The sequence below is a fragment of the Platalea leucorodia genome (assembly GCF_965183815.1).
Source record: "Platalea leucorodia genome assembly, chromosome: 5".
NCBI classification, from domain to species: domain Eukaryota; kingdom Metazoa; phylum Chordata; class Aves; order Pelecaniformes; family Threskiornithidae; genus Platalea; species Platalea leucorodia.
In genome coordinates this window covers 4,103,993-4,176,081 of record NC_138827.1, presented here as the reverse complement: position 1 = coordinate 4,176,081, position 72,089 = coordinate 4,103,993, and the positions used below count along the sequence as shown (strand labels likewise).

The window sequence follows — 72,089 nt, the reverse complement described above, 5'->3', positions numbered from 1 at the left end:
TCGAGCTTTTAGATCAGCTGTTGTGATAATGGAATACTTCAGCCTTTGAGATCTACAAGAAAATGACAAAATTGCGTTATTCCCTTGCTCTATCGAGAACAGTCACAGAAAAAAGGTGACGTGATTAAATGAGGGGAGAAAAGAACATTGAAAATATTACTGATATCTGTTTCGCTATCATATACTTTCAATAATTCATGAACAAGTTAATTTAAGTATTTTAGAGAGGTTATAATCAGCCAACTATTCAGTGGCAAGTCACTATATCCCTGCAATCACATCTGAAGCAGCTTTTATTTATCAGCAGATGATATGTAATGAACTGACACTTCCAGTTTTTAAGTTACATTATCAACATTATGACATTTCAGTAAAATTGAGACCTGGCTTTCAGTCTTTCCTACGCTGCATCTTATGGGGACACACATGGCAAATTTTTTACAGTAATCTCAGCGTGGTTACGTCTCCATTGCAACCGACCAGAAGACCCAGTTTTGAAGACATTTTCAATCCTTCGCTCCATGTGGATCTTCTTTAGGATCCGTTTATTCTAGAGTGACTGAAATTATTGTATTTAATGTAACTCTGCTTATGACTTCCCATTTTCTGCAATATGAAAGGAGTATATTGTAAGAAGACTTTAAGGTGGTAACTTCCCACAAAAGACCATGACCCGGTACAACTTGAACATTCAGAAGGCTACAGAGCAACACAAAAGGCTCCCTGTTCCTCAGCAGCGCAAAAGAGAGCAAGCTTGCAAACTTACTCAAAACTTACTCAAACTCTTCACTATTAATCTAAGGGTTTAAGAAACAATTGTACTTCACCAAGCGCAGTGAATAAAAGGAAGCGGTACAGGAAGGCTAAGAACAAGTTTGCAAGTTACTAAAGCATAGATAAGGAAAGCCAATCTGAGCTCGAGGTCCTGTACGGGGACAGCAATCCCAGAATACTGAGATCGGCTGGCAACAAAATGTGATATATTAGTCTGGCTCTGGTTTTCTTCTTGTAGGTTGGCAGCCCAAAAGTCAATTAACTAGACTATCTATCTTCACTCTTGCTTCCTGTAGAATCCCTAAGACAGAAGGCCAAAGTCCCCAGGTAATAGCACAGTTCCCAGATAGTTTGTTTCCATTTTGACTTTTTGAGCCGTGGTTTTGATGAAGTACTTTATCGTCACTTCCAACCAATTCTAACTTGCATAAGGCAAGTTCTTTCTTCTGGTACAGGTGATACCCTTGTTATTGCTCTACACTTTTTCCCCCTCCACTGTAATACTCGTTGGTAAACATAAGTTTATTATACGGTTTATTATATATACGGTTTATTATTCAGACAACAAACTAAGCAAAGAAGTTTGGAAAGTGGAAATGCTTGTTGCATTGACACAACTGAAAGATAAGGATCCCTTTTACTGCCTTATTTTTTTAAAGGGCCTATCAAACCAGCACGAGACTGAGTCATTTATACTGTTAGTTCACTTTCTGACATTCTCTGTTGGAGACCTGAAGTTCTATATAACTCCTAGAACTACCCTCCTATATCTCACAGGGAGATGAGTAAAGCGTCTAGTTTCGTGAGTAAGCACATAGCTAAAGCCAAGAAATAATTTAAGTAATTGCTCATATCTGCAGTGTGTTCATAACATAGCTGAAGCACGCACTGCACCTCTGAAAACGGAGGATGGGCAGGATCAACTGCCAAGGTCAGACTAGAGATACAGCTACCATTAGATCTAAACAATAGCTACTAAGCTAGAAAGCAAACTGAAGTCTAGAAGTGATATTCTGAAGTACTGGTACTTACAATGTCAGAAACAGTAGCAAGTAATGAAAGCAATTTAACCAATACCTACGTATAAAACAAACTCTTAAGAACACAGATTAGCTATTGTATTTGTAATCCCATTCTTTATCTTAGTCTCCTAAATAGAGGACTTGCAAGGCAGAGCCTGCATACCCAGCAAAAGACTCGGGTCATGGCTGATGCCTCTGCTATTGCTTTACCATTTATCTTCACTTTAATGCAGGCTAGTTAATAGGACAGCTTGATGGATCATTTGGGCAGAAGAAGCTGAGCAGAAAAACCCATTCTGGGGAATGGAAACGTTTTTTTGCGTTGTGTAATTAGAAGCAATAGAAAAGACATTGAACATATCTTAATCAATTGAAGAAGTATTTCATTAAGCATTTAACCTAAAGTCAGGCACACTTCCTTTAGAAAGTAGATATACTATAAATGCAGGGAAGGAAACTGGATGCAATAGCAATGCTAGCTCTTGTAACAAAATAAAGAACAAATGAATACAATAAGCTTTTTGCTAGGTAATAGTATTTACAAAGGCTCAAGTCTTTCTTGCTGAAGAGTCATACATGCAATGATTCACTTCTATAGTCTGTTCTATTCTTCATCATTGGCAAGAAGAGTTCTGTAGAACTGTTAACTATTGAATGAACTATGTCTCAAGATCTAAAGTTACTCCAAATTAGTGTAACTTGTGCTTGAAGAGTTAACATTAATAACATCTGTTATACATTTTCAGCTGAAATCTCTAAGGATATTAAGAACACAGTTTCAAATACCAGGTAAGCTGTCATAAAGCTCAGTATTTGCAAACTCTGATCCGAGATCATGGGCTACAGTACCATTACTACCTACTGCTCTACAAACATCTACTATTAGATTCCTCCAGCTATTACAACAACATACCAAGTCACATATATTGTCATTAAAAACCAGCTCATTTTAGCAGAACCGTAGACCTAGAAGGGGTGATTATTTTAAATGAATACCGGTATTTGGGAAAATCACCATGTACTAATATGATTTTTTTTTTTTCTTATTTTATTATGCAAGGAACTATTAGAAAGATAAAAATCCACTAAAGCAGTTCACTTCTAGAAATGGATAGATTCCACTCTGCCAACCTAATACTTTGAAAGAACAAATAAAATGGAAATTGGTGATTTTCCTCAAGCCTATCATATTCCAGCCAGTAAAGCAATTGTCAAGGCACAGCAAGGGCTGGTTGCTCCCCACAGGACAGGGAGCCAAGCACAGCAGCACAGCCAACAGGACAAGGGCCTTGCCAGCTGAAGCCAGCACCAAAGCAAGGGAGCAGGGCAGGCTCAGCAAAGAGCTCAGATCATCAGGCAAATCCAGGACGACAACACAGGTCCGACATGAAACCAAGAAGTCAGTCCACACATCAGGATCAAGCCTGGTGACAGCACCCAGGGTCAGATACAGCCCAGTGACAGCCAGGTCCACAGGGTCAGGCCAAGGCCAGGACATCAGCCCATGGGTCAGGCTGCAGCTCTGTAGGACCCACAGCCATGGCTAAGCCAGAGACCAGCGCTCCTACCAGCACAACTGGGGCATAGGCTGAAGGCTGAGTTTAAATGGGGCCTGGGCCCATGGGTGCGGGTGGAGGCCCCAGGTGAGGCTGGTCAGGGCTGTCAGGGCCTCTCAGTACCCTCAGGGCCCTGACAACAGCAATCAAAGCAGCAACTCTAAAACCTGCACTTTCCTCTTTATTGGTTTACTTGTTTCCCTTCAAAGACTGCCTGCCTTCTAAAATAAGGCAAAGACAGAAATCTCATTTTGCCTTTGATATTGCAGCTATGGCATTCTCTGGTGTGTCAGCTTGTTCTGACTCATCTGCATTTAAGTTTGTCCTGGATACTGTTTGCTTGCTCCACTTCGCACTTTATTTGCCTATAATTTATTCACTCTTCATCTATCAAAATCTTTTAACCTTTTCTGATCTTCCAGTTTCCCCTACACATATATTTTTGTCCATTGCTGTTATTGCCTACAGCGACACTCAACCACTTTCTACCCTAAACGTTTCCTGCCATGATCCGCCTTTCTCTTCTTACCCCATCCTCTCTAATAATATATCTGCTGAATAGGAATTTGAACTTCTCAATACACAGGTGAAATACACTTTGGTTTTGCTTCTTCTTAAAAATAGTCTTTTTCAGGGACACTCTTAATAATATCCCTAAGAGCAACCTGCACCACTGATTCTTAGTTCTGAATACCAATTCAGATGCTAAATGATGCAGTAGGTGGATTTTTTTTTTTCTCACTATTTAAAATAACCAATTGTTAACACAAGTTAGTTTCTCCCACTTCCAAGTCTGAGATACATTATACTATATTTCAAGAAATTAAAGACATTGCTAAATAGTAACTGAGTGAATTCACATTTCACCTTTTCTTAAACTTACTGTTCAAGCAGTTTTGAAAGCCCCGATGCTATTTCAGTCTATATAATTCAACAGACATAATTTGGCAACTATCTCATATAACAGCATCCTAGTTTGAATGGGTTGAAATGATACCTGAGGCAGACTCCAGAGCTTTGCTACGAACGGCGAGTGTTTTCCTAAGAACATAAATATTCTTTACAAATATGGGCAGTCACACATACTAGCCTTTGTATTTTCTTTCTCTTCTGAGTGATCAAATTTCAATCACTGAATGCAGAAAGCACTAACATTAAAACGAATTGTACTGTGCAGTGGTAATTTATCTAAGACAATCGAAAAGCCTTTTCTCCTTGAGCCATAGAAACAGCTTGGGGATTAGAAGTCAAGACCTCTACTCCCAGACTCCTGCTCAGCCCATTAGCCAGTGTGCTTCCATGTCTTTATTTTGACAACCTACAGTGAAAAAACCTACAGCGCAACATAACACCCAAAAGCGTATAGTGGCCTTAACTCAAAGCAGTGGCTTGAAACTGAAGATAAAGACATGTATCATCCCACCCACATACATACCCATTTTTTTGATTGTTCCACAGTATCTCCCAAGAAAGCTTTATATTAGATGCCATATGTAAGCGCTTGCCTTATTTAGGCCCCCTGTCCGCAACATTAATGTATGCTTTGATGACCACACGACTGGGAGACACTGAGTCCCTTGTAGGAAGGATTACAGCACAGACCCTTCGACTTCTGCAGCCAAAGGAAGCAAGCAGCTCTGATCCCAGGGTTCCCTGTGAGAACAGGCCAATCATGCCAAGCTGATTCAAGGATATCTTTCTCATGAAACTTGCCTGGTATTTTTCTAATAGAAGATCAAAATTTTTTGATGTAGGTGTTAGTGGGAGACGAGAATTTTCATCAAACAGTCATGGTACTTCCTCCGTCTTTAAAAAGAGGAATAAGTCCTTCTATCAAAGTTTTGAGTGGAGTACTACCTTTTCATCACCAATTTAGACAAAACCATCCCACTTTTTTTTTAGTTTAATACATCTCAACTTTTCAAGATCAAACTTTTTTAAAAAAGCAGTTAAAATACTTGGTGTCCTTAGAAGGGACTGGGAAATATCTACGAATCAAAAAGCAATCAAGATCATTGCTCCACTGTACAAAATAATACGCAAATCAGCGTAAGACCTGGGGGTCATGCCCATAACATCTTCCCTGCTTTCCCAGAGCCAAAACCCATGTCTCAACTGCAACAGTACAAGAGTATCCTTATTAACATTTACCTTAAGACAGGTCACACACACAAAGTGATTCCACTTTGCTAATGAAGCCTATACACAGCAAGATGGACTGGCATCTCCTCACCTTGCAGCTTCTGGCATGAATGTCTGCCTAGTCAAGAGGAAAACGTGCAGGATCCAAGATGTGACCAATGGGACACCCTAAACATAATAAACAGGCAGAATACAAGTCTGACCCTATCTGAACACATAGTATAAAGTGCCAAGTTAACTGTTCTAGAATCACACATTGCCTTTTCTCTATCACACAAGGCTCAGCCTTCAGATGCGAGAAATTCGTTACCTACTGAATTGCACAAGTTCAAAGCAAATAAGGCAAACAGGAAAAAGCAGGGGCCTAAATCACATTTATCCTTCAAAGGACAGAGTGACTGTTTTTGAGCAGCAAGCAGTCCCATGCAATAATGCTGTGGGACACTACTACCTTGAGATCTGACTTCACAGTAAGTCATGGGTTTTGCTCATGTTGCTTAACAGATCTTTTCCCTTGCTTTGAGACTTACTCTGAACAGCTCTGTAAAGCCACAGGCCAAATGTCACTGATCTGACCAGCCACACTCAAGCTCAGATTAATTTCTTAACTACACTCTCCCTATTAGTTCACTCTCATTCAGAGGTATGAGCCTGTTACCTCCTTTTCCTCCTCCCTTTTTGCACTGCCTCTGGAGTTAGTCTGAATGTATGGTAAACCATGCCACCCTGCTAACATAGAGCAAAGTACTTAACGTCTTAGGTTCTTTTTCTGCCTTGTTAGCAAATTCATCAGCACATCACACCATCAGACCGACTCCAGAACTGACAATGAAAGCAGGGAGGGAACATAGCCAAGTTTTTGTCTAGTTGGGGGGCAAGGGAGGGAGAACTACTACTCCTTCCTTCTTCCCAGCAGCAGCAAGCTATTAGATCAGCTTAGTCATTCATGCGTTTCCAAAACAGCTATGATAATGTAAGTCAGCATTACCACAGCCTAAATTATCAGCCTGTCCATCACATGGGTGTTGGCTCTACACTGACCCAAAAAAGCTGACTTGGAAAAAAAAAGCACAGTGCACATCCTGTTAGTCAGCTCCCTGAACGAGCTCGGCGTGGATTATACACGGGCCCTGTAAAGCGCCTATGAGTCTGCGTCATATGGAGGGAAGGGGAAAGGTGGAACCACAGCAGTGTTGACTTGAATTAGTTTAAGCTGTTGTGTAACAGCACGTATAACTACTAACGTAATTATTTAGTAGCTTAAAGTGATTAGAAAATAAACACTTGAATGAATTGGATTCTGTCAGACTGGATGCATACAGGAAAAATTGCATAGACGATCTCAATACGTGCTTAGGCTACCCTCAGGCTTGATGTTTAATGTTACCTAACTTATGGTATTAAGGACAAGCTGCACTGTGCTTTCTAGATGAGACACAAGTCTTTCAGCTCAGGCCTTTATTTTAAAGAAAAATGTGTCATCCTCTGCTATTTCCCAAGCCAGAAGCCCCAAGTTTTAAATGGCTATCAGATACTATTGCCAGAGGAAGCACATTAATGACGGAAAGATTAGATGACCCAGAGGAAACAGCTACAGCAATAAATCAAAGATATGAAAACTCGAGAAAATGATGAGAGGGTCAGGAGAAGTTCTTCAGCCTGGAGTACATTGGAAAGTGCTGGGCTTCCCCAAGGAAGGCAGCCATAAAAACCTAAGACAGAGACCATGAGACTCAAATTCTCGCCGTGACCACGTAAGCCAAAACAACTTGAAGACTTGCTAGGACCTCAAAAGCTTGTGCCTTCTCCCCAGTCTGCCTACGTCCTCATGAACCGACATGTTTAAGCAAGACAGGGGGCAGGTGGTTTTGAGGAACAGTGTCAAGTCCTCTCCTTAATAAAGCTGCCCCATCGCAGTGGTTATTTCTCACCTCTACTACATAAAGATAGCATACCTAGCCTCCAATTGAAGGTGGCCAAAAAATCCCAAACTTCATAATTTAGAAGACTTTTACTGATTATACTCTATGGATGGAAAAGGCATAGTTATTTTGAAATTTATGCACCTGAGTAGCATGTGTCTTTGTCACAGTTTACTGGTACTTGCAAAATGAAGGCAAACATACTCTTATTTGCTTCTATCACAACACTAACAGATGTTGCAAGAAGACAAAACAAACGAACAAAACATATGGAAAAGCTTGGAAGCTGGTCCCTAGAAGAATGACAGATCTGTAGAGACAAGCGTACCTTGGAGGATGCCAGCATCCACTACCGGTGTAACAACAGCTCTCAGGGCTTCCATTTGGGAAGATGTAAGAAAAATGATGTAAGTGCACTTACACAGATGAGGAAAACAAATAACTTTTCATATTACAGGCTAGGAGTGCCCAAATAGAACACGAAGGAGTCAGAATTACACAGAGAGAACAGAACTTTTTTTTTTTAAGTTGATGTAATAGCATCATGAGGTACTCAGATCACTTTTCATTAGTATTCTCAGCAGTCATTCAGTCTCAGCAGAGTGCAGTTCACTACTGCAGTTCAAGGAAGGGCATGCAGTCAACAAAAGCAGCACAATGAACTCTCAGTTATTTTTATACCGAGATCCTAAGTTTGTGATCCAGACAGTGCTGATTTTAAGGCACAGTTAATTCTGGCTATGCACTACTGCAGTTCCAAAGTCCACCTTCCATAATATTTTGACTCCTGGCATTAAAAACAAACACACACAGAATTTACTGGAATAGGTCAGAAAAGGTATGTTTGTTTGTCTCTCATAAGCACAAAAGAATGAAAGTATGTCCGCAGTATGTTGTAATGCAGGAACCCAGTACAATGCCTTTTGTTCAGGAAAATGTGGCCGATTAATCTGATTGTAGAAGTCACAATGATGTTCCTGACTTCACAAGAAAATACTAGCCTTTAGGGATGACATGAATTTTCTGTGTGCCAGCCTACGTGCATTTAAATGTAAGCTAGCATGAATAGTTACAATTTGTATTAAGTTTTGCTGAACTTGTTTCCTTCCTTGTATATATACTTCAGCTGTAACTTTTTCACATTTGGGAGTCCCTGTATAAAGGAAGTTTGGAAGTTTTTTCCCCTGAAGATAAAGGTAATTGTCAAATACCCCATACTATGTTTAATCAATGAACTGGTCTTTTTTTTTTTTAAATAGCAGTGGGATCCAAGCATCACTTTGCATTTAAAATTACAGTGTAAATTTACTGTAATAACTACTGATGTTTATTTAGTTAGGTCTGACTGCTGTCTGCAGCTAGCATGGGGGAAAAGCAGCATATTAACACAGCAGTTGCAGAGTATATCCGAGTTTGCACATGAGAACTGATACATCTTGCATTACATTTCATGTAAGAAGTTCATATGCTAGCATCGTAATGGCACACTTAACATTCATGGCAGAGAGGATAAAAAATATCAAGTCATTAAAGACTTAAATGTGCCAAACCAGATAATATGCACCACAGAACATCTAAAGAACGTGCTGGAGAGCTCCATGAACTATTTATATTCACTTCTAAATTGAAAAAACTGGGGAAGCTCCAGAGTATTTCCAGACAGAAACCGGAGGGAAGCTTAGTGTTGTGCTTTTATGAAAGGCAGTAAATGGGACTTTCTAGGAAATCATAAGTCATTTGGCCTGGAAGTGCTGTTAAAGCAAGCCATGAAATTATGGAAGGTAATCAATAAACACAAAAATAAAAAATGAAGCAAAATTATGCCACTTAGCACAATTTCAAGGAAGGTTACTTAATATGACCACTAACTTTCTGATGCAATAAGTTTTCCAACATTTTGAAACAAATATCCATACCCTACAAATTTATGTAGGACATTTAATTATTAAAAATAATTATTTTCACTTTTTAATCTGGCTAATTAATATAGTTTTTTCAATTAGTTCTCCCTTAGATCTACTTGTGCTATTCCAGACCTGTATTAAGAATTTAGACAAAAAAGTTACGAGTTGGTAGGTAACAGTTAAATTCTTTATCAGCACTCTGCCACCACCTCTTGACTTATTTCCCTTTCATTTCCCATCTCTCTGCTTACCATATGACACTTACTGCTTGTTGAAAACCAACAGCACTAATTCTAACTGAGATACTTGATAGGCAAAAGCATTATGTAAAGACCTGTACTGGGCTGCTGTTCAATTCAAGTTCTACTTTTCTACTTAACATTTAAAGTTTACTTTCTTTCTCCATCTTCCTCCCCTCAAGAGGTAAGGAGGAAAAATCAAATACATTTTCTTATCAAAGATTCACACTACGCTTAACTGGACTTTTGCAGTTAGTGCAATTTGTTACAGTTAAGGAGAACAGCTGGATATTTTCTTTTTAGTAATACTTCAAATGTCTCCTAATTTTAGAACAAGACTATATTCCCAAATGCCTGGTCATATATTTGTCCTATATCTTCCAGCTCTTTATCTGGAAAGTGTATTTGTACAGTTTGGGTAGATTCACAATTATTAGTCATATTTAAGCATCCACTTTTGCTCTGACATATAGACGCTGGCAGCCATGTAGCCTCTTCCTACAGACACTACACAGTAAAGTGCTAAAAAATACAAGCCACGTGGTCAGTCCGATTTCTGTCTCATTCGCGCTTGTGCAGCTCGTCTGGCAGCGCTCAGAAGCAATGCCCGATCGCCCTCTCTACTACTGTACCGAAGTCTCCACTCCAGGACAGTTAAAAGCAGAAGTGCCTGTCACAGCCTCTCCTAGAGATGTGGAGTTGGGGGGAAGAAGGGTTCTCAGATTTTCTGCATGAAAGGCTTTTCTTTTCCCCTGGTTGTTTACTGCCCTATGTTGTAGGTTAACAAGTTTTTCTCTAGCTCTTAGGAATATTTTACTCAGCTCCATGAGTTATTTAAATCTTTTGGACGATGACAAACTTTAGCATAATGTACCTCTGAGAACCTCTTACGGATAATTTTGAAAAAAGTCTCACATGATACTAGGCTATTTCATATATCCTTTTGAGTGTCTTTTTAAAATGAAAGCTACACAAAATTGTAATTTCTATACAAAACTATTCCATTATCATTTTACGCCTTTCCTCCCACACAAGAAAATACCTCAGTACTTTTAATTTCAGCACAAGAATTGGGAAAAGTAAGATGTAAAGGTTCATCTGAGTGATTGTATTTCAGGATGCTGAATGCTGTCTTCAGTCCTGATACAGAGTGCTAACTAGTACCTTCAGTCTTTGGGCAATCCTGCTAGTTCATTCTTGACTGTTAAGATCATCTTTTGCTGTAAATATTGTTTCAAAACTAGTGCTCCCTATATGAGAGATTAAATTTATTTTACTTGTTGCAGGGTGGCATTTCTTTTGAGCTGTTTTTCAGTAAAATAAGAGGATGACTCCCTTTACTCCCTGCTCCCAGCCTTTGAAGAAAAAGCTTGTATGCAGCCCATGCAGCAATTGCACCACCTGATGGAGCTATTAGTGGCATCCCAATTATCCTGCAGATTTTTCCCAAGAGCAGGTCAGAACTTACCTCCAATTATTAGCCTGGCTAAACATAACTTCAGAAAATTTTTGAGCTAAACTCAATTTAAGAACAGAAGTGTATGTACAGAAGAGCATGTAGTAGGTATTGCTTATATTCTTGATGTCCTGCTTGTAGTTACAGTTAGTGATCAATTAACATCAATTTGAAGCATAGCACATGTGCTCTGCCACATGAAAAGATGAGGTATGGAAGCTCTGTGTATTAAGGCATACGCAATACAACACAAGACAATACCGTGACCTGCATTTAAAAACTAAAAGCCATGAACACACATTCTATATCCTGATTTATGAATATAAGGTTCACGTGATTTTAGGCCAATTTTTCCAGATCTATGTGTAAATACCACAGCACAGCACTACTCACATATCCATACAGTGTTCATCTGCTCTTCCCTGGTGCTAACCAAATCTGTTTCTGCTATCAAAGACAAAGAACGAAAAGCCATATAACGGAAGCCACAGCAGACGACCGCTCCTGGCTAGCTGTTTTGTTCTGTTCCAAAAGCATTAACATTTTGAACTACTATGGACCCAAGCATATCAGACGTATCTTGCTTATCTATTTCCACAGTAAATTAAGCAAAATTAAATGAGGTCCTCAGAGTGTAACCTCACCAGAAAATAAGAATTAAATCAACTATCCAATGTCAGCGGTATTGCAAGGAACCTCCTGAATCTGAAGCAACTTATATCAAAATCCAAGAGAGAGAAGGGGGAGGACGAAAATTACCATTTTCTTACAAGAGGAAAGAACTTAATCCAAAAGTGACAATATCACAGCCAGCATTAGTCAGCACATGACAGGGCAGCCAAATTTGCGAGATTCGATCAAAAAGAATTTATTTACATCAGAAACTTTAGTTATTTTGCCTAAGTCATTTAGGAGCCTTCTGTAACTTACTGTTACAGTGGCCATTCAGATTCACCCAGTCAGACACCACAGCTGTCTAAGACTGGGAGCCAGAATCCCATTCTTCCCCTCTACATAACTCTGTTTGTTCTGCAAGCAACCTGCAAATGCCTTTCTGGATGAAAAGTAACTGAATACAACCTTGAGTACTACTTCATATTTTTAATATTGATTTGGAAAATGTTAAGAACTACCTGTGACTACTATAGTAAAATTAATTTTCTTTGCTTCAGTATTTTTTTCAGCATAGGTGAATTACAGTAGCATTCAGAAACTGTATTCAATTTTATTTAAAATGTTCTTTCCATCAAATTCCTGTATTAAGAATCGACCTTGTTATTGTTTCTATTTCTCTCTATGGAGCAGGGCAGACCATTATAAATGCGTCACAATTCTGGAATGAACTGCTGGTGTTGGGGCCTCTCAGAATCAGCTTAGCTTCATAAAAATGACTTTAAACCCTATCTTCAGGACCTAGGTTTGAAATGTGGTCGGAGCTGAAACTTTCACTACAAAAACGGTAAAAACTTTGGGATTTGGTCCCTGAAGCTGGAGAGAGTGGTAACACTGATTCATTAATTGATAGCCTATGCCTATGTTTTTAGTTATGCTTATTTTTTATTTATATCATTTTTCCTCTTTCACGTTTTGTGACTGGTTGAACTGACTGGAAGCTAACAAACATCTGCTTTCTTACTAATGCAAATTCAAAGCTCTCTGGCACTTTTCTAAAGCCTTACAACGACTAAAACACTTGTCTAGAAAGATCACATAAAGGAAAAAAATACCATTGATATGTTTGAAGACCTCTCTAAAAAAACCAAGCAAACAAACACAAAAAAATTTGTTTGCCTAATGAGGACCAAAAAACCACGTGTACTAGGAAGGAAGGCAAGACAAGGTGGATTACTGGTAAACAAATTCCTCAATAGAAATCCTCTAAGAACATGTTCAATAGGACTCGTAATTTTTAGACGAACAGAGAGGAGAAGCCAATGAGACATTCTAAGCCTGTTAAATGTCACCTCTTCTCCAGAAGATGGAGCATCATGCTAAAATATTACAAACCAAATAGCACAAGTGAACTTCAGAAAGTATAACATTATCCCATAGATCTTTGCCTGTTTCACTTCTGCTGATGTGAATACGGCCTATGGGGCAAACACAACGCCTCAGTGAGCCGGGAGAAGAGGGCCTGGCAGTGCTCAAGCTGGTCCCAGCCTGCTGTCACACCTTGTCCTTCCAGCCAGCTTCTGCACTGTGGAGTGGGTAGTGCTGGGCCAAACGTCCTTCTTTTCTGATTCCTCCTACAGCCGCCCCAGCAAATGCTGCCTATACGCAGGGGTATGATCACTCTACAGGGCAATGAAGCATTTCCAGTGAGAGGTCCAACTGCTCCAGAGCTTCTCTGGGTATATTCAGAACCTAATGGTCTCATCAGGCTTCGAAATTAATTTGGAGAGAGCTTCTAGTTTCCTTTGAAAGGAATCTAATTTATGCATGCCAACACTGCTTTAAGAAGTGAATTGATATGAACTAAATTGAAATAATCAGGGATTCCCTTCAAAACTGCACTACTGCTCTGCACTCAATTGGTAAAGCAGACAGAAACCAAAGTCTGAACTGAAGGAGGTACACTGAGGGCACACAAGTGCTTTTACCTCCCTCCCCAGGGCAGAGAAGAGGCAATGACTGCCTCTGCAATGACTGCCTCTGCAATGACTGACTGAGGAAACACCTCAACCAGTGGAGGACAAGCCTTACAAGAAGCAGTGCAAGTGCAGCAGTGACCTGACCTGAGCTGGCTTTGGTGCCCCGTAACTCCATGCAACACACCACCTCTCCTGTCCTGAGAGACCACCATCACAGATGGAGCCCAAAGTCATGGACTAAATGAACTCAGTGGACATTATGTGGACGTTTATGGACATTTTACAGACATTTCACAGGGGTGGTCCATAGAATAAGTGGGGTGGTGGTTAATGAGGATGTATTGGATAATGTGGGACCTGAGCATGACGTAAATGGTATGGAATAAGGGGTGGATACTGTCCTGGTTTCAGCTGGGATAGAGTTAATTTCCTTCTTAGTAGCTGGTATAGTGCTGCGTTTTGGATTTAGGATGAGAATAATGTTGATAACACACTGATGTTTTGGTTCTTGCTGAGTAGAGTTTACACTAGTCAAGGACTTTTCAGCTTCTTGTGCTCTGCCAGGTGCATAAGAAGCTGGGAGGGAGCATAGCTAGGACAGCTGACCCAGACTGGCCAAAGGGCTATTCCATACCATATGACATCATGCTCAGTATATAAGCTGGGGGAAGAAGAAGGAAGCGGGGGACGTTCGGAGTGATGGCGTTTGTCTTCCCAAGTAACCGTTACACGTGATGGAGCCCTGCTTTCCTGTTGATGGCTGAACACCTGCCTGCCCATGGGAAGTAGTGAACGAATTCCTTGCTTTGCTTTGCTTGCACGCACGGCTTTTGCATTACCTATTAAACTGTCTTTATCTCAACCCATGAGTTTCCTCACTTTTACTCTTCCGATTCTCTCCCCCATCCCACCGGGGGGGTGAGTGAGCGGCTGCATGGTGCATAGTTGCTGGCTGGGGTTAAATCACGACACAGAAGATGAGAAGCCAACCTAACTTCAATTGATATATACTTATAAAACTTCTATTTGATTTTTTAAAGATCTTTAAAACAGCCACTCAAATAAAGTATTCAATGTAATACAGTGAATTATACAGGTTTATCATGCATTGGGCACAACACAAATGTAATAGAGCATATGAGGTTGCTAGAATATAAGCTTGTATACTTAAAAAGAAACAAGTTCTGAAAGCAGCAACTTGAATATTCTTCCCTGTTCTATTTAAATTTGTAAATCAAAATAGCAAGTAAAAGGGTATTGTAGTTCAATCCAGGAGGAAAAAAAAAACGAGCATAGACTGTGCCTTGCAAAGCAAATTTTAGCAAGACAAAGTTTATTTTGCAAGGCTAGTAGTAATATTGAAAACTGGCAGGTGTTCAAAGCCTAGCCTGTTTCTTAGAGACTGATTCCCTAGTCAGTCTATCATATACCTAAATTGAACAAGTCCAAATACTGGCTCATCAGCTTAGCAAGCAGTTACTCTTCTGCTGCTTACAAATCCTTTCTAAAGATGTTTTCTTCTTAAATAGAGTTAACACACCTCTATCTGGTCTACTCCAGTGTTCATTCCCTGTTTGGTAAAAATGCCAACCTCTCAGCTTCCCTTCCAAGAGAAAAGTTGTAAATCACATTAAGAATCATTAGGCTGAATTGGTTTAGGTTTCACTGATATGACTTCTTTCTTTTTATTTGTAGGTTCCAGCAATGTTAATCACATAGCAATATAGGTTCTGAGCAACTTTTCTATAAACAGATTTGCTTCTGTTATATGCTGAAAAAAAATCAAGTAGACCTAAGTGGCCTTGGTCCACAGAAACACACCGTGGTACATGAGCCTGATAAGGCTCAGGACCATATGTAACAATGCTGCTGTTAACTGTTTGCTACATAAGCCTAGTAAGAAACAGTCATTGCGTGAAAAGAACAAGCCTATTTAATTATTTTATTTATTTTACATTTAGCCTGAATGTAAAAACTAGTGTCTAAATTCAAATAACTTGATGAAGAAGGAAGGGGTTACAGGAACAGAAAGAAACTGTGGCATGGGTACTAAATATATTCTAAGCTAAAATCCAGACAGCCTGAAAATAATTTCTTTTATTACCTGGAGATATCAGGTCATGCCAGCTATATGTAGTTCTCTAATCTTTTGCTCATCCAGCCTACCAATAACCTATTTGTCTAAGGAATTTCTAGACCTCTACTATACCTAGCAGAGCAGAAACAATGCACTTTTTTGTAGTTATTTTTATTTTGTAGTTATTTTTTACACAGGAACAGCCAAGCTAAACTCACATAGGTTTCTCTGTATGTGGGGGTTTTGTTTAATAGTCACTGAGGAAAAATACATGACATTTTATGTTCTAAATACACTTCCCTGGGAAACGAGAATTGCCGTGTAAGATTGTAGTCTGAGCAATGATGGAGCAACTAGAAAAACTGGAAACGTAATAAATCATTTTGATTAGTGAAAATCATGCATGTTATGGACCTTTCAGAGAAAAATAAAAATAAACCACAAACTCTTCTGTATTTCTAACTGTGAGTTTGTGACTAAACCCAGCAAGACAAATGATTATAACTTAACAAAGGTCATCCATCATTCCTCTGTGCTGCTACTTTTCACCTAAGGATAAAACAACAAAAAAAATCTGAATGCAAAATATTACATTTTTAAGTGTCCAAACAACCTTTCACCCCAGCTGCATTCATCAAGGCTACTCACAGCAGACTGCATTTGGGAATCTCAAATCATCTTCCTTCTAAAAAAGCTTCACGAGCTGCTTGTGAGCTAATAAAATATTATGCATAGTTATGAATGGAAGACAAATATGTCCTCAGACTTACATATCTCTAAATTACTGCTCTAATGTTCATTAACAGCTTTAAATATATATATATGAAAAGACGTACAAAATTAATGTTGCGATTGAAAATGAATGGTCTCATTTTAGAAAATGAAACATTCTTAAAATTTTAAGAGAGCAACAAACTCTTAACTCTTGACATTCAAAAGGCAGCATCAAGTGACGCTACGTTCTTCTGAAACTTAATCCCTGTCCTGCCTCCTCCCTGCAAAAAAACACAACAGCAAAGCTTGGCCTGTAAGAGTAAGTTTCTCGACGTCCTGCTTCTCACGGAGTTCTAAGGAAAATGAGCCAGACCTCCTGAGCTTGGCTCTCCCAATTCCTCTACAATACTGTCAACACAAAAACATTCGAATTAAAAGTGACAATACACGAACATCAAAAGAGCTTGGTGCTAGCAGAAACTCCTCTCAATTTAGGCATGCTTTTCCTCATCAGAATAATCAGAATGAACGACTTTTTAACAAACCAATGCCTAGATTCGCAATATCAATTCCAGTGTGTTCAGTTCTTGTTTGTCTGCACTAGTAAACATTATCATGATCAAAAAGAAACCTCCTGTCAGCCATAAAAAGTTTACCTATCAATTAGAGCTAAAATGCTGTTCTTCTAGATCTTTTCTATTACTGAGTGGGCCTCTTGTCTTTAAGCAGCATTTTAGAGAGGTTAGTGCTAGCGCTCCTACTTACTCTCAGCTCCTCAGACACAGTGAGGCAAAGGGGCGTCCTCGGAAGCCTGAACAAACTCAGGGCAGAATCTTTTCTCATACATAGATAAAAACAATACCCCCCTTTCTTAATGCAGATTTGAAACATAGCCATCATCCTTGTTTATTATGAAGACTCAGACTGCACAAAAAGAGGACCATTTGAAAAATCGCCATAGAGATAACAAATGCACTCAAAATATTCTTGTTTCCAAATCAATTATTGGACTAACACATTAGTGCATTACAAGCTTTAATGCACTACTACGCCATTAATAAAACATGTCAGTGTTCACAGTTTTAAACTACTTTGTTATGCAAGTAACAAATCTTCTAAAACTAGGCATCTCAGGAGCCTGTTTTCTTACTGCAATAGCAAATGCTTCAATATAAGCAATAAATCATAACATGCTCACTGGGTTTAACACAGCAACAGAACTCTTACAATAAGTACTAGATATCCTTTAGCTATTAGTCACCATTATTACCCTAATTCATTAAATTAAATACCTACTATATTGCAATGATCAGTGATACAGTAACATTTAACCAGCATTTCACGTATTGATAATGCTAAAATCTAACTTTAAGAGAGGAAAAGCTAAAATGGTTGTTATAGAATAAAGTGGCAGAGGATGATATATGATAGCCTAATCAGATTTGAAACAGATGAGACTGATTGATTACTTTTAGAAAAGAGAGCCCAAAGGGAAGGCTGAAGAAGAAACCCTTGGTCAGTCTCAAACATTTGTTGTCCTTGACACAGGAAAACTGTTCTAAAATTGAACTTCACTGTTATAAGAAAAACAAACTGATGGGTTTTATATTGTATGGACAAGGACTGATATAGGAAGGAGACCCTTACTTTTCTATTTCTTCAAAGCTAGCCTACAATATTAATCATACTTCTTTCAGTCACTAAATTTCATCTCAGAAAAAAAGAAAGCAAACCCCCCTGAGTTCTAGATTCCTTTCACAGATGGTCCTTCTGTCCTGTACCAGGAGCTGTCTGATTTTTCCTGTGTTCCAAGTGGGAAAAGCTTGAGGCTATGCTGTGAGAACACCTAACTGGCATACACTGGCACTGCTGCTGAAAGAAACAGTTCTGCATGTCCTGTCATCCATGGAAACAAACAAATACCAACAGTAGGAAGAGGAAACAAATGGGTTTATATTTGTAAACATTGGTAAAGCAACATTCAGGTTTTAAAATTCAGGTTTTATGAAGAAACGAAGGTTTGTCTTTTCATATTTTTAACTATATTTCATAGTACTTTCTGCTTATTGAATGCATCTTCATGTAATGAAGGTAGCAGTACATTACAGCGATGGGCTGTCTTACCTTGGAATTTCACACACAGGAATTTTCCACACCTGGAAGAAGCTTAGGACAGCTGGAGCTTTGCCACTTCTTCTCCTGAGAGGGGCACCCTGGGTCTGAGATCCCAAAGCTTGCACTCACTCAAGCGGACAGCAAGGAGCTACAGTCTGTGAAAACTTCCAGGACTTTCTCTTCCCTGAAGCCAACCAGCAAATCCTTTCACCCTGTATCCATGGGGACTTCCAAGTATCTTCCCTGTCCCTGAACAGATCCTCCCCAAAATTCCCTCCTCTGCACTCCTTTTAACATAGTCTGGCTTGGAATTTGTCAAGAGGTGAAAGCACAGAATCAGAGAGGCATGAAATTACTTGGGTTGGGAGGAACTCCTCTTTGAGTGGGAACCCCCCTCAGAGTGGGTTCAGCTAGGTCAGGTTGCTCAGGGCTGTGTCAAACAAACCCATTTTCCTCAGCCTCTCCTTGTACATCATGTGCTCCAGCCCCATAACCATCTTGGTGGCCCTCTGTAGGAGTCCATTATGTCAAACTCTTTCTTGCACTGGCAAGCCCAAACTGGACAAAGTACTCCAGTACAGAAGTGTCAAACAGAAGACAAGAACCACTTCCCTTGATCCGCTGGCTACATTCTTCCTAACACAGCCCAACGCGTGATAAACATTCTCTGCTGCAAAAGCACATTGTTGACTTGTGTTCAACTTGCCACCACAACCCCATGGTCCCTTTCTGCAAAGTTTCTAAGCTTTGTAAGTTATCACATCTTTGTATGGTTCTGGACTCTTCCTCACTATGATAAACATATGAAATGCTACTTGAAGTCCAAACCTTGAAAGCTAATGTGTACTGCCACTTAAAAGAACAGCAGATAAGTCAAAACATGAAATGACTCTGAGTATCAAGGGCAAGGCTGCAGCAACGAGAAGACTGGGCAGTCTTAATTTTTTAGGTGTGGGGGGGCAAATGTCTTACAAACAAGACTCTCCTGCATACAATGAGAGAGCTATACTTACTATAGTGACCTGCACAGGACAAACATTAGACCTGTATTTGTTATAGGAGGTTGTTCATGGGATAGGATTCACCAGTTTGCTGCACTAGAATAAAGAAATGCCCAACTTGAATTGAAAATCAGTACATAACTATTGCATATATTTATTTCCAAGGAGCAATAAACATTATTTTAGAAAGAAAACATAAAAAGCATAAGAAAAATGTATTCTGACTTGTCATACGCAGCAAGAAAAGCACCATCTTTTGTATCCACTTCAGCCTTTTAATAACACTCATTTCTAGTAGGACAATCACTGAGGAAAGAAGTCGTTCCTACCGCTGGGATTTGTCATAAGGAAGTTATATTCCCCTAATTCCTCCTCTAGTGCATAAGTATCTCAGAAAACTTCCTTCCAGGTGCTGGTTCCCTTCTCCCAGATCACACAGCTGGGGCAGAAACGGTGAAACCGGGCTGAGCCGGGTCCCTGTCCCCGCTGCCTCACGGGCTGGCCTGGCGCGGATGGGCCTCCACAACGCACGCGTTGCTGACCAGAAGTGACAGAAAACCGGTGCACGGAGAGCCCCTGCTCCCAGTTTGTGACACGGTGGAGCAAGCGTTCACCTTTCAGCCATCAGGCCGGCTCACAAACGGTCGTCACCTGGGACGCACCGACATTTTAATAGTTCATTCTTACAGGTAAGAAGTAATGTTTATGGTTACAGTAAAAGCTCGAATTTGTAACCAACCGGTCACGAGGCTGCCTGAGGAAATCGGTGGAGTCGCGACACCTCGGCGCCGGTGGCGATGAGGGCGCCCGCCCGCGCTGCGGGGCTCGCGGTTCCGGCGGGAAGCGGGCGCCTCTCACGCGTAACGGTCGCTCGGGGCCGCTTCGGCGCCTCACCGCTGCCCGCGGGACCCGGCGGGATCCCTCCCCGCAAGCGAAGGGGAAGGCCCGGGGCAGACCCCTCTGGCTGGCGGGGACGTTCCTCGCCGCCTTTCCCCTCCTCCTGCCCTGAGGAAGGCTCCCGTGAACGCGGCGGGTGGGAGCCGCCGGCCGGCAGCGCCGGTTCTCCCGCGGGCGGCGGCGGGGCGGCGCGGGGCTGAGGACGCAGCTCGGGGCAGCTCCGCTTCTCCCGCCGGTGAGTGGTCGGGGCGGCCCGGCCCCGGCGGGCTTCCTCGGGCGGTCAAGGGCGGCGGGAGCGGAGCAGAGCGAGCCCGTGGTTTCCTGTCACATCCCCGGAGACCGGCGCCGTCCCCAGCGCCATGGGGCAGCGCTGGCGGCCGGCTCCCGGCTCGGCCCTTCCTCGCCCGCCCGCCTCCCCGCCGGGGCTGGGCCGGTTCTCCTGCCCCAGCCCGGCCTCCCGGGGAAGAGGAGAACCGTCTCCCGGGCTGGCCACCTCACCTGGGCCAAGGAGGGATTTTGGCAGCTGTAGGGTCCTGCCGAGACACTGAGGGCACGGGGAGATGGGGAGCACGGACAGGGAGCAGAAGCATGGTTTGCTGCTTTATGGTCAGCTATGACCCATGCTGTCAAAAAAGATTATGGCATGAGGTCTAATTTATACCAGTAAGCTCTTGTGAATACCCCAAAGTTTTGTTGTAACTGACTTGTACCAAACTCCCAAAGGGGATGCGGTCACATCGGCATGAGGAAGCATAGCTATTTCTGTATGGAAGGTGAATAATGTACTAGTATGTAAGTGTTATGTGTGATTTTCATAAAAAATAAAACACCTGTGACTGAAATAGCTATCTTTAAATGTGAATTTCAGATACAGGTTGAGATGACAGGAATCTCTGACCACTGGAAAACTGGTGAAATGGTGGCAGCGGGGTAAGGGAAAAGTTGTCAAGGGGAAAAGCATGCAATCCACTTATTCTGCTTTTCTTTGTCAAAAGCTATGATATTTGCACCAGAGACTAAACAAGCACTGTTCAGATGATTTTAGTAAAATCTTTCTGGCTACACAGCAGAAAGGAAACAAAGGACGAGAGGAAATGGCCTCAAGTTGCGCCAGGGCACGTTTAGATTGGATATTAGGAAAAATTTCTTCACCAAAAAGGTTATTAAGCATTGGAACAGGCTGCCCAGGGAAGTGGTTGAGTCTCCATCCCTGGAGGTATTTAAAAGAAGGGGAGACGTGGTGCTTAGGGACATGGTTTAGTGGTGGACTTGGCAATGTTAGGTTAACGGTTGGACTTGATCTTAAAAGTCTTTTCCAACTGAAACGATTCTGTAATTCTATTAAATAAGGGGTGCAGGGAGAGCAAGGCTAGGGAGGGTGATTGGCTGAAATGCTGTGATGTTAGCTGCAGTTGTAGAAAACGTGTGTTAACATGATCAGTTTGGCTTGTCTTTCTTCATGCCCATTCCCAAACCCTGATTTACTTTGCATTGTTCACATTGAACACATAATGGTTTTTTCACAGGCCTGGTCTAAACAATATGGATATAGACTGCATAGAATAGGACTTAAGCATATAGAATAGAATCATAGAATAATTCAGGTTGGAATGGCCTCAGGAGGTCACCAACATCCTCCTCGTAACCTCTCAGCATGGGACATGCAAGCCTTCTGACAGATTGACTCCACCTTGCCATTTCTGTAGAGGCCATCAGTGGACCGATCTTCCCAAAAAACGCACTGCATGGGGTCTAGAGAAGAGCTCAATCAACTTTTTGCAGTGTAGGTGCGGTCTGGTTCAGAATCTGCTAGCTCTGAGGCCAAAAGCCAATCCATTTTAGTTGTCTGGTGAGGCTGGGATCTCTCCTTTTGTGCAGTTTGCGATACCATGTGATGGAAAATCTGAAAACTGTGGAAGATAGAGGAAATTCTTCAATTTTTTTTCCATGTTGCTAAGATGTTACCTCACACAAGTGTGTTCACTGCATTTCAAGAGGATGCACTAGAAGTGGCATACCTCCAGAAGAGCAAAATGAGAATATTTAGAAGTGTCTGGAAAATACGACCTCCAAGAAAACACTGAATACATTAGAAAATGGAAGACTGGATGAAACGTTCATCTTCAATTATATAAGGGGGCTTCTGTGCAGATGGAGGGAATAACTTAATGGTCCTGGAGGACAGGATGGGAAGTAACGGGCTTAAATTGCCGGTTACTTGTGAAGTATAAACTTGTGGAGACTGAAATGTGTGTTGGGGTGGTTGTGGAATTTCATGTGGTGTTGAGTTTTGCTTGCCAGGGGATAATACAGGTATCATTTATCATACCGTGGGCTGGGGAATGAGCAAGTGACCTACTGAACACTAGGCAGCTCTGAATGCTTATCTTTGTTTTCCCAACTTCTCAGTCATTTTGTGTTGAATCATGTGGAAAATAGAATTTAGTACAGCTGGACTGCAGCGATAGGGGCTTCAGAAGATGAGAAACAGGTGCTTATTTACCTTTGAAAGTGAGATGATAGATAAACCCTGTTAAGACTACTTTTAACTAGCTGAAGTTAAATGGAAGCAATGGAACCAATACAGCTGTAAGTTTCTATCACTCAAGTTTATCTTTACTATGAATAAAAGTTTTCCAGCACAACTAGTGAGTGTCCTATGCTGACCGAATATGACTGAGAAGTCTGAAAAACCAGCATTGGGCACTGTTAGTGCTAGCTCTTTGCATGTGGTTTAGTGTTCTGTCCATTGTCATTTGTAAATCTAATGTGGGGGAACACTCTTACTTTGTTAGGGATGACAACTTGATGATGGTGTTTTCCTGCTCTGAAACAAGAAGAGATATTTAAAATAGGATTTAATAAATTGCCATAATAAATGTTTTGTAAAATATTGTGCATTTGCAAAACCATGAAAAATAAAGACTTTAGCTAAGAGTTACTCCATGTATTTGGTTTTAAAATCTAGTTCTTTGTTGTAGGGCACGAAAGATGGAGTATTCGCGTAAATGTTTGAGAGCAAAAAAATCCATGGCTCTAAGTAGTCGAAAGCAAGTAGAAAAGCTGAATAAAATAAAGAATACTTCAACAGAGGAGGAGATTTTATATGGCTTGCAAACTAAAGATCATTCTCTTCAGCCAAGTACCTTAGATATAATCTGCAAAAGTAAGGATTATGTCAAAAGAAAAGTGTTCTCTGAATCAAATGTGCCTTCAGTGCTAACTCAAAAACACCACCGGTGTTCTGACCAACAGTCAGTACAGTGGCTAACACAGAATGTCCTTTTTGGTGATCAAAATATTACTCAAAAAGAGTGTCAAAATCCTGTGCCTGAGATAACTTGCAACAAAAATTCAGAGCAAACCAACTTGTAAATGCTGGATGTTTAAACTGTGTACTTCATAAAAGATGTAATGATGTAAACATACCACCATCAGCACCAGCTGAAGTGCATTTTTGCTCGAGTCTGAGGTGACTGCCCATTGATGACAGGAGAGAGGGTGCTTCTGTGGAGGCTGCAACTGAGAGTGATAGTAAGGGTAAGAAAACTAACAATGCCATTACCGTCCTGCAAAAGGTGAGCATCCAACATGGATCAAAATCTGGAATGAAAAATTCATTCCAGTGTTAAAAAAAAAAAAAATGAAATAAATGCCTCAAAAAAGGAAAAAGAACATTTTGCTGGCATAGTTGGTCCATAAAGGCTACAAGAGACCTAAAAACTGCTGGGCAGGGGTGGGGGCGGGGCGTGAACTGTCAGGTGGAAATGACAGGTCAGATATTTTGGAAAATGATGAAATTACGCTGCTGGATACATTGTGTGAATCTAAGAATAAATTAAGAAAAATACAGTTATAATCTAATTCCGGAATAATTATTTTTCATGGGTTTTTTTCCCCTAGAGAAATATGAGATTAGAAAGTCCACTCTTCCAAAAACATGCCCTTTAAGTGAACACTTTCTCTGCTGAACAAATTTTTGTAGTTTATTACTTGAAATTCTCTGCCCTTTAGCCTATGTTATGGGAATATTTATAGCATTTTCTTAATAATCCTTTTACCTAACGTCGTGAAATATCTTGACCTATTCTGAATGCATAGGTCAGGATAAATTGTGTTCAAGCATCAGCAACTAACTTACCAAGTCAGGTTTAGGGCTTCCTAGACAGAAGGAGTTGTTGGATTTGGGACTTCCAGTTATAATGACTGTATTGAATTGGTACCTTTATTCACATCTGTGATAGAACATTAACCCTAACAGGGTTTAATGGGTATTTCACGTCTTCAGTTGTTAACAACTTTGCATAAAATTTATAAAAGCAAATCTGAAACAACAGAGGAGTGAATAAAATGGTTACAGATTAGTTTGGAGGTTTGAGGCAAAACCAAAGCCGTTTTCTCAACTTTGCTTTTATTTTGTATTGCAACTGGCTATCAGCTTTGTTTCTAATTTGTGTATCAGTACTACTGTGTTTATACATAAGGGAGTAGACCTAAGCAAAACACCTCTTTTCAAAGATGCCAATGATGACTTTGGACTCTTTCAAAAATCTTAATAGTTGATTTTAAAAGAGCTTTAATAGTAACTTTAAATTTGGGATGATTACTAGTTCCTTATTTTTGCCCACATACAACTAGTCTTGATTCTTCTTAAGAGCCTCTGAAAACATGGTTGTGAACTGTGGCATTAAAATGCATATTATTAGGAAATAATCAGTGGAGAGTTATTCACTATTAGGATAAAAGCCAAATATTGGGGGTGGGGAGTGGAGGAAAGGCAGGTGGTGAAGACCAAAACACCTAAATACTCCTCCATTCTTTCTCCTCCCCTGGAAAAAAGAAGGTTTGTTAAAACTGATCCCTGCGGATGTTCTGGCTTACGCAAATCTCTATTTCCTAACTAGGGTAAATGTTTAGAAAGTAACCATGATTTATGCTTAGCTATGTACCAAGTAGCATAGCGGGGGAATTGTTGCTCCAGTATCGAGACATTAATTAGCTGAAATAATGGTATACTTGTAGAAGGTGTGGAAGCACCCTTAATTGTCAAGTTCCTGGGCATTTACAGTTAGGAGGAAGATTGTTCCTTTTTCTTCTTTGGGTTACCAGTAGAGAGACTCTCTCCTGTCTCATATAGACCAGAGAGTTTTCTTTCTGCAAACTGCCTAAAATAAGTGACAATGAAAAAGTAACTATTACTGTAAAAGACCTAGCTGTTAGAGGTGGGACAGGCAAGGTTTTGTTGGTCTTTTTGGAGTGGGGAAGAGGGAAGTAGTGTCAAACCACTGATGGCCTAGAGAATGAAGATATTCTTAATCATTGCTTTGTTTTAACTTTTCGTTGTCTTAAGCAAATCACACTTCATAGCTTTAAAAGTGCAGTACAGCTTCCAATAAGAACTGCAATAAGCATGCTTCCTACAAACTCACATGGATTTTGAGTTGAAATTTAAAAATGCTATTTTTTTCACACATTTTAGTTACTGTTTTATAAATTCAGCATAGTTTTTTTTTCTCTTGAATCATTGAAATGCTCATGAAGTACCTTCCAGCACTTTGTACTGTTTTGAGTAGTTCATATTTCATGGATACGAAAAACTGTATGCCTGCTTTAAGGGGAGACTTGCTAGGATGAAACAGTCACTGAATTTCATAGTTATCCTGTTCATTGCTGAGTGCTTCAAAAGTTACTGTTTAAAGAAAATTATAGTTAGCTAATTCAATTGTTTTTTCAGTCATTTGAAAGGTATTTGTTATATGCAGTCCTAATTACCTTGGTTTGATTGCGTTTGCTTAATAGTACTCTGTGTCTTAATATTCTATTTATAAAAAGATAGCTAAGTTTTTCACCTTTCGCATTGTAATGGTAGCTCAGTTACATTTCTAAATGAGTAGAAATTCAAACCCTGTTGGAGGCCAGTGTCCTTACTAGCCCATTCGTATTCAGCTCATTGGCTGTACGTTATTCGGGGCTGGGGAGTGAGTTCCAGCCCTATCGGTTACTTCAATAACTGCATCTGCTGCTGCTGCTACTGCTTGAGCGATGACCAGTGGAGTGAAACAGAAATACCCCGTTCTGCTTGGTTGTGGTGCAAAACACCCCTTGTACAGCCACAAAACACTTGTTAAATTCATACAGCAGGATGGTCAAGTAAGGAGTCAGGAATACTGTTCTTTTTGGCAAGATTAGTACAATCTTTAAGTTGCAGGTGTAAGATTCTTCCTTGACTACAAAGTATTACCTTATTAAAACCCCGAGAGAATAATTTCCTCTATGTCATTTTTCATTTTAATAAAAAGAGGGGTAGGAGAAGAGACATTTCATTTGCTGGTAGTAAGAAAGAGTGTTTCTAAAATGGTGATGGTTCTGACATACCTCTGAGGCCGGCTTCTCAGATGATAAGGCTTAAAGAATCCCTAATGCCAGGAAGGGGCTTTCTATGATACGTCAGAAAGCTCTTAGGTAAAAGGGAGGTGAGAGGCACTGGCCCAGAGTAGGGTAGGAAAAGCCTTCAGGCATATCTTGGTGCTATTTCAGCACTGTCTTCTTTTATTTGCTTGTCTCAAGGTAGTGTTGTTGTCACTGGAAAAAAAAAAAAAAGAAAGAGGGTAAAATAGCTCTCAGTAAGAATCTCTAATAAAGTTTAGTAGTGAGAAAATTAATAGCAGCAACCTGATCTTATTTCTGTCCCCCTCTTCCCTCTCTCCACACTTCTGCCTGAGTGTTTCGTTTCTGTTTCTTTTTGCACAAAATACTATGTCTCAACCCTAGTCCAAGATCAAACTGCTGCAGCATATTTAAGGAGGAACATCAGTGATTTGAATGATACAACTCTTCCCTCCGCTGCCCTCAGTTGTAATTATTTATATTGTAATGTAGAAAGAAATTTGAAAGGTTGATGATGGCTTCTTTTTTTTTTTTTCCTCAGGGAGCACTCAAAGGAAGAGGGTAAGCTCAGTAAGCAAAGAAAATACCCAGTGTAAATGTATTAAGATTTCTGATGAAATCAAGAAAAAGAGTATTTGTACAATGTCAAAAAAGGAAGAAGGTCTTTTGGGAAAGGTAACATGCAGTGATTTGAATGTCTGAATTGTTGTTTTATATGTGTTTTAAAACAGATAGGATCACCCTGTTCCTAACTTAAGCTGTATTTGTGGGAAGGACTGATGATTTAGATTAGCAATGTTGGTAACTGTCTTTCTGGGGAGAATACAAATGGATGTTTGAAGGGGAGAAAATAGTGAAGTTATTTTGAGTGCATTTTCTACTTATCCAAAATTTAAAATATTTTGATTGCTATATGAGACAAAATTTACATATGAATGCATCCAATTCTTGCATGTTTTAGGTGAAGGAACATTTGCATTTTGAGTGGATCTGACTATAACTTTTTGACAGTGTGTCAGACTGCCAGTTTGCTCCTGCATTTGATAATTTGCTTTAGACAATATGGACTTATGCTCCTTCCAGAAGATACAAACAGAAGGAATTACTCAGAGGGATAATGATTTCCATTTGTGGAGAATATCTGAAAATTTGCCTTTAGTTCGTTTCCTCTTTAAGGGAATATTTCTTTATCAGCTGCTACTGTTTGAGGCCTAGAATAAAAAGCATAGTGTCTAAGATGGATTGGAGAACTCTGAACCCTTTATGCAGCTTCAGCTCAGGGAAACACTGCAGTTTCTATTAGGTTGGTCCTGAACAAACTTCTGAGCCAAAGAACTAACAATGAAATGCTGATCAGCTGGCTTGAAATTGCTGTTATACTCCCACTGTGTTCAATGGGAAGCACAATTTTATTATTTTCTAGGGATTTTCACGAAATATCTTGTCACATGGAAAAAAATTATAACATGTGACTTGAACTCCAATAGTTCAACTATGTTATGCTGCTTAGAGTATCATTATGACTGCTGTATGTCACTGAAGCATTTGAATTCCGGCACTTTTTTCCATGAAAATGAAATTGAACTCAGTCTGGTGATTCCCAAAGTGTGTTACCCCTGTGATTCCAGTAGTCAGTCCCTGATTACACAGAGGTACTTCTGGGTAGAAAGGTGGGATGAAAGTACTGAGGGGCTGCGGACACAGAGCTTAGGTAATGTTTGGTGCTAGTAGGAGGGGATGAGGAGCCAGACTTGGGTGAATAATTAGAAGTTCTGGCAATCAGCAGGATTGGAAAGAAATATTTGTACACAGGCATACACACACACGAGAGTGCAGGTGCTACTGAATTCATTGATTAGATGACGGAAGTCCTTGGGAGAAGGGGAATTTAAGAAATACTTAGTCCTTCATTTGACAGCAATCTCTACTACTACAAAGTTTCCTCCTGTCTGCATTGGAACTGGACAGGAAAGACTGACAAATGTAGGAGAATATCTGAAGGAGGGAAAAGAGGGAGAAAGAACAGCTGTATAGGAAAACTGTAGTTCGTTCTCAACTTACGGCTGCAGTGAATGACCATCAAGAGTGAAAAATCTGGCCCTATGAGTGTCATCAACATAAGTATCTTTCATATTTAGCGGTACTGTAGCACGTCAGTATCTATCGTTCATCAATATCTGTCTTGGAGACAGAGAGATTTCTCTTTCGGACTGGGACCCAAGACAATACTTTGTTCAAGGCATTAAGATTGAGAGTATTTTAAAAGCCTCAACATTTTAGCAATTATCACGTATAATAGAAAATAAATAATTAAGAGAATTAAAGAAGCTAAACATTTTCTTTGTTCTTTTGTTTTTTGTAAAGAAGAGGGAACTATTGTATTGTTGCAAGAAAGCAGAAGCAATTCAGTAAAATCCTTGAATGAACAGAATGAGTTTGGCAATTTCTTTTCACCACAGGGGCAGAAACCAAGTACTCCATGTAGAGAATAATGATCAGGAATTTATATGGTTTTTAATGGAAACACTTTTTTTCCTAGGAAATCCATTACTTGATTATAAAATCTTTATTTTCCTGACATTAAGATACACTCTCAGTCCTACTTATATAGACATTTTTTCCTTGTAGTTGGTATCAAGGAGACCTGTCCTGATGTGTAAAATCAACAAATAATTGTAATAGGAATAATTAAAATTATTTCTAATTTATTTAAAATTTAATTATTCATGTTTATATAGTCATAAAGAATAGTTTTATGTAACAAGCTTCACTTGCTCATGAGTACTCTCTGCTTGAAAGCAGAGATCTTGCCTCTCAGCAATTTTTGATCATCAGTCCTGTAGAAAGTAAAATCCTAAATTTTGTATGTAGACAAATCATAAACATTTAAAAAAATGTTTAAAGCCATACTAGTACACTGGTAGTGATTAATCGAATATTTTTACCTCTTGAAATTTTAGATGGTAGGTATGGTTTGACACCTCCTGTATGCAAAATGAGTTAAGTCCAATGGAGAGTGCCAAGGTACAAAATTCTATGGTTTTTGCCTGCCAGAAATGCCATATAAACAATAGAAAGAAAATGACCCTACTCTCCTGAAACTTGGCTACATTTTCAATTTAGCACTGTGTTTGTATAGTCATTTCAATGGCTTTAGATTTTTAGATTTGAAACACAGCTTTTCTTTATTATAGATCAAACTTATGATTGGTGAGCGGATGGATATTTTAAATAATGACCTCTTTAATCAAAAACTAGAAAGTTTAAATAGAAGAGTTGAACAAGTACAATGCAGAAAAACCCACGAAGAAATAGCTAAAACATTCCTGGTAAGTTTATTTGCGTAGCTGTGTGAATATTTTGCGTGTGTATCCCATATGACTATTATGCTACCTTAGAGAAAGACCCCAAAAGTATGCAGTCTTTTCATCTTGTGTGACATAAAGATGAGTTAATAATAGTTCTATTTTTAGCCTTTGTTCATTGCAGTTGTTTCACTGTCTGCTCTTCACGTGATAATAATATATAGCTTCCTTATTTCAGGTGAACCCTAAGTGTTTCTTAACCCATGCTGTATTTCTTTTCTGTTGCAGAAGAAAGTATCAAAAGTGGAGAGACGTATTAATGCTGTGATAGCATTGCAGGAGGAAGTGTTCTCAAAAATTGCTGTCCATCAGGTAGGATGCAGATGCATACACTCATATAGGCATTAATGCCTAGCTGTAAACTAATAGATGACTGTGGATGTTTACACTGAAACCTGGTGACTTTGACAGCTAAGTTGCTGTTGCTTGCATTGAGAACAGAAAAAATCCGTGTAGAGCTCTTAAGCTGCTTGATCTTTTGAGAATTTGTTTGTCTTCAGTTTTAGACTACAACGTAGTTCTTTTCAGTCATCATGATTATACAAACTCGAAACAGGGCATAGACGCTACATGTGTTGGGAACTTTTGCTTTGATGTTGTCCTATTGGAGAGCCACTGGAATTTTTCTAGTGAAGGGTCAAACCTCTTTATTACAAAGGTAAAGCTTCTGACAGCATACTTCCCTCTCTGAGTTACCTTTCACCAGCCACGTAGCTATAGACCACCAGTTGCAGAGGGGCCATGCACTGCAAGTTGAAAACCACTTCCTTAGGCAATGAAATTGAAAATATGATAGAGTAAATGAAAACATTTGTAACATAGCGATTAATATGTGAGCATTTTTCATGGGAAGTATTGATACATAAGTACTAAAATGATAAGATTACAAAACATCTGTTTTTGTGGGGACATTTGATTCTTATGAAGAACAGGAATTTCTCATGTCCTGAGCATGATCCTGTTTTGTTGTGCTGAAATTCTTTTAGCTAATCTTAAAGGGGAAGGAGTTCTGTGAACTGTCAGCCTCCTGTTTCATGCTGACTGTATATTTCATGAAAAAAATCTCACTTACTTTCACAGAAATACGCTTGTTTAAAAGAAGTCTTTGGAGTCTTTTTGTTCTTTCACATCTAAACGTACAAAAGAATTGCATGTGACAAACATGCAATCTTGTCTTTTTGTTAAAGGCTTCCATGTGTTTTACAAAATTAGTTTTATATCTTCTTGGCCTTTTCTCCAAAACTTTATACAAAGCATAAAACAGGATACGGTCAAGTAAGATGCTTACAAGCCTCAAAATTTACAGAAATGTTTGAGGTTTTTAAAAACAAGTTAAGCTTCAAGGAGAAAAAAAGTGCTTTGGTATTACTGTGGATTTAATGTGATTTTGTTGTTGTTGTGTTTAAGTACACCTTGATTACTTTAGCACTTTTTGGAAATATAACCAGGTTTATACTGTAGGTTTCATGACAATGCAGTATTTGTTTCCTCCTTTGTCAGACAACGCTTCCAAGAGCAGACTATCAAAATCCAGTACTAAACCAGCTTGGACCCTCTTCTTTCTCGCCCGATACCATAAATATCCCAACAAGTTCCTCAGATACACTTTTGCTATCACCTTACACTGGTTTCAATTCAGCACGAGTTCCAGAATATATAAGGTATGTATCTAGAGTTGAATAGTAAAATGTAGTTAATGTCTTTATATTGCTTTAAAGCATTTATGAGAGAATTTACTCTTTCTCTCATCTTTTTTATTGGCAGTTGAATTCTAATAGTTGGATTTAAACTCAATTGTCGTTAGGTGTCCAGTGCTTTTGCTGGTATCTCCTGCTTATCCATTGCAGCTGAAGCTAGATGATCAATTCTTAAAGTGCTTCAAGGTCTGTGAGGGTGCTAATTTCTTACTGAATGACAGGAAAAAAAATCTCTCTAAAGGTATTCTAGTGGTCTTGGAAGGAATAATCTACCAGGTAACTTCTTAATAGACAATGTAAAAAAATGAACATCACAAATCCTATTTCCATTATTAGGACACTTTTAGAATGAGACAAATCCAGATTCCAGAGAAATAATTTTATTTATCATGAAATTTTAAGTCAGTATATGCTAAATACCATTAAATGGAATTCTAAACAACATTTCCTTTTATAAGCAATTCCCCAGAGTAGTTTAATTTGATGTTCACGTCAGCATTCCACCAGTTACAATACTTTTCACGTTTGTACGTTGTGTGCAACCTGCAAAAGCTCACCCCAAGTCCTCAGTTTGAAGCCATGAACGCGTGCAGGGAAAAAAAAGAAGAAATCTTCAGATGCTCCCTCCCAGAGCTAGCAAAGAGTTTGGGTTTATTTCTGTCTTGAGACTGAGGTCTGCACCCATCCTCTGGCACTTGTTGCATGTTTGAGTGCCACCTCTGGAGCAATACTCCTCATCCACCACTTGCAAGGTTTTCCTCCTGTGTTGTAGCCAGCTCCCTGCAGTGGAAAGGTTGGAGACCAGATGTCCACCTTTTATTTTTCTTCTTCTGTGCTATCCAATGGGATTTTTCTGCACCAACTAGTAAGAAGATAACAAGTTACTTTGGCCTCTATATAGACAAAATCAAAATAATTGGTTTTAAAAGAAAAATGTTATTTCTTGTGCATAGACTCATTTTTATTTCCTTAAACAGATATTTTATGTACTGCCTTCTTTTTCTTATATTTTTCCACTTATTCTGTAGTACCGAGAGAGAGATTTTATCAGACCTTGGTTACTGTTGTTGTGATCCTGTAAGTAAATAGCTGCAAGACGATGTAAAACAAAGACATTATTAATAGTGTAAAAAATGAGAGACGGGTTGTCACAGAACTTCTTTCCTGAGGAAATTTTGTAAGCAAATGGAAATCAGTTCTACTCAGATTTTTCTGTGTCTGGATTGTACTACCATTTATCAGATATTTTTTGTTCCGAATCAGAAATGTAACAAATTTTTTTTTAAAAGAGTGCACAAGCAAGGTGGGTACTGAAAAAAATACTGTGCAAGTTGCAGGAATCCTTGTTGTTTACCTGGAACCTGGCTTTCAAGCTTGTGAAGAAGCCACTTATCTGCTACATGATGTTGTTTTGTTGCTTTATTTAATCTGGCAATAAAACCATTGTATTCTGTGTAACTGGAATAGTATGGAATCTTATTTATGATTACAGTGCACCTGCAATTTTTAATTTAGTGCTCCCTTCTCATGGTAGTTTCAAGATTTTCTGAGTATTTGCAGTCCTTATGCCCTGTTCAGTGGTCTCATAGTGATGGATAGGCATGTAAGAGGTTTAGTAGGAATCATGAATAAAAGGGATTGTGTGTATTATTGCATATAACTTGCCAAGTATTTGGCTGCTGTTTGCAAAAAGCAGTGATTTCAGTATGTGCAACTGAGTGATACGGAACTGGGAAACTGTAACAGTATGGTCTGTATGTCCCGGTGCTGGGTGAAATTCCTTTTAGCACAGGACCACACATGGCTGACATTTACATAGCTGTCACAAGGTTTATGTCTTCAGCCTTTGGGTTTTGTTGCGATGTCAAATTTACATTGTTCAAAGCATGCACAAAATTTCTTAGCTTGCTCTGGAAGGTAGTAATCAGCGTTATTTTTCAGTATGTTCACTTCAAGTTGTTTTTTTTTAAATTATTTTATAGAAAAATGTATTAATTTGTTTTTTACTTCCTGAATATCCAAATTAATGTTTGCTTATGGCAAAAATGAAGTCAGCGAAGAAAATTTGTTGGTTTATAATTGAATATCAATAAGAACCAACACATTAATTTGGCACAGCTCGAGTAGTTTGGTTATAGGTTTCTTAATGGTAACCAGTAATCAACAACAGGGTTTCCAGAGGAAAGAAGATAAGAGCTGGCAATTGTGTGCTTGCAACTATCACAAAACGCATCTAGGATTCCCTTGTTTCTTTTGGGGAAATCTTCTACAGTGAGTCTACTGTATTAAATTGCTGTTCTTTTGATCAAAATGATGCAGTAGATCTGATGCATCCCGGGTACTTCAGATTTCCTCTACTTACACAGTATCCTGATGGCCGGCATCAGGAAAGCCTAGGCAAGTGTACCACAATACGGGCAGTGCAGTTGGCAAACAAACGTCCCCTTCCTACTTCTGCAAGTACAATTACGCGTCATGTGTTTCTAGTCCCTCTAATCTCAGACAGATGTTTTACACCTCAGATCAACTGGATTAGCTTAGCCATTAATACATATATGAAGTCTGCAGGAATTAATTTACCATCCACACTATAAAATCGACCTATTAGCGTGTATAAGTTTCGGTATGCCTAATGGCATCTATTGATATTTTTGGTATTAAGTGACCCTGGATCTGAGATAACAAAACGTACCTCAGTAGTGCCATTTGTTATGTAGTCCGAGATCATGAAATTGCTGGGGTTTGGGTAATGTGAGTAATTGATGGTTACAGTTTAGAGAGCACAGAAATGTAGTGCAATTAATGTGTGCCCCTATTTTTATAAAGCAAACAGAATAACTTTGTTGTTTTACAAAGATGGAAGCAAATAGGGTTTATTTCTATAAAAGATGTCTAGAATATGAATGTTCCTGATGCATAGCATATTCCACTGTTAAACAGTAAAATGTAGCAATGCACACGTCAGTAAGTTGAATGGGTTTAATTTTTTTTCTCAGTGCCATAATTGTTTACTGTGCCATTATTTTGTTGTTTGATTTATGTCTTAATCAATGAGTTCAACTTTTAATGGTTGGTATATTTGTGTATCTATTTTTAACAACTTTTTTGGAAAATAGTTCATTCTTGTATATCTCCAAACAAGTTTTATCTGTTTTTTGTTTTATCAGTTCTGATGAAGTCATACTGGTCTCTGTGGAAAACCAAAATTCAGCAACTGCAAATAGTTCAGGTATTGAAATTTAATGTTGAATCCATGCATGCTAATGAATTTACTACAGAATATACAAAGTACATCTAGAATATTGCCAGCTACTCATGTCTTGTCTTTTTTAAAATGTCATTAAAGTGCAGTTGTGATTCTGAAATGCTTACAGATGTGCCAGATTTTTGTGTGTGTTTTTTTTTTAATTGATACATTAGTATGCTTTCACTTTATCAAGATGTCTATCTGTAGACTTGCATTATTTTTAAAATGTTTAAATTACAACAATTAAAAGTCTAGTATGAGGTGCACTAATGAAAACGTTTATACATCCAACCCACTGTTTTATTATTACAACATTCATTTCAGGGAATAGCATAGAAAGAGGAGAGCATTCATTTAATTTTTTTGAAATCAAATTACTGTGATTTAATAGATATTTTAAAATGGTAGAAACACTACATTTTTTTAACAAGCTTGACGCTGTCATATAAATAACGTAGTGACAAAGCATTCTGAGCAGCTCTTTCCTTATTCTGACAGTTGCTGCTTAAAGGAAATAAGTATCCCCTTTTAATCAGAGTAATACAGAGTAGGCTCTTTGTCCTCTCTACCCACGTATTTTGTTCATTGCAATTGGACTAACTTACTGGGGAAAAACCTTCTAGAGAAACGCTAGCCCACAAAATCTTGAACAGCATCTCAGAAGGCACGCTTTCTCACACTGCTTCCTTACAGAGATGTCTTTCATATTTAGAACCCTTCTAAGACAATTCTGGGCAGGTTGAGTTGCCTTGCTAGACAGTTGCTTCTTAGACGGAGGCAATACTGAGCATTGTCGGTGAGTCTGTCGTTTCCATAAGACTATTGGTAATACTCTGCTGCTCTGACAATGATTAAAAAGTATTCTTGTCACAGTGTAAATTTAGATAGACTTTATCTAAAAGACTTTTAGATAAAACACCTGTACATATTTTAAACTTCTGTGAAAATTGTGTTACAGCTATTCCAAATAATCAAATGTCTGCACAAGCAGAAATGTCAGCAACAGTTCAGGTAAAAAATAAACTAAGGATATTTTTCATGTTTTCTTCAAATAAAACCAATTGCTGATGATACATAGACTGCTTCAATATCCTGGCTTTTGAGTTACTATTCTAGGTGCTTAGATTTGGGGCAAACACAGGAACACAGAATGTAGGTATGTGGACTGTCATACCTCTTGCTTTTATTATTATTCTATCACCTTCTTAAAGGTGAACTTAAAGGGAAAAGAATGATGTGGAAAGTGATGATGAAATGTCATGCTGCTTTTCCCCTTCGAAATGGAGACCTTGTCTCCCGGATGATTGTATTGCATGGAAAGCTACAGAAACAGTTAGGCTGCAGGGCACAGAAAGCTGAGCAAATGAGAGGGGAAGACATGTTGGTCAGTCTTGAACAATGTTAGTTTTTTAAGCACTTATTCAGCTTTATTTATTCTTCATTTTGGATAGAAGGTGAATATTCGAAGAAAAAATAGGTCTGTCTCTCCCAGCATTGACAGTTTAGTCAAGCTTGCTTTTTGATCCCTTAAACAAAACTAAGCTAATGCTTTCCCATTTGAAAGGACACGTTTATGTTAGTATGTGTTCAGAATGCTTTTTGAGCGGTTTTGATTCTGAGTAGTCCATCTCTGAAATTGTTTGATTGCTTGGGGAAAATAATCATAGATAATTGCAAAAATCCAAGTCGTGAGGAGCATGTCTTTTACCATGGTACATCCTCAGAGAAATCTAGAGATCATGATGGGACTGAAGTGTTTTTCATAACCTCTTTCTTCCCAGTGTATTAAATGAGTGCAATTATATTGGTGACAGCAGCTCAGTCAATGGGAAAAAGTTAACTGTGGGGTTTTTTTGATGGGAGGGGGGAGTAGATAAAACTTTGTTCATCTAAATTTGTGTAAAAAGTACTACAAAACCAAGGTGTTTAATGGTTTATTAAGTTGACCAATTGAGTAACTATTTTCCATAAGAATATAAAAGAAAAAAATTACTATTGCTGTATCTGGTACTAGGTCTGATTGTACTAGAAAGTGTCCTCAAACAATTAGATGATGTTCTAAATAGTTTGTTGTGAACCATCAAGTATCGCTTTTACTTGCTTGAATTTCTGGATATATACTATGCCTGGCTTTATAACTTTGCATGTTTACACAAATTTTCTTTTGTTGTAAGAAATTTAAGCTAACAGATAGTGTTCCATTCTGCTAATTGTTAAGTAGTCTTGGAGATACATGATAAAAGAGAAATCTTCCAGTGAAATTCTATATTGTTTTATCAGAGTGAAATGAAAGAAAGACAACTCAAAGTGATCGATCTAACAGAAGAAAACCACAATTGTAGCAAAGGTAAAAGAGAAAAATATTTTAATTTACTTTTCAGCATCTCCCTAAACTTAATGCCTGAGGTGTAACTACATAACTTAATTTAGGTAACTTTAAGGAGAAGATAATTCTGTGGAATCATAAAACTGAATCCATTGCTGTATTGGGTTTACCTGTCAAGGTTTTGGTAGCGGGGGGCTGCAGGGGTGGCTTCTGTGGGAAGAGATCAGGAGTTGGATCAGATGGATCAGTTGGATCATGCTGGACAGAGCCATTTCGAGCCAGCTCCAAAATGGACCTTCCCCTGGCCAAAGCTGAGCCAATCAGTAATGCTGGTGGCGCCTCCGTGATAAAATATTTAAGAAAGGGTAAAAAAACGCTGCACAGCAGCTGTGAGAGAAAAATGTGAGAGAAACAACCCTGCAGACACCAAGACCAGTGAAGAAAGAGGGGGAGGAGGTGCTCCAGGTGCCAGAGCGGAGATTCCCCTGCAGCCTGTGAAGACCACCATGGTGAAGCAGGTTGTCCCCCTGCAGCCCGTGGAGGACCACGTCAGAGCAGATACCCACACTGCAGCCTGAGGAAGAGCCCACCCTGGAGCTGGTGGATGTGCCCTGAAGGAAGCTGCACCCCATGGAGAGCCCACACTTGGAGCAGGCTCCTGGCAGGAGCTGTGGCCCATGGAGAGGAGCCCACACAGGAGCAGGTTTTCTAGCAGGACCTGTGGCCCGTGGGAGGCCCATGCTGGAGCAATCTGCTCCTCGTGGACTGTACATGGAGAGGACCCACGCTGGAGCAGTTTGTGAAGGAATGTATCCTGTGGGAGAGACCCCACACTGGAGCAAGGGAACAGCATGAGGAGGAGGGAGCAGCAGAGATGAAGTGTTACGGACTGACCACAACCCCCAGTTGCCATCCCCCTGTGCCACTCGGGAGGGAGAGGAGGTAGAAGAGTCAGAAGTGAAGTCGAGCCTGGGAAAAAGGAGGGTAGTGGGAAGGTGGTTTTAGTTTTGTTTTTCTTTCTCAGTATCCTACTCTATTTTGAATTGGCAATAAGTTAAATTAATCTTCCCCAAGTCAGTGTGTTTTGCCTGTGATGGTAACTGGTGAGCAATCTCGCTGTCCCTGTCTTGATCCACAAGCTTTTTCATCTTTTCTTCCCGTCTTGCTGATGAGGGGGAGTGAGAGAGCATCTTGGTAGGCACCTGAAAGCCAGCCAACGTTAACCCACAATTTCTTAAAAGAAAAACACTCTTGTAATAGCAGCTGCCTATGCATATCTCCATGATAACAGCAAATTGGTTTTGGCGATCAAAAGCAGTAGTTAAAGAATTTGTCTTCTCATAAGGGATGTGTGTTTACTGACTAAAAATTCTGTCTATTGCTGTCACAACCCCTACTCCTACAAGGAGAAGTTATCAGCTTATACTTTGTCCCTAAAACAAGCTGTTACACTGAACAGTCTTGTTACCTGCTTGGCAATAAAACTAGTCACCTTATGTGCTTGTAGAGGATAGTGTGGAATACAAACAAAAGGGACTCCCGTTCTTCATCCAGCGAAGCGGAGACTTGTTCTCAGGATGACAGGAACTGCCCAGATGTGTTTACGCGTACTAAAAAGAGGCATTGCTTTCTTAGTTCCTCAGAGGTTCAAGCTGAGGTAAGAGATGGGATTCTAGAGGTTTGGGAGAATCAGGTTATACAACTTTGCAAAAGAAGTTATTACGATTGGTATGAAAGAAACATGAATGGAAATTTGTGTGTGCAGAAGTACCTGAAGAAAGGGCAAGAGAAAGAAAGAAACAGAAAGGGTCAAAAGATAGGATGTGTTGTTAGCAGAGCTTAGCATTTCGTGGCCCACAACCTCCGTGTATGCACATACATGTGCAATTTCATTCAGTGACCAGAGAGCAAGAAGACAGAGAACAAACTGAAGCCGTAAGATACGATGACAGGAAGGCAAAGAACCAGTAGAGCCATAGGAAACGTAGAAAATGAAAAGGGGGGACAGTACCTGACTCAGCAGTTTTGCTGAAGACTCACAGAGAGTGAAATAAGATACAGAAGCAAGAGATGACATTAACTTTCCATTTTTAAAAGGGTGTGAAAGACCAGTTCACTGTTACCAGCGGAAGGAGCCCAGGAGATACACTGCGGGAGCCATCGCTGGCCTTCCCTCGTCCTCTGGTGTTGCGCACAAGTAATCCTGACTGGACTATCTGGATTCATATCTCAGTGCTTGTGTTCACAGGAGTGCGAGTGGGCAGAGACAGCTTTTGTAGGAAGATAAATAAAATACCAGCTTCGCCTTCTGTATGGTCTGGCATTGAGTTTTCTATGTTGATTGCTACGAAAGGATAAAGTCAAACTATACTTTATGAAAAAGAAGATGCTGTTAAAATGTTACAAAAGCATATATTAGGTGGACCTTTTGGGATTAATGTAAAACCATAGTCTTTGTCGGGTACATCAAACCTGCTTTAAAGGTTTTAAATTTGATTTTTGCGTAATGAGTCTCACATAAATAACACTGTGTCCTTATTTTGATTTGCCTTTGTTTTGTTTGATTTACCTTTGGAGCTGGCATAATTTAGAAGTTGTCTATGAGCTTTCCTCCTTGAAGATGATTATGCATTTTAATTTTTGTCAGGGACAATTTAAAGAAACAGATCGGTAATGATGAAATCAGATAATTATAACAATTCCCTCAATATTTCATGCGTTCTTTACTACGTTTACGGGGTGTTTTTGCTGATCAATCTGAATTGGAAAACACATGGAAGGACAAGTGCAAACCGGGGGGGGGGGGTGGATCCTAAGCCATTTTTGGAATAGCGGATGTGTGGGTTGTGATGTCTACACCCCTAATAGTTACGCAGATTAAGAATGGCTTTAGGATTCAGGGGAAATACTTGCAATCTCTATAACTGCCCTTCTTTGTAAGCATGTTTGAAGAACTTCTGTTGTACACTAGTAGTCTGACATATAAAAATCGTTTAAAGACTCCTTGGCTCCTGTAATCTAACTTGTACCTAAATGCAAGGGAAAAGAGAAAATTTGGCATCTTCCTCTACACCGTTTGCAGGTACTTCGGTAGATTCTCATTCTTGCTAGGAACATATGTCAAATAAGTACTTCTGGTGAAGCTAGGCCTAGTTTTTGGTGGGTCTGTGTTGTGTGCTAATTTTAAAATTGAGTCCTGATTCTTTGTAATCATGTTTCTTATTAGAATCATTTTTAAATCCAGTGATGTGAAAAATCTGATTTGAATAAATGTGTTACTCAATCCATTTGATAATTACCATAGTACTTGAAATTAATTATCATTTTTGTAAACTGTCCCATCGGTACTGTGCCACTCGGCCGGTTTCACAGTTTTTATAACAGGGATATAGCTTTGAGAGAGATTTGAAAGCTCTTTTGTCAGTGGAAGAAATTTGTTTCTAATCTGTGTGGGATGAATTAGTATCCTTCTAGTGTCTATATGACTGAAAGATGAAAATCAGTGGTTACAAGGATTCAGGATGGACTCACTCTGTTCAAGTTTCACATAATGATAATCTAGCTGGACTGAAGTGAAGCAATCTTCCAGTTCCAAGAAAATTTCACTGGGTGGATTGTTTTGTAAAGATAAAAGAGTCTTAACACATTTCACAACAGGGAAAAAAACCCACAGCATGTGAAGAAAAATCATTCATATATGAAGTAAGGATTTGAACAAAGCTGTCTTTTGATAGGTAGAAAAATACTATTTAAAGCTTGCATCTTGTTTGCAGGCAGAACAGAAAAAGATCAGACATATTTATCGAACAAACAGAATTCAAAGCCAGTGTGCCTCCATTAAGGGTTCCTAAAGCTGAAAGAAGAAGCATCAGATGAGTTACTCTTATTCAACTTTTGTAGAATATCCATTTTCATATTGCAGATTTGTGTATTGCAGGATGGTTTAGAACTTGATGTTAGACTTTCTGAAGACCTTTTCAAATGGGAAAGGAACAGTGTTTAAACAGTCGGGCTTTGAAGGAGTAGGCTTCTCTTTCGCCACGAGGAGGCTCTATTGTAACGGTATTGGAACAGTAAAACATTTTTCTGTAGAAGCAAGCAATAAGTAATGCCAGGAGATACCAACGTTAGAAATAAACACACAAAAAACCCTAACCCCAAAATTTTTTCCAGTCGTCTTTCCCCCTTTATCTTCTTTGTCCTCTACTTTGTCTTTTTCCTTCCTTTCCCTCCCTCCCTCGCCAAATTTGTCATGCCTAAAAAGGTGTGAAAACATTATTTGTGACCAGGATTTAAACTTTTACCCTATGAGCTTTTAGGTTCCAAAACAGTTTTAATTCTTCAATACAGATACCTCAAGCATAAATAAGGTTTTTCTGCTGAACATATTTTACTAAAAAGTAAATAGAAATATCTGAAGTAATATAAAAAAGCCCTCACAAGAGAATATGGCACCTTTTTTACCTCTTGCTGATATGTTAAGAAGGTTAAGTCTGTGAAGCAATGCACCCGTGTTATAGTCCTACCCTTTCCTTTGTAGCAATGTGCGCATGTTGGGTTTAAATGAAGTTTTCTGAACTTCAGCATTTACGACAGCAACACGACTGCCTTTTTTAGAAATATAGTTTCACTTTTCTGGGTTTTTTTGAAGAGAAATAGAAGAGCTTTCTTCTCCAAGAAGCAGCAGTAAAATAGACCAAAATCTGTACCACGTGATATAGTCCGGGTATCACCAGGATTGTTTCATATCTGTTGACGTTTATTATAGTAGTTGAATTTCATGAAGGCACCTGCAATTTTACTCATCTGTGCAATGTACACCTGTTTTAAAACGAAGTACATGCACAGGTTTGTGGCTTTTTGGCTAAATCTATTAAGGGCCGGGAGGGGGAAGAAAAAAAGAAAAAAGAACACAAAACCCCCCCCACATCTAGAAATTCAGTTAGTGCGGTAATGATCCAAAGTAAGCAGATGGCCCTCTAGATGTCACGGTAACCTCTTCAGCACGCCTTTTCATAGCACTCAGGTTGTTGTTCTAAGTTATTACTAGCATGAAAGGAGTATTTTCTACTTTGGGGAAAAGCCTACTGGACAGATGATAGAAACCAAACGTCAGCAACATGCTGAATATTAATACATGAACATCAGGTAATCATCTGTGACACTTCAGTTAGTTAGTTTAGAAACTATACAGACAGTAACGATTCCGAAGCTTATATATTTACATGAAGCTAAGTTAGCATGAATAAAAAGTAGTGTAACTAACTGGCTTATTTGTTATTGTTGTTGTTAAATAACAACTGGTTTTGTCTTGGTGCCTAGACTTTCAAGCAATTTCCACATCTTCCTCCACTGCCAAGGATCCCTCTTTGTCCAGAGCTTGGTGAAGAATTCAGAGGCCCTCCTCAGAATCCTGAAACTAAAAGTGGCTTACGTGCAAAATCGCAAAGGGACTGCACTGCCATGGACCCTTACAGAGACCGATCCACAGCGTGCTCCCCTACACAGCTATCACTTGTACCTGTTCCATGAAAACCTTAGTAACAGTTCTGCATCGTGTTGGAAGAAAATAGGCAAAATAAGGGCTTTGCCACTTCCACTGGCTTGCTGTTTATCACAGGTTGTCATCCCAAAGAAGTAACTACGTTGTCATTCAATGAAAAGATATGTGTGGATGTTACAGACTACTTTGGGATACACAATCTGTAACTCCTTAGAAAACTCTTTAGAAGACCCAGACTACCTTAACAAGTGGTCTACTGTTGTTCCACTCCGAAGTACTGTATTGTTACTTGCAGTGAGTTCCCAGTCAAAGCATCATTTGTACTGCAGACAGTTTTCATTCCCTTATGTTTCCTACTTGTTACAGTCTGTTATGAACTTTATTCCGCTAATTTTGTAAGCAAGCGTGTTTCTACAGCCTTGAAAATGAAGTCTTGTTTTTAAAACTAATTTACTTCCACATTTCACTTTCTTATTACTTATTACTTATCTTATTACTTCAGAGAGGATTATCGCACATATGAAAGAAACAAAAAATACAATAAAATTGGTCACTAGCCTGTTTCTAACATTATTTTCTCACATGGTCAAGGCACTCAACCTAATCTTAAATACACAGCTTTTTCTGCAAATGATGAAAAAAAAAACCAACTTATACATAAACTACTCATCAGAGCACCTGTGGATCCTGCACTACTCAGTAGCTATTCTTGTGACACCATACACTTAAATGTTCGATACACTGATATTTTCTCTGCTTACCCTGCAAGGTCTTCAACAAAGGACAAAAATAACCAGCTTGTGGTTCTAGTACAGGCAGGAAGAATTTAATTTTACCTGTTCACACACATACTCAACTATTTCTCATCCAACATTGTGTAAATATATCCCAAGCTTAAAGACAAGGTCAGATTGCTAAAGGTATTGAGCTTGCTATTACAGTACAAGAATTTGTTTTAACTTTATTTTCATGTACAGTTTCAGAATATATAGAGCATAGAAAATGGTATATTTTAAAGGCATATCAGGTAGAAAGAATATCCTAAAATATGTTTGTCCTGTTAAAACTCTAGTTCAAACTGTTTTGGCATTGGTTTTCTTGGTGTGCAGAACATTCCCATCTGTTCTGTGTGGCATCACGCGTACGCTGCTGTTTGTTTGTACACTGTGGTGTGCGTGCTTTTCACTTTTAATTAAATGGACAGATCTTCTACTGTGGAATTAAGCTGTGTGTTCATGTATATATACATCTTTATTTTTTACGTATTTGCTCTAGAACTGACCCGAGCATTATCAAGGCAAGAAACTGAAGAAGCATCTCTTCAAGTCAGTGGCATAACAGCTTAACTTACAATTTTACAGGACTGTCTTCTAGATATAGCATAGTTTTAATCCATATTTGCTTAAGAATTTCCCTTACTATTTCATGTTTGAATAAAAGTAGCAAAATGCCTAGCTAATAGTCTATCTACTTTCAACCTTAAACCTGCATCTGCTTATTTAAGACAACTTCTGCTTGCTAGCAAAATCCAGGTTTTGAATCTGAAATGTATTCAGCAAACTGTAGAAACACTTTTTTAAAAAGTAGGGTAATAACTCTTGAAACTCAGAGCATTCCCACTACGAGAAAAAAAACCTGACAAAATCCTAGCACCACGCTAGACTGGTGAGAATGCGTTTGCTCAGACTGGTTTGGGGGTTTTTACTATTATTACTTTACATGTGTTGTCCTGCTTACTCGTCTAATTTCTTAAGAGTCTTGTTGGGCTTGCTTTGCTCCCAAAAGACAAACAGTACATGCCAAAGCATTTTAGGATGTTCAAAGAACGGAGCTGGAACTATACGACCTATTACTCACGTTGGAGACAGTTCCGATGCACTTACGCGCCTGAACTTTGTGAGAAATCAAGGATGAATCAGCTGAGGGAATGGGTCAGACCATCAGCTGATGTACAATGCAGTAAGTATCCACCTTAGTAGAGCTACACTACTTTGTAACAACGAATTTGTTCTACATGAAGTTTAAAACCTCATTCAAAACCTATTTACTTTTTTATCGCCTGTGTTTTGGGCCAGCTGTAGTGAATATACTGAAATAAATACATGGTTAGTGCTTTTACTAAGTCAAATCTATATTTAAGCATCAAAGCTGTGACTAACCAGAAAAAGCCACTTCATTTATTCTCCACACTGATCTCCCAGCTCCAAAATCACCATCAGCCAAAGCCAGTATTACACTGCTGAGCAGTTAAGCCTGGTATTACAGTACAGATTCATCTCACAAAATTACTGAGGAATAAAAATCGCCACGTCATTTTATCTTGAAAAACTATCCTGGAATTCATAAGCATAGTAATTGCGCTCTGATTTATTTAGTAGGAGTGTTTAGTTCAAGTAACATCCACAAAGGAATTTAGAGTGAGTTTTTTAAAGGCCAATTTCCTAATGGGCAGACTCGGGGAATGCTTTTGTAAATGATACATTAGCCATGAAATCACTATATAATAGAAGGCTGCTGTAATAAACACGATCAGTTTGGCTGTAAAACCTAAATTTGGCATTGCTTGATCACTAATTTGCTTCGAATTTTGCAGATGTAGGCAAGGTAATGCTTTTTTTTTTTCCCTTTTCTTCCTTCCAGAAAGACTACGCACAATGCAAAAATAAAGGGATACAGGACTGGAGTGGGGTTCTCCTTGCTGCTCAGACTATGCCGGTCCCAAGTTGTGCCGTGAATTTGCTGGTAAATTCTCCTGCCAAGGGCTCTGTATGCTTAAATTAAATGTGAAAGAGAATCAAGAGAATCGTTTGCTGGAGGACAAAAAGGAGTTGTTTACTTCTGCAAAGCAAGTGGTTTTAATAAAAGCTTGATGACACTTACTGCACATTATAAATAGCAGAACACTAGGCCTCTGCCAGAACAGACGCGCTGCGTGCAGCTTTGGGCTTTCATAATTGTTTGCTTTTTCACTGTGATCTGGGCCTCAATTTTTACTCCCCCCTATATTTATCCCATCCCAAAGGGATACATCTGGTCCAGGAAGATAGTTAGCGTATTGCTTACAAGTTAATTTGCACGGGCTTTATTTGTAATCTACTAGAGGCCAGGAACAAACTGTTAATGTCTAGTACAGGGAAAACCATTTATGATGATGAAATATGTAAAAGAAACAACTTGGCTCTGTCCTGCTCAGACCCCTGACCTGTAGGTGCCAGGCATTCCCTTAAACCTGCCCTTTTTTATTCTGTTTCATATCAAGAACACAGTACGTTTTTAGAGAAACAATAGCTTTACTACAAAACCGTGTAAATGATTATATACAAAATGGTTACTGGAATTTGGTTTTGTACTGTAGTGACAGAAATAACTAGCTGCTGACATTTATTTACGCTTCCTTAATACTAGGTACATAACACCACTGATCAGGGTAAAGGCAAATGCAATCCAGGCTAGGACGAAGGAATAGCCATATTGGCCTTTAGAAACGTCAACGCTATATTCAATGCTCTTGTGCAGTTCTTCGTGCCTGTCTGTATAAATGGAAGCTGCAATCATAACACACAGACCTGGAGGAGGAAGAAAATAGCAAAAGTTTAGCATCTTGAAGTATTCTCAATAGGCATAACAACTATTCACTCGTCTTCTGGCAGCTGCTTCCTCCAATGCCCTTTTTTTGCAGACGCTCCTTTTCCATCCTCAACCTCAACCGGGAGCACTTCAGGACACGTTTTCACTTTCTTTGGCATGGATTAAATTTGAAGTGCCGTTGGGCGTTGATGTCATTTGCAATGAACACAAAGGGATTCTAAACATCTGGATACTTTTGAAGACCAACAGAGCATTAAGGAAGTACCTGCCTGTAACAATCACAGAGTTATTTCATTTGTTCAAGCACTTCAGAATCTCAGATTCTTTCCCTTCGAAGTTTAAATGACTTTATTCTGAGCAGTGATGTCATCCACGTTTTAAGTGCCTAAAGAGCACAGAATGAGCAGTTCACTGCTCAAACCAGTATGAAGGATAAGCTGTGACCTCAAGAGCCCTACAAAGTTCTCATGCAGCTCATGCTTTTTGAAACCTTTTTCCCCTTCCCTTTCCTACTTTCATGTAAACATCATTAAAGTCACAAGTGTTGAAAAATCACTCACATGACAGGAGCTGGATAATAGAGGTTAACACAAATCTTTCTCCTTGCTTTAGACGGAAGAGTTGAAGAATGAAAACCAGAAATGCCACACAACAGAAAATAGTAGATAGGATCATGGTGGCCTGAACAGCCTGAATTGATTGATATTCTGCAAAAACAAAAGCAGCCTTGATTAAAAACACAGTTTCTCTCTTTGCCTGCAGGGAGCAGAGGGGCAGAGCTATCTTCTGCAAGCAGGAGCTCGGCAGACAGAGCGCGCCAGTTGTGCAGGCACGGCCTAGGGCGGCTCTTCTCTGCTGCCCTGGTATTAATGCAGCCTGTGGTTTAAGGACTTCTAAAAGCTTGTCGTAAAACTGAATAAAAATACTGTAGAGACCATTTCTCCCACACCACATCCTTTGCTACGTACTAAAACGCGGTGACCCTGCCAGGTGTCCCAAACGGCTTACGAGTGCAGAGCCAGCCTCTCGCCAGCCCGGGACGGCTCTGTCCCGAGAGGTGACCAGGCAGCATATCCGCACTCGGCACAAAAGATTCCTTCGGTTCAGGTCTTCCATCCTGTCAATGACTTCCCTGTAACGAGGAGCTAAAGCGACCAATCCATTTGTAACTACGTGTAGCTGCTGTGTGTAACCTTGCTGCAAGAATACGGCCAAGCTAAGCTACAGCACCTCGCCTCTAGCATAGCTACACTGTTAGTAGGTCCGTGAAGAGCAGACATACCTCAGCTAGTCATAACCTAGCTAGTTCGGGTACCTCATTTCAATGAATGCGTAGTAACACAGACATCAAATGCAAACTCATTAAGTCCGCGTTAGCTCAGCTATGCCTGCGCGCAATGGATCACCTCACCGCAGCACAGATCGGCTCTAAACCAACCTGGTGCTTGGCAAGCAAAGTTACTTTATGGATGCGTGGCTCTTCAAATCATCTGCCTCTTTAATACACACACAGACCGAAAGTATAAAGTAAATGTAACATTTGAGAAATTTTATTTTTTGTAAAGCAGGACGTGAGGCTGTGCTGTATATTAAGTCCTCTTTGCTAAAACTTCAGCTTGCGTTCTGACCTTCCCCTTTTTTCCCCCATCCCTGTACGCAGCCAGTATTTTTAGGTTCTTCTTTGGAAGTTAAAGTTCAATTCTGAGGCAAATTCTATCACTTCAGCCTCACTTTCGGATGACTTCACTCTTTTTACCTGATCTAATTTTTTAAGAACTCTTTAGCACTCGTCGTTAGTTGTTTGTGTTTACTCTCTTGCACTGGGCTTTCAACCCCACCTGGCAGTTCCCTCTCTTTTCCTCTTACAGAAACTGTTGGAACAGTTTGCTTTCCCAAAATGAAAAGCCACTATTAAAGTTTTTGGAAGACCTGAGTAGTTAGAGCATGCAGCTTTTTGAACAAATATATTCTTGCAAATTTGGTAGCAATTTCACCAGATCTCCTGCTAAGGGAACTGAGCCATGGGGACGGAGGGGCACTCACCTCTGAATTGGTCAGTCAGAGCCATACAGGTGCTGGTATTCGTGGAACACATTCTCCAGACATCTGTAGAAAAATTATCTCCTACCCACCAGGCCTGCAAAATAAAAGTAAAGGGCTCTTACAGGGAAAAAAAATAAACTAAAACCACAAAACTGCTTAGTTGTCCGAGTGTCTTCTGATCAGGGACATCAGCTGGAACAAACTCCTGTTCGGTTTTGATAATTAACCGTTCAAACTACATTTGAGATCTAATGGCATTTTGGACTCGAGGGTGTATCATTATTCACACGTCATTTTCATTTTAGACCTGTGTAAAGCAGAAAAGAGCAGAGATGGCAATCGTAAACATCCCAAAGCAGAAGGGATTTTCCACTGTTTGGGCAGAAGTTTTGGATGGATAGCCAGTGACCGCTCGCTCCTTCGGTACCTAGAGAAGATCTGCTCTGTTCATCCAGACCCTGTTCAGGATGCACAACCCTTCTTTAAAGGCACAGCATTTTTTGATTTGCAGGAAGTAGCAGGGTATACATCTATGAAACAGAAGCCCTTTATACATCATCTGCTTCCTGACATTGAATTAATGACAACTTGATGTAGCTGTGCTGTCAGCGTGCAAACGCAGTACATGCACTATGGCAGCTGACTGGAAGAGGCTAGCAACAAACGAAGATCCTCCTGTGGTATTTCTGGTTTGATGTTTTAACATTTAATGCAAAACAGTACTACAGGGACTGAATTTTTACGGTAGCTTGGGATTTTTACGGTAGCCTGGGAAATGCTGCGAGCACTCCACACAAGTGGCATTTCCTCAGGAAGCCCATTCCCGTTCCGATAGCTACCCAGGCCTTTGTTGTGACTAGAGCTGGAAAAATACGATTTTTAAATATGACTCCTGGTAGCATCTGCTGCTTAAATAGACATTCCAGAAACCTCACAGCTTACTGTGCAGCTCTGCAAACAATACTGCAATAAAAACTATGATATATTATGACAGTAGGCATATGTGTAATAGTAACTGTGTTTTAAGAACAAGCATTACCTTCCCAGGACGCCATTCATTTGGATTTTGCAGTCCAAGTTCAATATATTATTTTTCAGCTCTGAGCACTACATAATCCTTTCACAGTTATCTATCTTCATGACTATAAAAAGCCTCTGAAGATGATAAAATCTCATAGAAGGTGGTTACATAGTTTAAGTTCGTAATTGTGTAAGAGTAGCTAATGACACAAAGCAGAGTGCATGGGGTTTTATTTCTATAATAATTTGATTTGTATGTAGCAGATCTGAACTAAGAATAAGTTGCTTTGTCCGCTGTCCTAGCTTTCTAAATAGTCCAAGGAGCAGGGTAAGACAACCTGCTTTAGTGCTCAATCAATGACCTACCTCAACGGAACAAACCAGCCAGCTAACTGAAAGATAACGTCTGAGTTTGTACAATTTTGCAATAAAACGTTGTGGGTAGCACATCATTTCACTTGGAGCACGGTCTTGGAAAAGACTATGGGATTCAAACCAACTTCACCGAGTACAGTAAAGTATTTTCAGCAGAGAATTTTTTTAATCCTAAAAGCCTGTAGATACACCAAACCTATTAGAGAAAGAAAGAGTCCAGCGTGCAGTTCAGAGTAGCAATCAGGATAGGGGGCTGTTCTGGAAAGAGGAAAATTCAATTAAGAGCTGTGATGGAAATACTGGAAGGTAAATTCTTTCTGGTCACAAAAATAAAAAGGAAATTCGACAAGAATGCAACACAAATTATTCTGAAACTTTGTGCTGAAACCGCTTAACTGAATGGAGACAGATAAATTCATGGTGTCTCTTTCATGATTTCACTGGGCATCTTGGACAACAGCTTCTGAGGCAAAGCAAACCTTGACTGTAATTATCCCCACGCACTAATCACGAGCTATTTGACTTCACGTACTTGCCACAAAAGGACGACAGAATTTTTCCCGCCTTTTCCCTCATACCCAGCTGAACCAAGTGCCATAGCTCCACCCTACAGCACAGTACTATTGGTAAAGATACTCCCTGGCCGAGTATCTCACGGGGGAGAGGATTAGCGGTGTAACGGGGGCTTATAACCTGACGCCATCCAAACGCATGGCGTGTACTTGTATAGTCCTACCCAGGCCTACCAGCAACACGCGTATCCAAGGCACTTTGGTTACAAAAAGGTGTAAGCAGACCAGCGTGCCTAACAAAGTTACACGCTTTCAATAAGCAAGCTGGAGACAACTAGCGAAGAACAACTTCGTTTTTAGGCAGCAAAGCAAGACCTGTGTGTTGGAGAGAAAAAGAGCAGAAATGACACTTACATTGTCAATAGTTGAGATGAACAGCAGTGCTGCTGAGGTTATGTGAAACACAATAATGAAAGCCAGAAGAATCAACATCCTTGATCTGGGGAGGCTTTAGTCTGAGATAAATCTGTTCAAAATAAGAGCATATATGAGCGGTCGTTAAAAGCTGTTAACCGATCCACCTGTCATTACGCTGTTTCGCTGTGGCTGTGAGTAGTCGCGGTCCGCGCGAGGGTATTTCAGAGCGAGGTGCCGCTCGGAGTCAGGAACGTCGTCTGCAGTTTGAGTCCACAGCGCGCGTTCTTTCTCCGGCGAGGAACGATTTCACGTAATCAGACTGTACATCAGCCTAACAGCTTTCTGTTTGTTGTATGTGATACGTAATTAGCATCGCTGGCGCTAACATGAATCACGACTTGAAATGGAGCCAAGAGGTGCGTTTTGCAACCTGCCAGTGGGCCGGCTGCGGCGCGTAAACACGCAGAGAAGTTTCTTTCTGCGTGCTTCTCCAGCAAGGATATAAAACACCCTTCGTGCTGACTTTTAGAGAAGTACTTTTCAAATTACAGCCTCATTTGCAGTGATGCTAGAATTTCCACTGGCTTTGGTAAGGTCTTGTTTCAACCATGCTTTCAAAGTAGGAAGGAATGCAGATTTCAAAAGGATGCCTGTAGAGCAAAATTAAGTGCATCGGGAACTACCTCCTGGATTTAGGAACAGCTAGGTTGTACCTTACGTTTCATGTAGGTTGTCCTTTGTTCATACACTTACAAGTTTTGTCCATTGATGAATGACTTAAGGCTACCTTTTTCTCCAACATATTGCTCTGACTGGTAGGGTTGAATAAACCCATTAGTCAGGTAATAATCCAGTTAGTTATGTTATGTCCAGTCACTTAATACCCTCTATAGTCTACCTGTTCTCTTCATACCTTATCTAACCCATTTATTGCCATTTCACATCTCAAATGAAAAAAAAAAAAAATCTTACGTACAAAGGAACTACAAACTTTATTTGAACTGGAATCTCCGGGAAATCTGTGGGCACATAACAAATAGGTTAGGGAAAACTACTGTTCCTACTACACAGAAATGTACAATTGCTTGGTATGTCTGTTGTCTTTTTCTTCTTCTTGTGTAAAAATGCTTGGCAATTAATATATGCTATATTCTATAAGGAATCTGCAGTCTTGCGGATATTTTCTTTGCATTTAATGTGCGCCGTTCTGCAGCACTACCTGCAGGTTATCTCTCATCAGTACATGAGCGCATGTTTCTCCTATTCCTTTGCTTTGGACACATTCTCTTACATCAAATGATCCCACTCACGTAACACAGCAAACATCCAGAAGAAAAGGCAGTTATGATTTTTAAGACTTCCATGATTTTTTTCACGTCTGACCCTCCCTCCCCTCCTGCCATTCACTGGAATCACAAACCACATGGAGAATTTAACCAAATAAAAGGACTACTTTGACAGCATTTTTAAAGCAGCTCCGCTGGCATTCTCATCAGGCCAGAATACAACTACTCGGCAAAACTTTAACAAAAAGACGACAGACAGCATATGAACATGCTGAATAGAGGCTAGAAGTTCCAGACTAATCCTTTACCTCTCCACCGCAGTATAGCGTTTCACTGCAGTACAGCGCTGTAACAAACACAAAGCCACACAGTATTAAAGTGCTTTTGAGAAAATGAAAATTGATCGATAGCCTTATATCCTTATCTAATTGGAGTGACTGGATGGGAAAGCTAAGTCAAATCTTAAAACACGGAAAGCAGCTACTGCAGTTTTTGTTCCTTCCCGTTTTCTCACTGCTAAACTTTGCCTTCTCAGCCACAACAAAGAACAGAAGTGGTAATTTCCTCCAAAGAGCCGATTCTGCTGCATGACTCAAGATCTTCTGAATCTAGTCCTGCTTCTAGAAATGTCAGTCACGGCTCTCTATCGAGCCTTTCTTCAATGAAAGGAAGGAAGAAGGAAAAGAAGATATTTTGTGGGTTTGTACAATGCCACATCAAAATATTTTCATTGTGAACTGTACCAGTCTTCACACAGCACTCTCTCGTCTTGTGGTTGGGTTTTTTCTGACTTTCCTTTGTTGCACGGATGGTATCCGAGCAGCCAATAATGCACCCGTCAGCTGCCATATAAGGAGAGAGAATCAAATTGTACTCAGTATTATTTAAATAACAATACAATTTCATCTTATTACATGAAGCATCATAAAGTAAGAGAGGCAGAACAATGTAACCTAATTAAAACCAACCTTGCAGAATCAAGACTTGCCAGCACAGAAAAATCCACTTAATCTTCAATCAAGTGAATGTTTTTTGTTTTACTGCTTTCAGCCATAAACAGAAGTGTTTCAAACAGGAAGGATAAACATGTATGGGTGATGAGGAGAAGACATTTTATGTTTTACCCAAATAAAGCCAAGATTAAATGAAAGAGCCTTCCCTTTTGTTTTCACAAAAAAATAAAGGACAGTAACAATAATCTGATGTTTCTGTTCTGAAGAACCTTCGTAACAGCCATTTTTAGGTACTTCTTCCTGACTTGCTGGCAAGGGCCCCTTTCACGACCTGCTACAACTGCTGCGCACACAGTGCTACAGCAACTCGACGCAGATACGGGAATTAAATACGCTGGGGGAAAGGAAGGAGCCAGACCAATTCCAAGTAATTAATACCAGGAAAAGGCAGCAAGAACTCGTTACCCGATCTGTCACGCCTGAGCAGGGATCCCACAAGCGCAGAGAAAGATCTGGGGACTTCAATCACTCCCAGCAACTTTCTCTTCCCACGGAGACTAAGGAGCCTCCCTGGTTCATCACGGCCGGCGCAGGAGCAGCGAGGGGAGGAGGGTCTGCCAGCCGAACCGTACGTAACCTGTACGCAGGGAGCAAAGCGCAGCTCCCTTCTGCTAAGATGCAGCCAGCAACGACGCAGAAGCTCCTACAGTACCTGCCTCCCTCTCAAGGCAGACATTCTGGCCTTCATCTCTGGGGGGGACTATTAGCAACCAGCCCTCCTCCACTCCCGACCATGCTGGAATTTGAACGTTTATTTTGGAGACTCACGATCCTTCCGCTCCCTCGGCAAAAGCTCTTCCTCCCCCGATCCCGAGGACAGCCTGGGTACCTCTCCTAGCCGCAGGCAGCTCCCTTCCTCTCTGCGAGCAGGGGAAGGACACAGTTAGGTTTTCACCTGGAGAATTTCTGACAACGCTGTTTGCGTTAACATGCAGAATTCTTACTTTAATAATGTATTACTAACCAAACACTTTGGTAACACCCTACTCTGCATACTAGCTGTAGTCCTCGTTGTTTCTTATTCAACATTAACTGTTTCTCAAGGGCTCTCTTCAGGTTCACCGTTGTTCCCCGTCCTTTAGGCAGCAGCTGAAACCCCTGCCAGAGCTTGCCAAGGCAACAGCACGCCGCCTGGCAGCAGCTTTTGCCTCGCTCTTTCAAAATGGAGGGCGCTCGCAAGAACAAATAAGCTAGCACTACTGTTTAACCTGGCTGAACTAATTCTGCTCAACAGAACCATCGCAATTTGGGTTAGATTCAAATCCTATCATCTCTTACATTTAATGTATGCAGCCACAAGAAAACATTGCTTAAAAGGGGTTGTTAATAAGAACAGAAAATGCATTTCTAAACCACCTAAGTTTGGGACTCTAGTCCTTTGTACTATTGCACTGAACAAGAATCTGCAAACAACTCTATTAAGAAGATGCATAGAAATGATAGGACTCTTCAAGTAAAACTTTGGTATCAGTGTGCGATGTGATAGGGGATTCTGTAGTATTTTTTTCCGTTGCTGTTTTGCAGCTCTGGAAGCACTGCCCTATTATCAGTGCTAATGCCCGCTGCGCTGAAAAGGTTTCTTGCTCTTACAGGAGTCTTGCTCTTAAATGAACCATTGCTCAACTCTTCTGTTTTAATCTCTTGATTATAGGTAAGAATATTTGTATTGATCAAAAAAAGCTTCCTGGGCAGAGTCATTTTTTACTTTCTGTCATTTGAAGTAACATGCACTACGCTCTCAAGTCAGGGTGTTTATGATTTTTAAGTACACTGCCTTTAGGCACGGACGAAGGCTGGGAGGATGCAGCAGATATTGTTCATCATTCCCCAAAGCGGTCTGAATGCTTTTAACAGTTTTTACACACACACACATACACACACACAAGAAAAAAAAAAAAAAGCTTTTTGGACACACTATAGTTGTCTTTTAAAAGTGGTGATGGAGCCACTCTTCTCAGAAGTACATGAGTTAAAGACTAGAGGCAAGAGTCACAAGTTACAACAAGGAATATTCCAATTGTGAAAAATGTATTCATTATGTTCAATGAGCAGGATTAAGCACTGGAACAGGGCCCAAGAGGCTGTGGGATCTCCATTCTTGGACATCTTCGTAACTGGACTGAAACAAGGCCCAGAGCATCCTGAACTAACTCCTGCTTGGAGCAGGAGTCTGGACTGGAGACCTCCGGAGCCCCTGCCAGCTCTGCTCTCCTCCCGGTCTGTAGCTATTTCAGGAGCCCCCCTCTACTGACCTCCAGCAAAGCTCTGACAAAAGAGAACACAGAATTTCACTTAGCTCATCACTTGACATTAGAAACAGATTTCGGGGTTATGGTAAGAATGCCGTTGGATGTCAACGTGAACCCTTCAATTGCAAGCCTCGCCATTTAACACCACTTCACAAAGCACGTCGTAAGCTGTGCAGGTAGAGCTGAGTTGGAAGCGCAGGCTGCCGCTGAATCCAGAAAGAATAAGTTACGAGAATCCTCCTGAACACATCCCGATTTGCTGTGGTAACAGGGTTTCCCACAAATGCTGTTAAGTTGCAGGACACTTACACAAAACACATTGAGAACAGAAGGCCAGTTATATTAACAACAAAGATTTTTTCAATTAGTGCAGAAGAACTGTCTCTGGGTAATACTCCAGTGCTACCTTATTTCACACAGGGAGGATAAATGCAGCAGTCACGCTATCTTTAATCTTTTCAGTGATACAGACTGTTGGAAGCAGTAATTTGCACTTTCGTTATGAGAGCCCGCTGCGCTTTACAAGAGGTGGCAAAGAAGGGCCTCTGCTATAACCTCCCAGACATGCAGAGGCAAGTACCCTTCGCAAGATAAACCACTACGGCAATCACAGAACTGCACCGTAAAAAAAAAAAGTAGCTGGTCCAGGGTTCCCGACACTTCTGTCCTGTAGTAAGCAAACAGTTACAAAACGGGATTGCCTCCCTAGGTCAAACTCCACACCCCCCCGCAAAAAAAGCCTCAGTTTGTCTTTAAGACAACGTTCATCTTTCATGTCCAGCAGTACAAAGACATATGCCTATTTGATTTCTTTTCTGCTGTTTAGTACAGCAAGCAAGCAAAAAGGAAAACTCTGTCTTTGGCAGTTGTCAGCAGAAGGTTTATCCCTACTTTCCAGTCCAGATGTCCTCTCTGCAACCCATGCTTTCATTTCTTCCCATGCGGTTAAGTTCTGCTGCCAGGCTGTTTCTCATGTTTGTGCATATTTGATTTTTGCAACCAGAGAAGCACGTACATAGCGCAGTATGTTTATCCCGTGCTCATTTGCATTGAGAAGGCTAAAGCTTATCCTACAACATTGCCCGCCGCCCTCATTTCCTAACATCAAGTCGGTTTTTTGTATCATCTTCATCTGAGTCCCTCTATGAAGAAAATCTTAACGCAGACCATCCTGGTTTGGACTCCTAGAAACACGGTGAAAACAGTGCAGAACAGCTCCCGCTCCGCACAGCCCAAGGCCGGAGGGGTGCAGACTGCTCGTCACCCACACTTGGTGTGCTGAACAGACACACCCGAAAGAAGGGGTAGAGGATCCTGCTGAACAAGTTACCGTACCTGCAGCCTTCTGCGCTGGGAGTTTTCATTGCAACTAGAACGGCGGGTCTTTGGGCCACCAGTAAGCATTCGATTCACCTGAACTTTCCTGAGGTCACGGGTGTAAAACCGAATCAAAGCAAGCCTTCTTAATTCGCAATTCTTCTGCCCCTCGGTGCTATAATTAAGTCTGCATATGTGAAGTCAGAAGAAAAAGCTCGTGTACTGGTGGCATTAGAAGCCTGTCATCTTGTGATGCATCATAAGATTTACATGATAATCACTTTGTTCTGCTCAGTGTTCTTGTGCCACATCTCATGGTGTCTCATGACAGGGAACTCAGGAGTTGGCTCATGTTTCGCCTGCACCATTGTCCCTAAACTTGCATAAAATTCCCCGGTTTATAAGGAACGGAGTGATACTGTTAACTTTTTTCTTTTTCTTTTACCAAATACGAAGGGTTCTGCTTTTCTTGTGTAATTCTCAGAACTAGAACCAAAAGTGAAGTAAGTTCAGACAGCAGTTTCTCCCAAACTAGCAGAAGCTTTGAGGATTTCAACAATCCTCTAATGCCTAAATATCAAACAACATAAAGGACAAGAAAATCAGGAAATTTAACACCAAGGGAATAATTATACCAGTTGAAACAACTCGCTCCAATTTCATTATTCCTTCTGCCTGAGTTAATTTAACAATTGGGAACACCAACATGACAAGATGTAATTTACTGAGTGATATTCCTTAAAACGAGGCAGGTAATATCCAAACTCACGCTTTCTTTCTACGCTTTGCCCTTTCAGTGCTCCCCAAGCTGACTGTTGCTCTGACCCTATTCCCAGTCCGAGGTATCTGTACGCGAATCCATCCTTGGAGTAATTTCCATCGGACCACCGGTCTGTCGGTTGTTGTTGCTGCAGGGCTTGCCCAGCGCAGCGGCCCGTCCTCGCTCTCCTCAGCGCTGCTGCGCACCCCCGTGTGCTGCTCTGCACACGCCCCAGCTGTGACACATCTGGATCCTTTCCATGGCAGCTACAGAAGAATCCTTCTGTCATGCAAGGAGGAGTCTGGAAAGGATACGCCCATCCTTGTACCTTGCTTTCTTATTTTTTCCTGTGTCATCAACGCACATGGGAAAAGAAAAGAAAATACAACTAAAGCAATCTAGTTCTATTTTAGATGATGACTTGGGAGCCTTAATTTAAGGAACCAGCCTTTAAACATTTCACAGGACAGGGGTGGTAATCTTGAAACTAACATTGCACGTCGATTTATAAACAGCATGCAAAGGTTTTGCTGCCAGTAATCCCTGAAAGAAGCATTGATAGTTCTCTGGTGCATGAAGTGAGCTGCTACTGTTAGAGCTCGCAGGTGTACAAACGACAAAGAAAATGAAATTTCTCTTTTATTAAAGTCTTGTTTATAAGCATAATTCAGTAATTAAAAATATAGGTCTACCAACAGATGCGGGAGTCTCTGTATTTGTGCTCAAATATTCTCTGTTTTCGGGGAATCAAATATATTGTAGAACTGGACCCTAGCCGACCTAGTCTTCATGTTCAGGTAGATTCATATTCTGACCTGGCTTCGTGCTCAGCTTTTACAGAGCTAACCGTCAATACCAAAACCGTATGTCCTCTTTCAACCAGTGATCTCTCCAGCCAGCTAGCAAACCTCCCAGGAGCGCTGGCTGGCTCTGACTCCACTTCTACAATATTGATGGGGAACCCGGGAGGGAAGTGCAAACGAAGAGTAGCAGTCTACGCAGCAGATGGGCTCCCACCCCATTTTTTCCTGGTATGAAGCTAAGCATGAAGAACAATGTACAGTCTTCAAGAAATAAAACTGCAGGCCCTTGCTTGAGGCTGCAGACCCAGCAGCCTCCAGCGCAATTAAAGCAGTCGGCTTGTTGTATTTTGATAGTGAAACACAGGGGCTTGGAGACAAACTGGCAAGAGGTGGTACGACCTAGTTTTTATCCAGCTTCTTTCAGAAAATCTTGCCTTGCCACCAAAGCCCTGAGGTCCGCTTTTTGTGTGCACCGAGATAATAATATAAATGTGCACCTATAGCTCAATAAAGCCTTTTGTTCTTATGGCGGTTGGGTGTTTGTCCATCCTATCGGTACTGTGAGGGACTGCCCGAACGACAGCAAACTTACAGTGCATAAGCTCATGTTCTTGGCCTACCCATCACCTATGCGTGAAGGGATACTGAAGCACCCTTTCAGCTCTTTCTGAATCTACTTCATAAACACCAAAGCTTAGCTCCCCCTCAGAAACCCTACCTAGCTACCAAAAGTAGAGCAGCCCGTGCTTACAGCTGGCAGGCAGATCTTGCCCGAACTTCCTCCGTTCCTTCTCACCCTGTCCTCCTCATTAGATCTATGCTATTAAGCCAGAACTCCAAAGTTTAGGAAATCCTAACCCTGCTATCCCATACGTTTCCAAACAAAATCAAGAAAAAAATTGCAGCAAAAATGCAAAGTGCTAGCTTTGAGTACTGAGACCCAAAGAAGCTGATGTTTCTAATTTCTTAGGAATGCTTTTAATAAAGTTTTGACCTAGGGATGCCAGCATCGCTGCCACTTCTGTAACTCTGTCAGTCACTTATTTGCAAACAAGTTGGGGCTGGGTTTAGACTTGCCCTACCACTCCTTGCACTGCGGCCCTGCTGGGTGCGCGGCAGAGGGAAGTCACTGCCGTGAAGCCTTTGCGGGCAGACTGAGCAGAAGAAAACAGGCAGGACCTATGGGAAAACACGGTCACGATGCCCTGTCAGGGGGTGGGGAAGTGGCGCTTACAGGGAAAAGGAGCCTTGTGACATCTCGCCTGAAAATCCTAAAAAATAGCCTCAAGCTTCAAGGATTCAAGGCAGATGTATTCAAATACTCCAGCAAAACCTGGAAGAGCAATGTAACAGCCACTCTATGCCGAGAAGACAATTTAGCAGGTACAGAAGCCAGCTACCTACACCGACAGGCCCTCGACTACAGGCATATTTGAATAATAGTCTTTAAGCCTTCATCTTTTCAAAACTGCTCTTTAGAGGTTTTTGTGAGTTCAGCAGCAAGACAATGTTTGTCCTCCTCCAGCAGCACGAACCAGCATCTTCCTCAGAAGTAAATCTTGTATATATTCTTCTTTTCCCCTAAAGCACTTTAACTGCACTTTTACACTAGATAATCCTAACCTTGGGTTTAGCCTGTTCTATGTCTGCTTCTAAATCCCAACACGACCCACAGCGGTGTAAGGCAGGCTGCCTTATTACTAAATAACACCCAAAATGGTTACAATTCATCTCTAATTCCCACCATAGTTGTTGCTTGTCCGCTCCACCGTCTGCTGGTCCACCTTCAGTTTATGCCGAGAGTTACACGCCTTTGGAAAAACGCTAACAAGGACTGGGCTTCAATGAAAGATACCCCACGGAAGCAATCTGTTCAAGACATCAGTTCTCACAGGGCACATACAGTCTGAGAAAACCCAGCAGTAGTTTAAAAGAAGGAACTTGCTTGTGTACTGTAGTTTCTGGTTTCTTACAAAACATAAATGTATTCTCTCAGCTTTCACAGAGGCATCTGCAAAACATGTTACAAAATGTTTTTAGCTTGAAGTATGTATGGGTAGAGCTTAATGGTACGCTTGGAAATTGAAAAAAAGCCCGCATCGTCTCAGGCGTTCAATGCATCCTCTCTGTTCAGCCACTTTGCTTTAAGTTCTGCACCGGATACCACTTCAGTACAAAGTTGTGGTATACATTAAAACCGCCTTAACAATCAAGCTGGTCTAAAAGTACTAAAAGCTTGTTTTCCTAAGCTGAACAAGACAAGAACTTCTCGTTCTGACTTGTTCATTTTCAAAGCTGAAGACAGACTGGGGATGTACTTGCTTGCAGGTCAAGGCAAACACATGGAAGGACAAAGAACTGTTTAACCTAAAGATGAAAATAAAGGGCTATAAATCAGGTGTGAGCACATATAGGAGGGAAATTATAACTCTTAGAGCTGTCAGGTTCTGGGAACAACCTTACAATCACCACAGCATGGGAAAAAAAGACCCGCCTCCACAAAAAGGGATTAGGCGACCCAGTGACGGTGCTAGCAGGGCAGCAGACCTGGGGACCCGAGAGGTCCCTCCGGTTCTGCACTCCTGTGAAGGCAACCCCAACGGCTTCTTTGAGGACTCCATATGTTTTGCAACACACTTATGCATGATAGCCATGTCCTTGGCACTCTGCTGAAGTCCCTCCTGTCTTTCAGAGACTTCAGGCAGCGCTGGGAGCAATGCCGACTCTTGGTCCGTACAGTGGGGTAATACAAGCGGTGATCATGGGACTGACGACGCACAATCAGCTTCAAGGGTGGATTCATTTCTCAGGTGGGCGGTAAAGCTACAAAGAGTGAGCGAGGCCTGTCCCCCTTCTCCGAGGGTGACCTAAGGGCCACCGCTGCCTCCCAGCGCCCCAGAGCAGTGGTCAGGAGCCAGAGAGCTCTTTGCAGCCTGCTGGCACAGCCCTGGCTCGGGGAACCGGCGAGCCGTTTGATGGAGCCGGGACAACGACAAGGGGGTGTACCAATTAGCTATTCAAGCTATGAGAAACCTCCTGGGAACCTGCTTCTGAAGCAAATAACTGACCTGAGGTGTGGCTGGCCTCACCCCTGCTCGACGACTGCGTGGCCACATTTTGGTGTCGAGGTTGTCCCCTTTTCATCAGGTTGACAGATTAAATGTGTCCTCAGTCTGATCCAGTGAAAAGCAAAAAAAATAAAAGCACACCTGCAGCATTAACTCTAGACATTAATATAGTCCTGAGAGCAAATCTCAGACCCTGAGCTCTACTGACTACAGACTGCTGCTTATCCAGAGATTATTCCAGATACAACAGAACGGCTCGAGTGATTTATGTTGTTCCACCTAATTAACCAACAAACAAAGGCAGAAAAGGTCTGTCTTTCCAGATTGAAAGCAATGCGTTTAATTCAGTAGAAATGAAAGCTGATATTGTTTTAACTTTGGCAGATGCTCTATGGAAATTGCTAGCAATTAAATGTGTTACATTCACTGTTGTAAAATTTTCAAACTGCTTGTTTTCATTTGGTTTTGACCAGCTCTGTATTGAGAAATTTTGGTTTTAGTTATTTCAGAGTTTACGCATCATCTACCAAGAGTGTGAAAATACATCTCTATTGACAGTAAAGCAGTTGGCTATAAAATAAAAAGCGCAAACTCTTCCACAACTACTACTATTTTGTTTCACAGCAATACTGTAGCATACCATTGGATTTAATACTCAGCCTACCTTCAGAATGTCATTTTTACATTCTAATTTGTAATCGGTGCAATTAAAGTAAAACTTAAAGGTTGCCATGTGAACTTTACCAGTGCAGGCAGAAGGATTTCTAACAGTTGTTTCATTGCACAGTTGGGCACACAAGTTCCGCGGCTCTTCTACACACTGGAAACAGAGCCCAGTCATCTCCCGCTCCTACCTGCGTCAACTTTGCTCTACCCTGTACGGCCCCACCTCGACCAGGAGGGCTGCCCGAACAGTGCCTGGGTCACTGCAGAGCCACCGCTTTTCCTGCCAGCCACAGTGCCAGGAAGAGGCCCCGTCAAGCACGCTGGCACGTGAGAAATGGGCAGGTTCGGCCAGCTCTCCAGCTCCACCTCGGAGTCTTCGTGCAGTCTCTAGACTTCGGTTCGTTTCTGCGTTGGAATTAAGCGGCTGGTTTGTTGCTTCCGTGGATTGAGAACTGTCAGCCTTAGAGGCCAGACGAGTCTGCAGACTGACGGCAGAGACCACCAACAGCACACGCATCTCAACACGAGTATCTGGGGACTTTGGAAGGTGACCTTCTGCCTGGGCGAAGGCCGTAATTTTGATGTATTAAGGACACTTAACACCTGCACTGAACACCTGAGGGAGTGTTCATACTGCCCACCTCGGCCGTTTGCAGCCTGTGCAATTCCAAACACAGCGTACTGTTTAAGAATCACTGAAGTAAACCATAAATATATATCCTATAGCCATCTCTAAGGGGTATTTGAGTCAGTCCACCTTCTGCCCCACCTACAGACTCCTGTGAACATCTCTACACAGCCAGAGGGTTGTATTTTAAGGTCACACCCAAATTATGAGGCTTCACTTGGCATGCACATACCATCATTAAACCTGCCCATGAAACTTCATAGGCAAAATAAAAAGGCGTAATTACATTTTCCCCATTCAGTGAAGAAATAATAATTCCTTTGATGGATGAATTCAGGCCATCAGGTTTTCTCTTGAATCCCACCCAGCAAGATCTATTTTCTAAAAATTAAGATGCTTATCTTCCTAATGAAGTCATGAGCATCACCTGACATGTTGAGATATATTTTACAAAATTATCTTCTCTCTAAAATAGTAAAGCTTTCAACAAAAATAGCAAAGACTGAGACCCCATCGCAAAGATCACTGGTTTGCTTTGAGCATCCAAAACCCAAACAAACCCTAACAAACGCTGAACAGCTCCATGAATGGAATTCCTTAGTGCTGTGCTTATGTTTCCCCTGCTTTCCCTCTGAGACCGATCTGATTTCAATAAAAGCTGTGCATTCCTTTCTACTTTCAGATTTGGCTGCACTGAAGTATCACATGGATTTTATATAAGGTGTTCGGTACACTTCAGAGTAAATCTCTTTCTTATTAGTTCCTGTATAACCCACTGCCTCATTCCGCTGGGTCTTCTTCCAACAGGAAGATGGCAGTAGGACCTGGAAAGTACATCTTCTGCCAGCTAGCAATATAAAAGATCTCGTCCCCAGAGACCCACTTATCTCTTTAATTAAATACATTCTTGTACTGATTTATGTGCTGGTGTCACGTCTTACATGATGCTCAAGACACAAATAGAACATGAAGTGGAAGTGGAAAGCCAAAATATACACAAACCACTGAAGTGAAAAGGGAAGAGTCTCCTTGTGCTGCCATCCATCCCATTTTTAAATGGACAGGGAAACAGCATTATGAAGGGAGACAGACTAAGACTAATATACTTAGCAAAGGTGGAGGAAGGTCTTGCTCCTCTGAATATCCATAGGGGACTCATCAGTACAACCTTCTTCTAATCATTGCAGGCATGTCAAACCCAAGATGGGAAACAACCCTGAGACAAAGAAGACAACCAAAGAAAAGCCATGACAATGGAAGTAAGAGAAAGATACAAGGCAACTGTGAAGCGAGAGATCTTAATAAATCAAGGGGTGAGGAGTGCATTAACTGAAAGCAGGTATAAGATGAAGGGAGAGATGGTAATTTCTTTTAAGCAACGTTGGCCAGAAACAATAACTACAGCATCTAAGAACTGAGAGAGAACCCTTGTCTAAGAGAATGACGTTGCAGCAGCCTTCAGTCTTGACCTGCTCAGTCTGTTGAACAACTTCCTTTATTAACAAGGTTTTAAATCTGTGTAAGCAAATAGAATACATTGTTTTTCCTCACTGGCAGATCCACAGCATAATCAACGCGGCTTGGGTGCTCTACGATAGAAGTCTTTCCAGAGACCACAAATAAAGAATACAACACCAGTAGTGTCTTGTCTACTGATGGTATGTTGTTTTTATTTTAAATGATGTCAACAGACTGTTTTCCTTCCCAAATGAGCATACTAACAAGAAACTGATCACCTCCTAAGAGTTTTTATGGTATTACTGCATTTCACCTCGAGTTAATGTTGATGGCTATCAGCAGAATAATTCCTGGTTTCCTGGCTGAGCAGACAGCTGACCTGGTAACATCCATGTCAGCCATGCAGCTGACACGATAAAATCTGTACACATCTTTATTCAGCATGGAGGACGAATCTTCCCCCAGGTATCCCAACAGTCTATTCTCCAACTTTATTCTGCAAGTTCACAAAGGGATGCAGAGGATAGCAAGAGTTCTTTCTTTCAATGTCTTTGAAGCAAAGGTCAAGTCCTCGCATCTTACACTGAATAAACTCACATCGGCTCCTGGTGAACATGTTTTCCATACACCTTTGTTTCCACTCCCACTTTGATTTTACCAGCTGTGCTACGTACCTGTACCCCAGCTGCATTCCTTAGCATGGCATTTAATTTGTCACACACTCTCTTACTAAAAAGGGGCTGGACTCTCCAGTAAACTGCAATTCACGTTTCCCCCCTCACTGAAACTCATGCCCAGCACTCGCCCACCCTTTGTGTGGGCTCCTGCCTAGCCATCTCTGCAGCCACCTGGCAGCCCAGCCTCACAGCTCTTTTCCCGAAGAGAGACTTCTACCCTGCCCTGCCTGGACAGCAAAGCCTTCAAAATGAACATCAGAGCGTCGTGGAAGAGTCATTACAGACTATTCTATTTGACAGAAAAAACATCTGCTCAGACAGGCAAGAAGGCTTATTTTACATAGTTAACATACCAGAAGTGTACGTACAGAGTCTGAAAGTAAGTAAGTGCAGAGAAAGTGCTACTTTTTTGATGGAGATTAGCCAACCATAGCTGTTTACTTCCCAAGTTCGTAAAGAAAACTCTAAGAAAATCTAGCATGTACTTTACAGCTATTCGGTGGGTTTCTTCACAGCCCTGTATCAAGTCAGAAGACACTTCTAAGATGTTAAACTGTAGTAATTACCGAACACTTACATATTATTCCCAGGTGTTGGGGAAAAAAAAAAAAAAAAAGACCTTCCCGCACCAAGTATTTCTGCCAAGAACTGAACGGGGAGGCCGAACTGCAGGTTTCTCGGTGGCAGCATTCTGTGAGTAGCCGCAAGCCCTGGGCATGTCTGCCGAGGAAAGGACAGCGGTGCGCTACTCTTCCTAGAGATGTCCAAACAAGGAGCTGACCTCTAAAATTCAGTACTCGATATTACAAGCAACCCACGTTACCGAAAGCTGCCCGTCTGGCGTCAGGCACGTAACCTCCCGGGTATAAGTTGGACATTACAGATAGAAAAAAACACCCGTGAGAAAGACAGATTGGCTTATTAAAACTATAGTTTGACTCAAGTGGAAAGATGTTCAACGCTGGCAAAAACTTCATAAACCGAAGTCTAAAGTGAATTATATATATAAGTGTATTTTCCTTCCACTAGGGGGGGGTCAGCTGCCAAAAACAATCAAACGTTATTGCAGCGTACGCAAACTCCACTTAAGAGTACATATTAAGGAAAAAAAAAAAGAAAAAGGACTACCCTGTGGAGACGGCGAACTCTCTGCCGGTTTGGCCCGGCCCGTGAGCCACTTCGGTGCGCCCCGCTCCCCGCCCCGTCCCGCTCCCGGAGCGCAGCGGGGCCGGCGGCGGCGCGCCCCGGCCGGCCTCCAGCCCGCCCCGGCAGGCGGCCGGAACGAAACTCCTTTTGTAGTAAACAAACCCCTTGATTTTTTACCCCCCCCCCCCCTTTATTTTTTTATGTCGGTCTCTTCCTCCCCTCGCCGGCGGAGCCACCCCCTTCCCCCGCGGCGGCCCCGGCCCCGCTCGCCCCCGCGCCCCCCGCCCGGCCGAGGCTACTCACGGGCGCGGGCCGGCGGGCAGCGGCGACCGTCTGGCGGCGGCGGCGGCGGCGGCGGCTGCCTCCCGCCCGCCCTCCTGCAGAAATGATGTCAGCAGCGAACTGGGTGTGGAAAGAAAATAATTTTCAAAAGCGCCCCTCGGCCGCCTGCGACGGCAGAGGCGTGCGAGTGCGTGGATGTGGCGTGTGTGTGCGGGGAGGGAGGGAGGGGGGAGGGAGGGACTTTTCCCCGCCCGTTTCCACTCCGCGGCGGGCGGGCATCCAGGCGCGCCGCCGCCCGGCCCTCCCCGGGGGCGCTCGGCCCCGGCGGCCGGGGCCGGTCCCGGGAGCGCTGTCCCGGCGGCGCCCCCGGGTCGCGGCGCCTGGGCCGGGCGGGCTGAGCCCCGGCCGCAGGGGATGCCCCCGGGCGGGCGCTGGCCCCGCTCCCCGGCCGGCCGCCGCCCTCCGTCTCGGCGGCGTTGGCTGAGGCGGGAGCGGGCCGGGCGCCGGCCCCGTCAGCAGTGACCGCCCGGCGCCCGGCAGCGGGGAGCGCGAGGCGGCGGGGGCCCTCCCGCCTCAGCACGCCCGTCCCGGGGGGTGCCCCGCCGGCCGCCTGCCACCGGGGGCGAGGGAAGGGGCAGGAGGGACGGTGCCTGCCCGGCGGCGGGGCGAGGGCTTTCCCCGGGGAGAGGCGCAGGGCGGAGCCCCCACAGCAGCCGTCTGTGGGGAAGGGAGCCCCGGTCCCCACCGCGGCTGGGGTCGCCCCGCGGGGACCCTGTCCCGGCACCGCAGGCCCGGAGAGGCCGGGGCGGGAGGCCGGCGTCGCGCTGCGCCGCGCGGGCGGGGGGCGGCGGAGGACAGGCGCCATTTCGCGCCGGCGGAGAGGGGGTAACCCCGCCCGCCGCGGGCGGCAGCGCGCCTCTCCGCGCCGCCTCCCGCCCCTCGGCGCCGGCGGTCGGCGGCCTCCTCCCGCGGGGGGGCGGTGGGAAGGGCTGCGGGCCCCGGCGGCGCGGCTGAGGGCCGAGCGCGGGGCTGCCTGGAGCGGCCGCGAGTGCCGTGTTAGGAGGGAGCCTCCGTGGCTCGCAGGAGTCTCGTCGTTTTCGTCCAGGAGGAAAACTTGTGTGTGGGGAGCTGAGGAAATCTGGGTTTATAAAGCCACGCCCGGCAGCTCAGGTGGGCGCCGGGGGTACCTGCTCGCACCTCACGAACCTCCTGAAGAGGTTCGCTACCCACCATCGCTGCTAGCAAGCGGCAGTAACAAGCTGTGTCTATTTTTGCCTTCGTTTTCACAAAATGCACGACAAAGTGGATAAAATAATGGCCATCGCCAACTGGGTGGTGCTATTTACTCCTACTCGCAAGCGGAACGACGACTGTACTTCAGCTTGTTGGCTGCCTTGCAGGTTTTGGTGTTGGTACAGCCTCTTGGCTTGCTCAGAGGCCCAAAAGGTCTCGCCTGCTGTGCGGGGTTAGCCCCTACCACTGCCTAAAGTTGGCGAGGAAATCTGGCTATTCCCCTGTGACATCAAGCTGACTTTTTTATGTTTGTGTTCTTCTGTGTCTTACCTTCTCTTACAGTCTGCACAAGTTGCTCTTAACAGTTGTTGTGGGTGTTAACCTAAAAATCAGCGAGAACCTGTCTCTTTGGATTCGGACTGTACATGCAAGTTCATGCGCAGTGTTTCCCAGTCCCAGAGATCACCTCTTCTATAAGAACTGTAATGAATTCCAGCAACACCATCCCTGAAGTCTTCACACATATAGCAACTATTACATTGAGCAAAACACTTGTGTTGGTTACGACTCAAAAACTGGTAGCATGGCCTTAATTCATTGCACCTTCACCCCTTCTGAAGTGCAGCATTAGTGGCCATGTTCAGCTGTTAGGAAGATCATGTGTTGCTAAGAAGCAAAATTATAGAAACACTGAAAGAGTTGCTTCGGGTCTAAGCGCCACCAACTCCACCAAACACTACAAGCAATTCCACCGGAGTAAACGGCATTCAGAGGCATGGTAATCCCTCTTACGCTGTCATTTTCACTCTGATATTAGCTTTAGCTCTGTTACAGCTACCAAATGTCAAAAAAATCTTGTGTTCATAAATCACTTCGGAATCATACACAAGAATATCCAGTGCCATAAACCGTCCCCGCTGTTCACTAAAACCTTAGGTTTCTATATGCTCATATAGTCCAAGTTTCTGGGTAGAGGGACTGGCAAAAACCTCTATGGCTGCTGCTTTTGTACGTCACTTGTCTTCTGGTAATTGCCTTGTGGTTGGAGTGGAATAGGACTTCAAAGTGGCTCTCGGGGGAGATGCTCGTATCTTTGGGGCTGAAGGAGCAGAAGCGAGAAGCTTGGGAGCATCGGTGGAGGAGGCAGCCCTGCTTGTCGATTCCCAGGGATTTCGGGAAAGAAAGCGGTACCTCAGGCTGAGCCAACCACTATAGCGTGAGCAGCCTGACTTCCACTGGGCCGAAGCGTTAGAGCTGAAGTCACTTAAAACATTCCCCTCATACAGAGCTACGTTTGCCAGTGGAATTGTGGTATGAAGCAGAACACTTGGTTTTTAAGCAAAAGATGTTGTTGCTTACAACTTAAGTGACTAGAAAGAGGAAAACTGACTGTTCTACTTCATCATGTACTGCATTAAAGGCACTGCTTGCTAAGAAGTGTGTCATATTGTGCCTATGAGAAAACATTTACTCGTTACAATTACTTCTCCCTCAATTTCTCTTCCTCGTGTTTTTAATTGTTGTATAGTTGTCATCCATATTTTATCTTAGCTAGAAGCTAAGAATAAATATTTTTAAAGCAGTATCAACACACTGCCAGATGGCTTCAGGCTTTTACTGGAGACAAATTATCCAGATTCTGCTTTTCAGGCTTGTGTTGGACTGGTGTGCTTTGAGTGAATTTCTTTTTTTAATGCGGTGCTAAGTATCTGAAAGTGGTGTTGACCTTTTTCCTGCCTTCTCCTTCCCTCATTTGCGTGAAGGATGACCGTGTGAAAGAAAAGGTGGTATATCCAAGTACCTCCGTCTACCTTGGTAGGCTTGAGAGAGAAGCTATTTGAAAGCAAAGATACTGGCAACAGAACTCATAGTGGACAAACACAAGACAACCGTTCCATGCCAGTTCTTCCTGCTTGACTTGCCGTATCCTAGACTGTATCTTTGAAACCAGATGGAATTCATAAATGAGCAGATGTATGGCTCCCACTACCAGCTGTTATACAGTGGACACAATTTGCCTGTGTATTTGAGATAAGCCTTTTTTCCAGTAGTTATAATTCGCTTTTATATAGGAGGAGCTTTCAGAGAAAGGTCTGAAAGCACAGGGTGCGTAGCCATCATCACCAAGAGAGACTGTATTACGGAAATACAGGCTCCAGTGTTGAGCTTACTGGCACGTGTGTATGCATTGAATGTTGACAGTTCAATGTGAAACAGCTTACAGCCAGTTTGCAGATATGAAAAATGGGACAGTGGTATAAGTGTTGGTCTCATTAATTTGTAATATAAAGAGTGGAATAAGTTCTTTTTTTTTACATTTAGTGATTACATAGTTAAAGTCTTATTTGTCAAAATTAGCTTTATTTAGCCAAATTTAACTGTCAAAAAACCAAGTGCAGTATTTACATAGCTAGAAGGATCAGGGCATGCTTTCTGCTGTGCAATAAGAGGCTGCAAGTAAAAACACAGGCTAACAAGGTCTTTGGCTTTATCTGAACAGGAATGGGAAGGAACCTGCGAGAAAGGAACCTCGTGATTGCCAGTGGCTCCAAGAAAGAGAAGCCTTCAGACTGAGGGAGCTGCTGATCAGTAGGGTAATTGAGTAATTACTTGTCCAAATCTTAAACGGCTTCTGATAAAAATATCTCTGCCTAGATAGGCTGCAATCTGACCTCTCTCAGAGTGGAAATACTATGCCAAAGCTCCTAATAAGAGGAACATAAGGCCACATCCTCTATGGGCATCCTTGTAATACCAATCTGTTAGTTTGTCACAATGAAAACCAGTGCACCAATGAAAGACTTGTAGCACGATAACAAAACTGACACTGTATTTTTTCCCAAGAATCTGTGTAAGAATCCTCCAGATTATTGATTCAGAGTATACAACACTACCAGGCCCTTTTCATGCTTACTTTTCAAAAAGAAGTTACATTTACTGCCAATATTCAGCCATGTAGACATAAGCAATACTGATGAGCTAGTCCTGAACAGTAAGAGGTTTCATCAATGAAGCTGCGTTCAGATGTAGGCTCGTATGGCTGTGCTGCCGTTTTTATTATTGAATAAACTGTTCTTAATCTGCTAGGAAGAGAGATGCGGATGTATGTATTCTGTAAGCACGACTGGAAGTTGGAGCCTTGATTTTGCTCATTGCCACTGATCAGGAAATGAGGCTCATAAACTGAAAGCCCCAAAATTATGTATTTATGAAAAAAAAAACAGGACTACTTGCATGTACAACTGATTTCAATCTAGGGATCTGAACAAGGGTATAGAAGCCTTAATTTAGCATTCAGATAGGAAGTTGAAGACTCTTAACTTCCATGAGGCCTTTCAGACATAATGTATCGTTAGTAAAATAAATGGGACTAGAAGTTTAAACCGCTCAGCTTTCCACTGTAACAAAATACCAATGTTACTTTGCTTTAAAAATAGCTTGTCTTTTTCATTGGTTGATGGCAAAGTTTCCTTAATGATTTAAAGGCAGCGTGAAGGGACAAATAATATACTTTCCATGATATGTATGAACAGTATTATGAATCTTTTTCATTTTCACCCATTAGTTGTTTTTGAAGTGTTTGTACATACAGAATGATAGAAGAGCCTAGTTTGGAAAATACCTCTGGAGATCACCTGGGCCAGCCTTCTAGTGAAAGCAGGGCCTTAGACTAGGTTATCCAAGAGTCTGCCTAGCTGCGTCTTGAGTATTACCAGTACGGTAGATTCCACCACTTCTTTGGGCAACCTCACAGTTGTTTCTTATAGTGAAGACTTTTTATTTTGTATCCAGACAGAATTTCCCGTGAAGCAACTTGTGTCTGTTGCTTCTTGTCCTGTCACCATGCATCCTTGTGAAGGGAGTATCTCCGTCTTCTGTGTAACTATCTTTTAGGTATTGGAAGACCATGATTAGATCCTCCCTGAAATTTCTCTTCCCTAGGCTGAACAAACCCAATTCTTTTGAGCTTTCTTCAGAAGTCAAGTTTTCCAACCCTCTAATCATCTTAGTGGTCCTCTGCTTGACCCTCTCCAGCTTTTCAATGTTTCTCTTGAACTGGGAGGGCCAAAACTGGACACGGTATTCCCTGGGTGGGCTAAAAAGTGCCAACTAGAGTGGAACAGCCATATCCTTTAGTCTGCTTGCAGCTCTTGCTAACACAGGCCATCATGTGGTAAACCTTCTTTGCTGCAAGGGCACGCTGCTGGCTCATGTTCAACTTGCCCATCACAACCCCCAGGTCCTTTCCTGCAAAGCTGCTCCCTAGCCAGTTGGTGCCCAGCCTATATTGTTTCTTGTGATTATTCGGTTCGCATTGCAGGATTTTGCACTTTTTGAACTTTGCTGAACTTTAGGCAGTTGCTGTAAGCCCATTTTTGCATTCTGTCAAGCTCCTTCTGATTAGCAGCCCTGCCACCTCGCTTATCAACCATGACTCCCAGTTTGCTGTAGTCTGTGAACTTCTTGCGTGTGCACTCCATGCTATCATCCAGGTCATTAATAAAGACATTAAACAGCATTGGTCTCAATATTGTCCCCTGAAAGATGCCAGAGGTCACCAGCTGCCAGCTGGACATTGCAGCACAGGTCACAAACGTTTGAGCCTGGCAATT

The 72,089-nt window shown here is 41.5% G+C and overlaps 2 protein-coding genes across 2 annotated transcripts; one reads left to right on the top strand and one right to left on the bottom strand.

The window, feature by feature from the left end:
- Nucleotides 1–23,401: 23,401 nt before the first annotated feature.
- ATF7IP2 (activating transcription factor 7 interacting protein 2) lies at nt 23,402–43,073 on the top strand (the record flags this gene model as incomplete). The annotated part of the gene is given in 7 exon segments (XM_082313764.1): nt 23,402–23,576; nt 27,339–27,472; nt 29,992–30,126; nt 30,391–30,474; nt 38,940–39,089; nt 42,755–42,850; nt 42,852–43,073. Coding segments are annotated over 7 exon segments (996 nt in total).
- A 721-nt stretch (nt 43,074–43,794) lies between these two features.
- Nucleotides 43,795–66,403, bottom strand: EMP2 (epithelial membrane protein 2). Its single transcript, XM_082314727.1, has 5 exons — nt 66,265–66,403; nt 50,888–50,999; nt 48,567–48,660; nt 47,084–47,230; nt 43,795–46,501 (listed from the first exon to the last, which is right to left on the bottom strand). The coding sequence occupies exons 2-5, from the start codon at nt 50,963–50,965 to the stop codon at nt 46,317–46,319; spliced, it is 504 nt and encodes a 167-aa protein (XP_082170853.1). The 5' UTR covers nt 50,966–50,999; nt 66,265–66,403; the 3' UTR covers nt 43,795–46,316.
- Between the last annotated feature and the right edge of the window lie 5,686 nt (nt 66,404–72,089).

What these genes read in the sequence shown, in the direction of transcription:
- EMP2 (XM_082314727.1), bottom strand. Translation starts at nt 50,965, where the DNA reads ATGTTGATTCTTCTGGCTTTCATTATTGTGTTTCACATAACCTCAGCA. An exon ending in TCTGACTGACCAATTCAGAG is followed by an intron (nt 47,231 to 48,566) that starts GTGAGTGCCCCT and finishes TTGTTTTTGCAG; the next exon opens with AATATCAATCAATTCAGGCT. An exon ending in TATTATCCAGCTCCTGTCAT is followed by an intron (nt 46,502 to 47,083) that starts GTGAGTGATTTT and finishes TTCCTCCTCCAG; the next exon opens with GTCTGTGTGTTATGATTGCA.